Source organism: Lytechinus variegatus, chromosome 3, assembly GCF_018143015.1.
Source record: "Lytechinus variegatus isolate NC3 chromosome 3, Lvar_3.0, whole genome shotgun sequence".
Lineage (NCBI taxonomy): Eukaryota > Metazoa > Echinodermata > Echinoidea > Temnopleuroida > Toxopneustidae > Lytechinus > Lytechinus variegatus.
The window spans coordinates 3,589,516-3,651,072 of NC_054742.1; the positions used below are offsets into that span (position 1 = coordinate 3,589,516).

Consider the following 61,557-nt stretch of genomic DNA (forward strand, 5'->3'; position numbering starts at 1 on the left):
AAATATGAAATATTCTTATTTTCTCTTCATTGTCTGTTGAAACAATTAATTCCTCTCTTAACATGTGGAATTAGCAATGTTTATTGCGATATGGTTCAGTCAAGTTGGTCCTTATTGTCAAATCTATAAAAAATGAAATATTGTTTAATTAAAACAATAAAATTTACAAAAGAAATACAGTAGTGAGTGATGGACATCATAGACTGTCTCATTTACATGTCACTGAGTTATGTACATCACTGTTTTGTGAAAAATAAGCAAAACTTTAAAATGCCATGAATTTCTTATTTTACATCTGATTCTAATGAAATTTTCGGCGAAATGTTAGTCTTGTTTTTCTCTATTTATCCAAATCAACATTTTTCTAGGGTGGAATTTACCTTTTACAGTTAGGCCTAGGTCCTAGATCTGTGAGAAATGAGTGTATGAAATTATTTTCTAACTTTAATACGTATGATACATTCAGTAATATTACAAGGCCGGCAGTATTACAATCACTTGGTATGTAATACTGGGTATTAGGGGACTAAATTATTGTATTGTAGCCAGTGATTTTAACTCTTGTGATATTGGGTACATTTACAGCTAGATCTAGACCTAGTATTCCAGACACATCTCTGTGTGTATTTGGTGTACCTTTTTTTAGATCTACTAGAATCCAATGTCATATGACCCTATGGCTGTCTATGAGAGTATGACTCATGAGAACATGGTCATGGATACCAACTGTGGTTCCATGACATTTGCTCTGGCGACAATTGCTCAGCAGTAAATTCAACACACTAATGGAATGACCAACTTCAAACCTTTTAATAAGTCTATTGGGTCTACACTATACCCTATTCTAAACCTAACAGCATTCCCCCACCCCCGGGAGGGGGGGGGGCACTTCCATTAACGAGTGGATGCCATGCATGAACATGGTGTTCCGAAAAGCACCCTAAACAAGTATTTTCCATGTTCTGAAAATGCACCCCTTGACAAGTACTGGCGTGTGAAATCCTACCCTTAAAGGAGAAATATATTGATTATGACTGTGGTCTTATTATATATCAATGGAAAGGTAATGATGTGGGGATCATCAGTGGGTCATTCAAAAATACCGAAAATAATACAAAAAGGTGAAAATCGCCGATTAAAAAACGCTAAAATGCCCCTCCGAAATATGCCTCGCATCGGTCTCTGAATTGACTGGAATTTGATGACGTCACTGTCTGTACGAGAAGCGTGATTGGCTCTCCCACGTGAAGCTCCACTTGCATGCAAAACCTGTTGCGTGGGTACGTTTTCTCCACACTGTCACTGAATACTTCTATCACGAAATGAAAGAAAACCCAGAATTTTATCTAGATTTGGATTTTCAAATTGATGATTTTAAAGATGAAGAGAATGATGATGAAGTGAACAACACAGTGAGGTAGTTGGAGGTAAATAATGGGGGAACAATGCCGATGATTATGATGAAAATTCAACTTGCCTGACGATCACAAGTAAAGTCATCTACATGCCGATTCGCTACCAACTCATGCAGCTGCTGCTACAAGTGGTACCTAGCTATACGTACACCGCGCGGGCCCAATTTAATCCATGAAAATGAATAACCACATCCAGAGAGAGTCTATCATAAGAAGGAAAATAATGATATAACTGTACTTACAAACAAGTGAATAATCCGAATTAACCTGAAAGCAAATCAACTCAACGAATAGCAGCAGACGATATGCACCGACGATAAACTTCATGTGGCTGGGATGGTACGGTATAGATTGTCACTCGTTCTGTTAGATGTAATTTGTAACTCATTAATTTGACAAAATTACGAAACTCGGGGAATTATTTATATATATAAAAATATAGTAACATCTCTTATTATTTTTTCTATTACGATAAAACCTCTTTTGAAGGAAAACGTTGAGATAAACTAAAATTACTTTTAAATCCCCCCCCCAACATGCGTAGCTTGTATGTCATTGCAAACAAACCATCGCAAACATGCACGTATTCCTTCCTTGCTGATTGAGAGCTGTGCAACACGTGCATAGATCTATTCTCTCAGTCTCATGCAGCCAAGGCGAGCAAACAATACGGCATGTGTTGTTGTGATGGTTTGTTTACGATCACATAATGCTACGCATGATGGGATGATCTTTTACATCTAATTTTAATTTACCTCAACGTTTTCCTTCAAAACAGGTTTTATCGTAATTCAAAAAATGATAAGAGATGTTACTATATTTTTATATAGAATAATAATTCCCCGAGTTTCGTAATTTTGTCAAATTAATGAGATAAAAGTTACATCTAACAGAACGAGTGACAATCTATCCAGCCACATGAAGTTTATCGTCAGTGCATATGCCATATCGTCTGGTACTATTCGTTGAGTTGATTTGCCTTCAGGTTCGGATTATTCACTTGTTTGTAAGTACAGTTATATCATTTTCCTTCTTATGATAGACTGTCTGGATGTGGTTATTCATGTTCAGCATGAATTCAATTTGGCCCGCGCGGTGTACATGTAGCTAGCACTTCCAGCAGCATGAATTGGTAGCGAATCGGTATGTACATGACTTTACTTGTGATTGTGTTGCAAGTTGAATTTTCATCATCATCATCATCGGCGTAATTCCCCCAATTTACCTCCAACTACGTCACTGTGTTGTTTCACTTCATCATCATTCTCTTCATCTCAAAATCATCAATTTGAAAATCCAAATCTAGATAAAATTCTGGGTTTTCTTTCGATCATTTCGGGATCGAAGTATTCAGTGACAATGTGGAGAAAATGTACCCTTGCAACAGGTTTTGCATGCAAGTGGAGCTTCACGTGGGAGAGCCAATCACGCCTCTCGTACAGACAGTGACGTCATAAAAAAATCCCCAATTTCGCGGACGTAATTCTGCGTGTTTGAAGCATTCAGAGAGAGAACTTTAAACTATCAATTAACTGAGTTTCATCCGTCTCCATGATAAATGATGTACACCATCGTGTTCTCCTTATTTTCTCCTTTATTGTGATATATGATTCTCCAGTTTTACGATTTTCAATATATTTCTACTTTAACAAGTATGAAACAAAACGGGACCCTTAACAAGTATTGACTTTAATATTTTGACCACCTAAACAAGTAGATCTACAGCAGTTGTATGGACAAGTTCATAAAACAGGGTAATCAGGTATTACTAAACATCTTGTCTCAGTTTCAGGTCACATGACCAAGGTCAAAGGTCATTTAGGGTCAATGAACTTCGGCCGTGTTGGGGGTATTTTTTATTTTTCCATCATAACTTTGAAAATTTATGGATCGTGTTCATGAAACTGGGACATGAAAGTAATCAAGTATCACTGATCGTCTTGCACAAGTCCTTTGTGAGTTTCAAGTCCCATGACCAAGGTCAATGAACATTTGTGGTATTTTATCATCATATGAATGGTTTTCTATGTGAATGATTATTCTATAGTTGTTTTCAAAGTCAGCAATGCTGCTATATTGATTCACGTATTAGGCAGGCAAGACTGCCAGAGACAATCCACTTGTTGCTGTTTGAACTTGTTTTGAACATTTTGTTTAGAAAAAAAATATGAAAACTAATCTGATTTAAATCAAATATGTTTTTTTTTATAAAAAAAAAATTGCCTACCCTGCATGCTTGTATGTATATCATCGGTCCCCATTTTAGCCCCCATCCCTATTTGAATTGTCTGTACATAGAGTTACTTTTCCTCTCTAATTGCAGTATTTTTGTCCCTCATGTTGGTTGATCAAAATGTCTTTCAAAAAAGAAGGGGGATATTCTTCTATCTTCATTTTCTTGATAGTTTCCAACTAATTTAAAAAATTTCATGAAATGTGGAAATAGATGGCCATTTCATGGATATAAAGATGGGAAATGCGAAATTTCATCGAATTAGGTGAAGCTTTTATTTCATACTGTCAAACGATTGTCAAATACATGTAGGAAAACATTTCTGCTTTTAACAGTAGTTTGAACGGCACTTACATGTACATGTATGCTTTAACATTTTGACTTGAAGACTTGAATCTTCACATGTTATTTTCAGTGTTCCTGTGCTACCGTGAAAATGGGTACAAAGCCAAGGGAAAAGCTTTTTATGAGACCAAAATGTACCACTTGCAGTTGCAAGAATTTTGTATATTTTGAAATTTTAGCACTACATGTACTGTACATGTACATCCTGACTTGTGGATCCTGCTGAGTATCGTCGTAGAAGTAGAAGTAATGAACAAGCAAACAAGGATGAGTTTATATACATGTAGATCTATGGCTCAAGCGGAACATACCAGTATACATGTATGCCTGATAGGCTTTACAGCTAAGCCTTCCCTCACCCTAAATGTACTAAATAGATGTTTAAATTTCTTTATTTCATTTTCTCAACTGATTTGCAGACACTGTTCATCAATTTTTAAATAGAATAGATTGAGCAAAGAATACATGTGCATGTGTTGTGTGATTTCTGACTTTTTACTAATCAATTACCCAATGTGATGATTTCTTGTAACTTGTAGCTCACAGGTCATGTACATGTAGGCCTTACATGTACATGTCTGGTAAATATGTCTGACCCTACTGTAGACTTGTCATCATACTTTAGATCCATAATGTACTGTACATGTATATCCGTGTAGACTCCCTCAATGACATGTTTTCACAGTGATCTTCACAAAGGAATCCTACATGTACCAAGCACTGTACAATACAAGCCAGACCTATTATGGCTGTATGATTCATACTGTCCAAACATGTGTGCTTGATGGTGTATACACTCATCAATGACTTCAAAAGAACAAATAAATCTTTGCATCTACATGTATGTGCAATCTCAGATTCACAATGAGTGATCAACTCTCCCATGACAACCTTTGCACAATTTTTACCTTTACCAAACAAACATATCAGCTTGATATATTATGATCTCTAAATTCAGTCAGTTATTAACAGTATGCCTATTCATGTAATGTAGAAAGTATACATCTTTTGAAATCAAGTTGAAATAAGTATGGATCTCAAAAAATTGAGCATGGTTTACATGTAAAATAGCTTGCTCTGAATATAAATGGTACCTGCATGATGTCATGCAAGTGCAATGTTCACCTTGAACTTGAAGACCTTGATAGTTAATATAAAGAAACTTAATAAATCCATACCAGTATATACAGATATTGCCTACCTAGAGTTTGAATATAACATTTTCTCTCCCCGACGGAGTTATATTTTTCCCAAGGGATTATATTTTGCCCGAAGCGCGCAGCGCTGAGGGAAAATATTATCCCGAGGGAAAAATATAGCTTCGGAGGGGAGTTGAAATGTTATTTATGAAAACGATGGACCAGGCAATATCTGTTATATCATATAGTATGTGGATTCGTCATCAGACATTGCATTCATCATTTGGCTCAAACCCGAAATTCTTGCTACAGCTCTGATCCATCTACGTCATAATAGATTTTTTTTTAATACATCAAGCACGTTCTTCATGCAAGTGACGCGCTAACATTAGTGCGTACATGTTTACACTTGTTACGCAACTTTTATGCAGCGAGTGGCGTCACCTTAGTGAATATAACGCCGAAATTAAAAATACAACGCAGTATATTCCAGACCTTCATTTCTGAGGAGCGTGATCGCGCCGGCACTCCTACCGCGCTCCTTAAGAAAATAAGGAGAGCAAAAAATCATGCTCCTCAAAAAAAAAAAAAAAAAAAAAAATTTTCACATTTCACATCTTTAAATTCATGAAATAGCCTTCTTTTATCCATAATTCCTTGAAATTACTTTGATTTAGTTGAAATCTATCAGAAAAATGAAGAATATTCATCTCTTTCCCGACTCTGATTTTAATTTAATCTCGGTAAATATTGCAGTCCCATGTAGTCCCATATGTAGATTTTCATGGCAACACCATGGAAGTCTACATGTGGGACTACAATATTTACCGAGGTAAGTTCAAATCAGAGTCGGGAAAGTGGTGAATATTCTTCATTTTCTGATAGTTTTCAACTAAATCAAAGTAATTTCAAGGAATTATGGAAAAAAGAAGGCCATTTCATGGATTTAAAGATGTGAAATTTTATCAATTTTTTTTTTCTTTTTTTTTTTTTAGCAGGAGCGCGTATGACATCTTGTAAACATATTGACGGGACCCAGGCCTAGTTTCACCACAGATTAATTAATAGCTAACACAGCTATTGCATATATACAATGTTCAGAAAAATCTACAATTTATATGTATTGTAATGAATTGATTTGAGCTCCTCACAGAGAGCGATTCTGAGGAGCTCAATTGAGCTCCTCAAAAAAATAAGGAGAGCGATTCATTGAGCTCCACGAAATTATAAACGTGAAGGACTGATATTCCCTGAGGTGACGTCAAAACCTAGAATATAACAAATGCGATCCTCGCAGCTATGGTCACGTGATGGCGTATTGACCTATCACTGATTCGAATCTACATAACCCAGGTAATATTACATGATATTCATGACTCAAGACACTCAAGAAAATAACAAATTGATAGAGTTCTATCAGTAAAAATATCATTCATTCCCAAAACAATCCTATCTTGTTTGATTAAACTATTTTATGTAAAAGCAAACATAAAAAAGACATTGACCATTGAAAGGTACTTTTGAAAGTCCACTGTAAAAGGGTTATTTTGTATACTACTGTAAAGGGCTGTTCATGCAATATCATTCTCAAATACATGTAGGCCTACAGGGAATGTTTGATCTCAATTTTGTAGAAGTCGGTTAATTGTTATACTCCACTTTCCCTGCTGATCTAATGTACTGCATACATACAGTCAGGTACCTGAAAGTTAACACACTGTAGATGTCATTGTCCATATTTTCTTTTACAGCAATCTTTAATTTCATAAGGAATTATAAAATGAAAAGATTACTGCTGGGCCAATTGTCCCTATTCATTATCTTGCATCATTTGATGAGACAGACAGGGCATGTGTTTTCTCCTATGTAATTATATTATAGATACCATACTCAAGTAGTATACCAGTAATTGCTTCTCCATATTAGATCTAAACAGGGATGTCTACATGTAGGGCAGTGTTTTAGAACTTGGGTGTTGTTGGACAATTCTAGGAGTGCGGCGGCGCCCCAGAGAAATTCAATTTGTGAAACACCACCCCTGGAAAGGTTAAAGTGTGTAGTGTTGTTGTTTAAAGTACACTGTACAATTCAAGAGTCAACAGCATTCTTGAATTCGGACAACAAGATACCTAACTTGAAGGGAAATTTCTCTCCTCCCCTCCTGGAACAGAGAAGACAATGAGAGGTTATAAAGCACAATGAATATATAAGAAACAAACATTGGAAGTTCTACATGTATCACATGGATCAGTATTATGTATGTAAATAACAAGTACCTTTTACATTTGTTCTAATACTCTAAATTTGGAAAGTACATTTTAACTTGGGAAAGTATTTTCATATTAAGCAGGATATTTGGTGTCGGGTTTCATTCATGTAATACATGGGCTATTTATGAAAAACAAAAATATTCTATTTTAACCTTCAGGAGCAGACTTACTTGGCAGTTACTTTTCACTAGTTTCCCACCATGACTGGCCCATCATAAACTGAAGTGTGCCTTTTTTACTGAATAGAATTTCAACAAAACAAAATAAATGTAAAGCTGTTTTGACATAATAGAAAATAAATTCAATAAAAAATCCTCGATTTTAAGACAACATTTAGACTAGAAAATAAAATGCTCCATTTATTGTCGTCCTACTGTTCTTCCAGTATTTGATATTTTTTGTTTTAGCTAAATTATGTACATGTAGATCTGCATTGGGTTTAGAGTTAAGCAGAAAAAGTTATCTGACTAACCCTTGACGAACTTAACTTTTTTATTAAATTTGAACCCCCCCCCCAGAATGTGTCCACTTAGCCTAATTTTCATTATTTTGCTTAAATGTACTTTGTTTAAACTGGCAAATGGCGCGGTAGAACAACATTCATATTCTTCCATATGAATGTCAGATGTACATGGAAGGTGTTCTGCAGTGCCTTTTGCCAGAAAAAAGTACACAAAAAACAAAACAATCGACTGACCCATTCCCCCTTTCCCCCATTACGGCAAACAAACATACATGTACTGGGGGGGGCTTACGTTTTTAGAGTTAGATGTCCATCGACCTCTATGGCTAAATCCTCCTCGTATGCTCTATTGAGGTGTGTCATTACTTTTTAAATAAGATGCCATTATTTAGTTTAGTTTTTAAAGGTTATACATTTCATGATGAACTTTGTGCTTTAAATTATGGACAGGATTGGGGGCTTTAAAATATGATGGTAACTAACTTTGGAAAATCTGAAGAACTGTGAAGGCTCTGATAAACATGTTTTTAAAGTGGATTTTATGTACACATACTGTAGCTTATAAACCTCAAAATGACTCACCAATATTGACAGGAGAAAAACAAGGATGCAATATTCATCAGAAAATAAGCTGCTAATTGCCAGTGTTGTTAGGCTCCATGTGGAATAGTAATTGAGCTTCTTTGAGGTGTGCTGCATCTATTGTTTTAGTGTTCCTTTCTTACCGTGTTTACACATTGACTCGGCTCGGGGGTTGAACACGAGAGCCGTGCTCAACACGGCAATTTTATGCTGTGTAAACGCGATCAGAGTGGTCTGCGAGCCGTGTCGAACACGGCTTTATCGATCCTACAAAATCGAAGGTTTCAACCCGCGACCCGAGTCAGACTCGGCAATTTTTTCGTGTGTAAACAGAAAGCCGTGTCGAACTCTCTTGACCTAGGTCACTGCGCGCGCTTTCACTTTTGGCATTGTTGTTGTTCGCACGGACAAGATTCGATTCCGGCGGTGAATTTCCCGCCTTTAATTTGCGACGTCATAATTCTTCTTCCGTTCGAGATCCGCGAGCCGTGTTGAACTCGCCTTTTCATATGTACGTATGAACGCGATCTCTGATCCCTTCTTCGCAGTCTTCAACCCGGCTCGCGGATTCAACACGCGAGCCGAGTCAATGTGTAAACACGGTATCTGTTTACCTTGCTTGACTTCTTCCATATACCTAATAGGTTCACACTTCTTCCTGGGTTGTTTTCATTGTTGCTTGATGTTTGATAGAAAGAAATAAGAATTGAAAGTTGAAACAGAAGGGGAATGAGAATCACATTGAAAATATGTTGCTCAAATTGTTATTACATTCTCATTTTGTTTAATCCTTTATGTTTCAAGTTTCCTTGGAAAATCTATTTCAGTTTGTAATCTGTACTAGGTAGGTTTAAAAAAAATAACGAACTTGGGATTTTTTCACATTCCTTGATGTTCAAAAGGGAAACAATCACTGATGCACATTCTGGGTACATCACATGGTAGAAGGTATATTGACACCTGATTTCTTCATGTGTACAGCTGTACCACAGTAATCAAAAGCATGTAATTATGGTTGCTATAATGATTTTATGAGTGAGATCTTTATTGGACCAATTCCATTTGAATTCAATGGTTATTCTTCTCAGTCTATCTGCACTATGTTGCTGATCTTGAAATGAGGCGTTGATTGAATCAATTTAATCACTCAAATTGATTTTTTTCCCCTTTACATTTGAAGTGGAACAAAATTCCATTAGGAGCATTCCATGCATGAGGAAATGTGCAAAGAAGGTTGCAAATGAATTACTTATACATGTACATGTACTGGTACAATACTGTGCCTCTATTCATGTAATAATCTTCAATATTTCCTTCTTTTACTATTTCACATGCATGTACGGTTTCTCCCTGCTCTGGATAATCATAAAGTTGATCTAGCGCCTTTTCTATGAGATCCAACATGCTGAGATGCCATCCTTGGTCAGCATAAATACATGTACCAGGCAGGGACAATGTATTGTTTTGAGACCAGTGCAAATGTCATCTCTTGTCTAATTCTTAAAATATGCATTCTTGTCATTTTTTATTCTTTTGATTCTTGAAAATACTTTTGTGTCATATAGGGCCTACACGTACTTGCTTACATGTCTAGATCGATACCTGATGGAAAGTATACTGATATTCAATAACTGCTGGCCTACAGTACAATTGCTGTAAAATCTTCATGTTCTGCAATATGAAATTCTGTCCCTTCATGGAAAAGGAAACAAAATAAGTAGCCTATTTGTTATCTATTTCCATGAACCAGTGAATTTAGACACCCACATTGACAAAGGACAGTCACTTTGAATTGATGAGTTATTGACCAGCTCTTTGTCATTGTCTTTTGTCCGTTTTGTGTTGAGAGTGTCCTTGTTATCTTTGTGTGTTTGGAGGTGTACAATGAATTGTGTTTTGAAAACACATCCTTTGTTTAGAAAATGCACCAGCCCTACATACTTGTGTTTGTGGAGAGGCATACATGTACACAGGGACGTGAGAGGGAGAAGATGCCATTCTAATTAAAGAGCTAAAACTAGTTTAATTACTGGAAAGCAGTTCAGTGGAAACTGGTGAATCATGTAATATGAATGCTTGAAGTGATCTGGGAAGCAATAACCAAACCTAGTTTGGAAAACCACCTTACAATAATAATAATCCGCTTTTATATAGCGCTTTAATATACATCAGAACAACATGTCTAAGTGCTTTACAGATACAATTGTATATTATTATCCCAGTCATTGGATTCAATCAGTCACTCCTGCACACAAATGTATGCACATCCTCCACTCCCTGGGGAGTATTCCAGTCAGTCACACACAGAACTAGACAAGCTACATCGACTTTCACATCCTACTGGGTAGCCATTTAGCTCCTGGGTCGAAGGTGGCAAAGTGTGGATTAATGCCTTTCCAAAGGATGCCAGACCGCGATGGGAGTTGAACACACGACCCTCTGTTTACAAGGCAAGAGTCAGAACCACTACTCCACGGCTCCTCCACAAAGACTGCTTTGCCTTGTTAAACTAGTTTAAAGCATACGTGAAGACATAACCATTCTTTGGGAATTGCTCTTTGAACATTTTTGGCATGTTACTTTCTCACTCTGTGTGTAAAATGCCTAGAAGCTGCAGTTTCAATATTCCGTGCGAAACATTTGACCCAACCGATAGCGTTGCCATAGCAACAAGACTGCTTTACGTGAAGTGGTTTTGAAAACCACTTTCGGGCGATCAGATGGGATTGCTTAAGGCAAACCTTTTCAAGAAAGTACCAGTATACTGAGAATGGGGTCTTACATGTACAGTACATTATTAAATGGCTACATTTAAATGGAAATCTTGAAATCAAAATGTCACTCTCATGATTGTGCATTGGAATGCATGTTTCTGCCATAGAATGTTGTGTATTTTCTCTTTCCCTACATGTAGCTTAACTGAGACATAGGGGCCACTTTTCTTGCGGTGTCAAAGGCAGTGTGGTCAACATTGAAATCCTAACTAATTGGCCTAACTTTGACCATGTTATGGTACATATGTATCAACATCAAACATTTAACCAAGGTTAATATGATTTTGAATTTCAAGATAATATTGATTGCATGACACAGTCATGTAAATCTAATGTTTATAAAGTATCAGCAAATAGATGAATGGAGTCACCAGGTGAATCATGTCAAAGGTCATTTGGGGGTCAATAAACTTTTAAACTTTGAAAAAACACCAAAAAGTTAATAGTTTCAATTTTCAAGATAATGTCAGAAATTCTGTATAAATTTCAAAGTTTGATGTATAGGCCTAATGATTAACATATAGGCCTAAAATGCATCAGAAATTAAATTAACTACTGTAATTTTAGTGTACTGAGTCAAGGCCAGAGGTCATTTCAGATCACTTCACTTGATAAGAAGGAAGTTTTTTGTTTTTTGCCTTTTCTGGATTTTCCTTTAACCTTCACCGATTTTTTAAAAATTTGTTTTCCCGCTATTTTAATAATTTTTTTATCAGGTTGAACTTCTCCTTTAAAGGTCAAGTCCACCCCAGAAAATTGTTGATTTGAATCGATAGAGAAAAATCAAACAAACATAATGCTGCAAATTTCATCGAAATCGGATGTGAAATAAGAAAGTTAGGAAATGTTTAAGTTACGCTTAATTTTCACAAAACAGTTCAATGCACAACTCAGCGATATGCAAATGAGAGAGTCGATGATGTCCATCACTCACTATTTCTTTTGTTTTTGTTGTTTCAATTTTTACAGATTTGACAATACGGACCAAATTAACTTAACCATAAACTGTTAAATAATGGTAATTCCACATGTTCAGGGAGAAATGAAATAAAAATATTTCATATTTCATATAATAAAATACAAAAGAAATGGTGAGTGGGTGATGTCATCAGTCTGCCAATTTGCATACCGACCAGGATGTGCATATAACTGTTTTGTGAAATTATGCAAAACTTTATAATGTCATAACTTTCTTATTTTACATCTGATTTTGATGAAATTTTCAGTGTTTTGCTTTTTGGATTTTTCTCCCTTTTTTCAAATCAAGTTTTCATTGGGGTGGACTTGTCCTTTAATATCAGAGTGTACATGTAGTACAGTATGATGTTGTGAATTATAAAGCTCAGTCAGTTGCATCTACAGTACTGGGGGCCGTTTCATAAAGCTGTTCGTAAGTTAAGAGCGACTTTAAGAACGACTGGTGAACCTTTCTTATGCGCTTAACCATCGCCAATGTATATACCATTTACCACAAGAAAGGATCACCAGTCGTTCTTAAAGTCGCTCTTAACTTACGAACAGCTTTATGAAACACCCACCAGGTATGTAGGTTTTATTGAAAAAGCTGACACCACCAGGATAGCAGTGTTATGTGATACATGTATCCCTAGAATTAACTCAATAACATGTAGGTCTATACTACATGTATATGTAATAGTATCCAAAATATATCTAGATTACATACAGATTAGGCCTACATGTATGTTTGATTTACATTAATTATTGTACATGTAGCTCTACCTACCGTATGTAAACCTACATGTGGGTGATTCCATACGTGTCGTACGGGACATTTAGAGAACATTTGACAGTTTTTGACAAGAAAAAACAAAAAATATTCCAGTAACTATAGGTGGTCATCAACTACTACCAGAGTGTAAGAAAAACCAAGACTTAACATGACTTAAATTCACATCCTGTATAATACAGATTAAAAATAGTAATGTGTCGTACGGACGCAGAAAAAGTGGCTTTTTTAGAAACCTCAAGTTTGTACTCAAAAGTCTGTGAGTTGGGCAGATAAATTTCATAGAAACTGAACTCAAATTGACACTCTATTACCCAAGAACAAACACATTTATAAAAGAAAGCAAAATAAACATTCATGAATGGCGTACGGGACATTCAAAATGTGTCGTACGGGACATCTCTAAATTGAAGCCAAACTTTCTTACTTTATGTCACTTTGACTTCTTCAATTACATTATTTGGCTGATGATAATGATAATTCCATCAAACTAAGACATTAATTAGGTTGGAAACCACTATTAGGTGAATATTTCTGTCAATATATCATAAACAAAATAATGTGTCGTACGGGACAATTGTGTGTGTCGTACAGGACACTTCTGTGTCGTACGGGACACTTGTGTGTCGTACGGGACACTTGTGTGTTGTACAGGCACTTGCGTGTTGTACTGGGCAGCCTGAATAAATAAACATGAACTTTTTATCAATCAGAAGGAGCATTACCCCTAAATTCTTGCTTATTTATGAATAATCTTTTAATAAGCAGTCATTCAGGACAATACAATTAAGTAACCTCAATATATACAATTGGGAGCAATATGTTATAATTTTTCATGATGGGAAATGTACAAGTGTTCACAGCATTTTTACGAGCTGAAAAACTTCAGGATTTGTGTGAAGTTATATTTTAGGGAACTAATTGATGATTTCCAAACACTATTTAAACAATAAATGAATGAAACTTTGTATAAATTATGGGGCTAAAATGATGATGTTATGATTTTTTTTATATAAAATGTATATCTACATGATATATGTCACAACTGTCACCTTTTTGCTTTTTTTGGTAACAATTTTTTTCTAAAAAATGCGGTTCTACTTTTTCAAACCCATCTGCATTTCATGAAACCATATGGTTTGTCTTATTTTCCAGATTTTTTACATCTTGAAAAAAGTAAGGAGTTCCAGTACTGTATATAAAAAATAGTGATCATCAAGGGAGGTCCAAATAGATGATCATGATGATTGATATGTATTTTTTTTTACATCATATAATAATTCCACATTAGCATGCAAAAGGGAGTCATCTTCCAGGCTAGGTTGAAATAATTATAAAAGTTTTCTTTTCATGCTCAATGAAAAGAAATTAACCTGCTCTGATCAGTGAAAATCACCAGTTTAGCTGAAGGGATTCACAAAAGAATAAGCCTACATGAAATCAATTAAAATGTTTAGAATCACCTATTTCATGTTCTGTGGAGATAAACAAAGTACTTTTTCAGTTCAATTTATGTTAAATCAATTAAATGAATTTAAATATGCCTACTGTTTATGGTTTCTGAATCCAAATCCTGCAATTAAATGCATTATTATATTGTGTGTCGTACGGGACATTTTTTAATAGGACAATAATTGAAAAATGAAGGGCAGTAATTAGATCCTTATGGGATAAATCGATCACCCATGGGTCAAAGAAAGAGAAACTCATTTTATGAAATTGCATCATCAAAAATAAAATTGTAGGAAAAACTTTTGCATTGTCATGTGTCGTACGGGACATTGCCAAAAATAGGTTCGGAAAAATCAGGGCTGCCCCTATTATGGATCATGAAAATGTTGTAGATATTATTTGGAACCATCAATGATATATTATTATATTGACCTGCAATATTTTCAATCTTCTCTTGCTTTGCAAATAATTGTTTCAGGTGGAATTTGTACCTGACTATTCAATGAGCAAAATTATTGAAAATTCAAAATTCCATTGTTCTCCCCCCAAAAAACTATATCTGTCTTCACTTTTGGTTAAAACTCATAATTTTCATAAAATTTAGGTATCATAGTAAAATATTACACTACTTATGACTTATTGAAAGCATGTTGAAATTTATGATATTTTTGAAGTTCTAGTGTGGAATCGCCCATGTGAGGTTGAGTGCATAAACCCTCTCCTTCAGAAGATTTGTCATGTGTATGTGAAGTTAGTCCTTGTTTTTTGTTGATTGTCTTCAGGTGTACATGTTATTAGAAGTGTTTATTGTATTTTTATCTTATTTTTACTCGGCAATGTTTGAAATTTAACTTGACAAGGCCATAAAGGCATGGGTTACATGTTAGCTTAAAGCCTTTACAAAGGAATTTTCATTCCTGTCATATGAAGCCAGCAGGCAGAGCACTGGTTTGCATGTAATACCATGGATCCAAAATGGTAATATTAGTCCTTGTGGTTCAGTACTTCAAGGTCAGCAACTTTCTGTCAAGAGTTCCTGGTCATTTACTCACACATGTACTTTGAAAAGACAGTAGGGATAAGATACAGATCTTAAGTTTGTTGACCCTTTAGAGTACTATTTTCTGAATGACTGTCTGAGGAGACATGCTTTTCACACTGCACATATTTTTCTTAACCCTGGGAAATTGATGGGGCTAAGGGGGGGGGGTCTTATCCCCACCAATTTCTTGGGGTTAAGCTTAGCCCACTTCATTTTCACACTTTGATTTTAGCAAAGTGGGCTAGCACGGTAAATAGTAAGTAGGTACTATCTGGCCCTGCAAAAAAGCAGGGTAAGTGGACTTATTGTGGTGCCTAGCACCACATCTGTGGTGCTAAGAGATGCAGTGTGAAAGAAAACTGGGTTAAGGAAAAGTGGGGCAAAGCATAAGTCAGTCACAGAAGTCTAAATTGCACGTTGATCATGCTCTCTGTGGCAAAATAATCAATATTCATGAGCTCTGCGATAGTCCAGGGTTAAGGCGTTAACCCCGGCTATTAAGCAAATAGTATAAGAAAGACAGTGTGAAACTGAAATAAGATAGTATGGGGTTAAGGAAATCCAGTGTGAGAAGCATAAATTGTACAAAGTTCAGTTGGTCTGTAGCACTTGGGCCATGTTAGTGACTCATCTATTATGTGTTTCAACAAAGGAACTCTACATTGAATAGAATAACAAGCATTTTTAGATTTTGAAAGATGACACTGCTATTTATTATGAAATTATAGCCTGGAAATATACTTCTTTAAAATTTTGCAGAGTTAAAGCCTTGTATAGAAATTATTTGGAAATCACAGCCTGGAAATATAATTCTTTAAAATTTTGCAGAGTTATAGCCTTGTATAGAAATAAAGAAATCTGTTTCAACATGTTGTAATAATAGAAAGTCTGTTCTCCTTCCTAAAACTCATTTACTGGAAACTAGTTTTGTGGAAACTAGTTTAACGTGTAATGAGAACGGTCGAAGTGATCTTGGAAGTGATCTTCCAAACCGGTTCATAAAACCACCTTGCAATGTAGTTCTCAAGATCGCTTTGCCTCGTTAAAAAACTGGTTAGTATTAAAGTGAGGACAATTCAGGAAGCGATCTTCGCACATTTTGAGCTCGCTTCTCCACACGACAGGTGTAGAATGCCTACGCTGCGGTTTCGAATTTCATGCAAAATGGGTCACCCCGCTAAAAGCGTTTCCATAGCAACAAGATCGCTTTACGTGAAGTGAGTTTGAAAACCACTTTTGTGTGATCAAATGGGAACACTAGCAAAGCAATCTTCCAAGTAAACTAGTTTTAGAAAGCGTAATGAGAACGTTGTCATAGAGATAATAGGACCGCATTCTCATTACCACCCTAAAACTAGTTTAATGGAAACTAGTTTAACGTGTAATGAGAAAAGTCAAAGCGGTCTTCGAAGTGATCTTCCAAACCAGTTCGGAAAACCTCCTCACGATGTAGTTTTCAAAATCGCGTTGCATCTTTAAAATGTTTTTTTAATAGCACAAGTGAGGACACAACCGTTTTTGGAAAGAGATCTTCGCATATTATTAGCGCGCTACTCCACACACTGTGTATAATGTCTACATTGCTTTTTCTAATTTTGCGCAAAACATGTCACCCCACTTAGAGCGTTCCCATAGCAACAATGACACTTTACGTGAAAGTGGTATGAAAACCACTTTCGGTTGATCAAACGGGAATGCTAGCAAAGCGATCTTCCAAACTGATTTCCAGTATTAACTAGTTAATAGAAAGTATAATGAGTACGGTGTCTAGGGCTGATTCCTAGTAGATCAATATTGCATGTGCTTGCATGCATGTGTGCAAACTAGAAACCATGAAAGTCTGTATGCCCGTACATACCTGGACACAATATTTAAATGTCATTTGCTCAATGTTTAAAAAAAAGTAATGAGGTATAAATATAATCATATCGATTTGATTTGCGACGTTAAATCGGGTATTTGATTTTTGAAATATACAATTATTGCTTGGATCTTGGAGCGCATGGCCTGATAAAGAGGTATGAAATGATAATCTAAAGAACCATTGAAGGTTTATATTATAACATATTTGTCATGAGTTGTGAGGTAGAAATATAATCATATCGAAATGACATTACTTTTATGGATATGTTTAGAACCTGCAACAATTTCTAGATTATCATTTCATACCTAGTAATCAAGCCACGGCACTCCAATATCCAAGCGAAACTTGTGTCTTTCGAAAGTGCAATGATTTTACGTCATAAATCATATGATTATTTTATTTATACTTAAAACTTTTTATTATACGCCCATCTCGACAGGACATATTATGGTATCGCGCTCGGTGTCCGTCCGTCCGTTAACTTTTCCTTGTAAACGCGATAACTTCAGTTTAACTTCACCTAGGCTCAATTTGGTATGTATAATACTAGCATGGATCCCAGTGGCCTGTATCACTAAGCGCTAAGGTGCGTCTTAAGCATCCATAAGTCCGGTTATAGGACTTAGTGTAAGATGCATCTTAGCGGGAGTTTCACAAAGACCACTAAGACGCGTACCATTATTAGTACCCATTTAACTAAGTTGCATACAGAGCGTAGCCTACGTCTCGTCGAGACGAGACGTAGGAACTGTTCTTAGTGTAATGTCATGTTTCCTAGTGGCCACAAACTGCAGGAGCGCTTCGACCCCGACCCTTTGGAAGTCCTTGCTTCTTTTTCTAGGCGTTTCCTAATTTTTTTGAGGCAAATGCATATTGTTATTGATTTATTTTTTTATGAATTGCCCAACATCATGTCATTGCCTGTCTGTACACTACCAAATATGTTTATAGTAGAGAGAGAGGGGGGGTTAATGAGCACTATTTTTGTACTCAACACCCCCCTCCTCCCTTGAGAAAAAACAAAAAGGTAAAATTTTGGTTAATCTTTTGTTTTCGTCGAGGTATCAAATACAACTTCCACTGCATACATTTCACTTTTAATATTTTACTTCTTTTTATATGTTGTCTTAAGAAAAAGGTATACCTTCCCCATTATCCTCCTACAGTAGTCAAACTTATGTTAAAAGTGACAAAATTCCTCCTTTCACTTTTTAGTTGCAGACGATGCAGACGAAAACTTGCGGGAAATTACTACTTTTTATCTTCACACAAGGTCGAAGGTCACGAAATTAGGCTTCGTAGACTCAAAATCCAGACGTTTTATTGTTGAAGTCGCGTCACACACAGGACTTACAACTGTAGTAAAGAACTGTTAAGTGGAACTGACGCACCAACAGGACGTCAGTAAGACCCGTCTTAGTGTATGATGCGTCGCAGCGACACTAAGTCCCGATACACTAAGTACTGTTTAGTGAAACAGGCCCCAGGAATCCTACCGATTTTGAGGTCAAAAGGTCAAGGTCACAGTGACCTATTTTCATTGTACCCTTCTGCAGTCCTTGTAAATGTGATAACTTCAGTTAAACTTAACCTAGGCTCATATAATTTGGTGTGTATGATACTAGCATGGATCCCAGGAAGCCTATTGATTTTGAGGTCCAAAGGTCAAGGTCACAGTGATCCATTTTCATGGTACCCTTCTGCAGTCTTTGTAAATGTAATAACTTCATTTTAACTTAACCTAGGCTCATATAATTTGGTGTGTACGATACTAGCATGTTTCTAGGAAGCCTATTCATTTTAAGCTCAAGAGGTCAAAGGTCAAGGTTACAGTAACATGTTTTCATGGTACCCTTCTGCAGTCCTTGTAAACATGATAAATTCATTTTGACTTAACCTAGGCTCATATAGTTTGGTGTGTACGATACTAGCAAACATCCCTGCAAGCCTATCGATTTTGAGGTCAAAAGGTCCAAGGTCAAGATCACAGTGACATGTTTTCATCTTACTCTTCTGAAGTCCTTGTTAATGTGATAACTTTAGTTGAACTAAAGTTAGGCTCATATAGTTTGGTGTGTATGATACTAGCAAGCATTCCTGCAAGCCTATTGATTTTGAGGTCAAAAGGTCCAAGGTCAAGATCACAGTGACATGTTTTCATTTTACTCTTCTGAAGTCCTTGTCAACGTGATAACTTTAGTTGAACTAAAGTTAGGCTCATATAGTTTGGTGTATATGATACTAGCATAAGTCCTAGCAATTCTATTGATTTTGAGGTTAGAAGGTCAAAGGTTAATTCGCCACCTTCCACTTTTCTTGCTTAACCAATAGCTCCTTTTTCCGTGTTACAGACGGGCATATTATGTGCTTGCCTTAGCGAGACGCTTGTTCTGGAATAATCTTGGCCTCCACATCAACGCAGCGTTGCTTTCGCTCAGAAAGTTTGTGATCACATCTCTCTCTTTCACTGTAAATTTTAACAGCCTTATTCTGCCTGACGCTTAGGATTTCAGTTAGTTAGGATTTTTAGTTCCGAAATTTTTTTTAAAACTCATTTTGTGGCCGATGAGAAGTACATGAACCGAGTCCTGGCTATACTGTAAATAGTGTCTGCTGAATAGGATTTTGATTTGAAGCTGGACGCTACATGCAAAATTTTAAGATAATTATTTTTTTGCTTAAAGGAGAATGAAACCTTTGAAACAAGATAGCTTGTGTAAAAACAGAAAAATCAAAGAAACAGATCAACGAAAGTTTGAGAAAAATCAGACATAATGAGAAAGTTATGAGCATTTGAATACTGCGATCACTAATGCCATGGAGATCCTCAAATTGGCCATGCGACAGAGATGTGTGATGTCACTTGTGAACAACTCTCCCAATTACTTTAGTATATATTTCACTTAAATTGCCTCTTTTATTACATCTTTCAGTAGATCATGTGTTCTTTCTATAAGGAGGGTATGTAATACAGATTTTTAAGAATACATCATGGAAAAAGAGTTTGTATCACCATAAGAAAAAGCAAAAAGAGACATTTTGAGGGTATTTTATAGTCCATCAAAGGGAAAGTTGTTCACATGTGACATCACTCATCTTTGTCGCATTGCCAATAGGTGGATCTCCATAGCATTAGTGATTACAATACTCAAATACTCAAAACTTTCTCATTTTTTGTCTGATTTTTTTCAATCTTTCTTTGTTCTTATTCTTTGATTTTTCTGTTTAGACTCAAGCCTTCTTGTTCCAAAGGTTTCATTCACCTTTAAAAATGAATAGGAAAAAAACATAGGAAAATATTAAAGGTACAAAATATATGTTTGGGGTTTTTATTTATTAAGTTATTATTTTATATTCAGATTTAATGAAAAATTTATTACAAATTGCGCTGATTGGCATCAATTTCAGCATGCGTGGAAACTCTCCACAGCAACCCCACAAACATGCGACTCTACACCGTTCCAAGTGGAAGTAACGACCAGACAGAGTGAAGACTATCTTGTCTCGCAAATTTCGAGATTTTTGTACCTATTTTATAGGGTAGCAAGAATTTTCCTTTGATCATGTTGGCCCTTCCTCTAAGGCACCCAATGCTTCTACAGCAGCATTGGGACTCCTTATGATAAATGATAGTCTTGGTCTCACATCCAAATATTTACCTTCTCTATCAAATGGGGCTTGATTTCATGCTTTCCATCTCTGTGTAAGCACCCTGGTGCTGGACTCATTTAAACAATATGCCTCAAATTAAGTTTGGAAACGGGGTAGCTAAAAATAAGCCTGGCTGGTGTGTGTGGCTGCCAGTGAACCAATGTAAGCACGGAGTGTGGCATTGCATGCTATGTGAATGTTTGTCTTGATATTGATTACCTCTGTGTAAAGGAAAACAAGACATAGCTTAGTCCCAGCAAGGGATATTGCCTGGTTGGTATCGCCTAGGAAGGATACTGGCTAGCCAAATCCGAAGGTTTTATTAAAACAGTTAATGCACACACAGAGCCTCTATGGAATGCGAGCTCAAGCTGGGAATTGGGGTTGCTTTGGATAATGCCTGTGCAAAAAGCAGCATGTATCATTAGTTCTAAATGTTATTTTTGAGGTTTATTTCCAATTGGTCCAATGTCCATTCGTCCAATTACCAACTTGTCCACTATCCACATCATTGATGTGCTATTTATTGCTAGCAGCTCCCTATATACATGTACCAGCTGAGGTAGTGGATACTGCAACCCTTGACACATTTGTGACAAGGGTCAGCATGTAAACAGCATCACCAGCAATGTCTTTTTTATCTTAAAGAAAAGAAAAAATTGAAGGTTTCGACAGTACAGTAGGATATCGCAGACAAGGTCAATGTTAACTTTTTTCAACTTTGCCATAATAATCAACAATTTGATTGTGGGCATCAACGGAAAGACAAGACAAGATATCAAGTAAGATATAATTTCATAAAATGAAACATGAAGAATTAGAATATTTTTGTTGTATAAGGGAAAATGATATTTGTGTCTAAGGTTATATCAACCACACAAAATGAAATAATTGTGAATTTTGGAGAATTTATATCACACGACATTCATCACACCTTATCCAATATCTTTCTCCAATTTTTCTGCTTTTATTAGAAACAACTTATTATCAGGGTGAATTTTCTCTTTAATAGAAGCAAGTGTGTATATATCTGGAACCATCTCTTGTGCCCTAGTAATCAATCATGCATATCACACAATCACTGCCGTATCCATCACACAAAATTAATTTCCCCTGGATTTGTCCTTATCAATTCTTCCACTCTGCCTTAGAATATAATCTGCTTGATTGAAATTAAAAGATGTGAAGTGTCAAGTCAGATAAAGGGGTAAATTCAGACTGAAATACCAAATGAATAACCCCCCTTTTTTGGAGGGGGGGGGTACCTATTGAATATAGGCCTACATCATGTATTACCTTACCACTGTTCCATCTCTTAAAGGATGTTTATATGTCATAGTTTTCCATCTGTCTCTGTCCAGTTCTGTCTTCCAGCATCTTTCTGTTGGCTTTGTACATGAAGAGTTTCTGTCCATTGTATGGTTGACTTTCTGAAATTTTCTCTTTTGCCTAGCATCTAATGCACTGTAGATTAGTTTGCAGGCACAGACTCTTGTTTTTCTCATTGTGCATCATGTAAAGTCTGAGGAATGTTCTCACTATGCTCCTAAAACTAGTTTAGTGGAAACAAGATTAACGTGTAGTGAGAACGGTCGAAGCGGTCTTGGAAGTGTTCTTCCAAACCAGTTCGGAAAACCTCCTTACGATGTAGTTTTCAAGATCGCTTTGCCTCGTTAAACTGGTTTTATTGTAAGTGAGGACACAACCGTTCTACGGGAAGTGATCTTCGCACATTTTGAGCGCGCTACTCCACACGACAGGTGTAGAATGACCATGCTGCGGTTTCGAATTTCGCGCGAAACGTGTCACCCCACTGAGAGCGTTTTCATAGCAACAAGAGCGCTTCGCATGAAGTGATTTTGAAAACCACTTTCGTGTGATCAAGTAGGAACGTTAGCAAAGCGATCTTCCAAACTGGTTTCCTGAATCGGCTTCCAGTAAACTAGTTTTAGAAAGCGTAATGAGAACGGCCTCTCTGAAATTATGAGGCTAGATTCACCATGTAATATGGCTGCCTCTGGTTTGACACAGAGGCCCGAATTCACAAAGGTGGTTTTGAAAACCCATGGTTGAGTCCATGGTTTATGCAGATTTCCTGTATAAATAACGCTTAATTTTAGCGCATAACGGGAGCGTGTATAAAACATGTCCTAAGCTGATGCATGCTTTTGTCACAGTGCACCAAATTGACGCCTGTTACCATGGTTAGATACGCTATTTTATTCATGAGTCCATTGTTTGAAGAATGGACTCATGAATAAAAACAGTAAAACTTATGAATAAAATAGCGTTGATTACCACGGCAACAGGCGTCAATTTGGTACACTGTGACAAAAGCACGCATCAGGATTGGACATTTTTCATACACGCACACGATACGTGCTAAATTATTAAGCGTAATTTATATAGGAAATCTGCATAAACCGTGGGTTTTCAAAACCACCTTTGTGAATTCTGGCCAGAGAGTTTGGCATCTAGTCTTTAATCTAGACATGAAATAATTGGTTTTAATAAGTGTCAGATATGAGTCTGTGCTTGCTGACTATTAAAGCTTGTGTATATTTTTGGTAAATCCACCAAAATGCACCTATCACTATTCCAATTCATTGCTAGCTAATATGAATGGATATGCCCTATAACAGTTATGATGTGGAGGATATGAAATGAAAATGTGTTTTACAGGATAAATTTTGCGATTTTACATGGAAATTTAACTTGATCGGGTCACCCGATCAAATTAAAATATCTGTGTATTTTTGTCTTTCAATTAAATCCTATTCCAAATCATGGAATGGGCTGAAACTTTCAAGATATGTTCTTTGTAACTTTTGGATATCTAATCACTAAATTTAAAAGATAAGTGCTTGAATGCCCATTTTTTTAATTCAAAACAAGCATCGCCGAGAGAGGGCGCTATATATCCAAGATTTGAATATTTGAAATTTTCTCAGAGAAGTGCAGTTGGAAAAATATCTAACGGTCTCTACGCTTCAGTAAGACTGTCATATTAGATGATATTCGATTATCAATCACATTATTGACCCTTTACCAAAGCTATACACAGGCTTTAACTGTAGGCCCACAATCAGCATTTCACTATGTTTTGTTTACTCTTCTCTTGTTATGGCATACTTTCATGTATTTCATCTCGATAAACCCGGGGGGGGGGGGGGCACTCATATATTGGTGGTACGGGGACGTGCTGCTTCGATGACCCACTTTTTCAGACCTTATTTCCAGTTGCCTAGATACTCTGAATGACAAAATTCCATTCAGAAGCCACCCCGCCCTGCTCGCAAGACCCCTGTTCCAAACGTCTCAGTTCCCTAGCCCTACCAATTTTTTTTTCCAGTGCAAACACCGCATTCTAGAGCTGCATGCATGGCTTCACAACTCCCTCCATCCAGTAGGCCCACATGTATATATTTAGTTCCAAAAGACCCGGTATTTCAACCTTGTGGTTAGTTCCTTACACCCCATTTCAGGGTTTCGTTAAAGCACTCCCCTATCAAAATAAAATTTGAGTCCCCCCTCCCCCCCTCCCTCCAAGGAAAAACCCCAGGCCTGACTGACTATAGAGGTCTACATGTATCTGCAGTATATTCATACACATTTATGAAATCATAGTAACATAAACTAATTTCATAAGTTTCCGACAGTAATCAGATTACAACATGTACTTGTTTCATGGAGACCAGTTTCTCTAGGTTTGCACTTCAGACCCTCTTCTATTCAATTGATGAGCGGTTTTGTTTGGAAACCAGCTACCCCTTGGCAGTACCCCAGCATTTCATCTGTGTCATTCATATGTAGAGAGGGTGGATGGCAGCAATCCAAGATGGCATAAGAATTTCTGTGTGTCATCTGGATGGTGTCCTCATATCAAAGGGACAAGTCATAATGCCCTATGGATGCTATTGGTAGGGAGGTTGACATTTCCATACTCTACATCTTGTCTTAATGTAGAAGTTATCAATATGATGTATCAGACAATTTGATAGATGGATAATTAGTAAATGTCTATGATTTCTAATTTGTATATACATGTAGCATTAAGCCACTTGCAGTCAGACTTGTTGAATGTGCTTGGTCTAGTAAAAGCAATGAGCTCTGCATATGCCATCTTTTGAATAATCACATATATTTTTTTCAACTACCAGGTATGAATGTTTTTGTGAAAAGAAGAAGCAAATGAACTCTGAACATATTAAAGTCAGAGCAATTTTTTTTTACCAGATTAAGCAAGACTTGTGTTACCTTAAAGTTGAATTTCTCCTCAGTCAAAGTACAGATTTATTTAGACTAGGAGATTTTACTTCTAGTTACATGTCCCTGTTGCTTCTTATGATTTTTTTTAAAGCCAACTATACATGATTGAAAACAAATATCAAAAAGTTAGGTTGGCTATGAACATGTAACACAAAAAATCAAACAAAAGAGTATGCCTACATGTACGCATACATGTACATGATAACTCTTCTTAGATATCTTTGAAACCTAAATTAATCTATACAGGATTAAATGCAATTGCATAGAGGAATATGATAATATTTCAAGTGTAGGAAATATGCTTGCCTGATTCATTGATCGGAATGAAATATCTATGAAGTAGCAGTGTGAATATTCCTTTGCTAGCTACAGGGGATCAATGCTTGGTGACCGCTTGATGAAATATGAATGTCATTGCCTATACCTTGGAATGTTTATAGCAGGGACTGCTATTTCCCTGTTTATAACCAGCATACATACATTGCCCATTAGCTCATTTTGCTCCAGTGGTAAAGCAGGTAAGCGATTGAAGTGATGCATGCGCAGTATCTCATCTTCCAGTAAGGCTCTATGTCTAAATCAATAACAGGTCTGATGAGGGCATGAACGGGAAGAATTATGACCTTTTTCAATAGAGATGTTCTGAAAAATCATGAATACAATGTGAGGGACATTTTACATTCTAGACTGTATTGAAGTACATGTAGGACTTGATTAGATGAAATTGATATTGTGAAGCATGTAGAATCTATAACAGGATGATTCCATAGAGTATTACTACACCTGTATGTCTGACCTCTGCATGTTCATGTATGTTCTGAGGTCTGAATAAATTCTCATAAAGTTACAGGTATTTTGGTGATCAAGTGTATTACGGAAGGCATCTATTTGTTACCTCATGTTTTTTCATGTATTATACCTGTCTCAAAGGAAAGTAATATTGAGTCATTCATGGTTATTGATTAAGTTTTTATGTCCTAAAAGTTGAATTTCTTTCAACGTTTGCAAACTGGGACAGTTTTTATACTACATGTACATTTGTTTCTCATCAATTTCATTGTAGTTTTTTGCAAAAATAGTCACAACAGGAAAGAAGAACATTTAATTTCTCCTCTTAAATTTTAGTTGCTTTAGTCTCATTTATTCACATAATGACGAAATAAAGCAATCTTGATTTGTTTTTGAATTTGTAGAGCCGACAATGCAATAAAGGATTAGAAAGTTGTGTTTATCTGATTACAAATGTACATTATTTTGATCAGAGGATGACGTTGTGTTAAGTTCCTCCAACTGGAGAAAGTTACCACGACCTCGTTCAGACGGGCACTATCTGATCCTTTCTCCAACCTTGCTCTGACCAAAGCAGCTTTCGTCTGAGCATGGTACATTTCTGCTTACTATTAATAGATTAAAAAGCCCCCATGAATTGATTAATTGAACTTACCACTAGAGATCTTCTTTTCTCTGTATTAGCCTCGATATTCACAAAAAAAGCTGAACCAAACTAATATGCTTTTAATTACAGAGGTCACCAAGATTGCTTCATTTACATTATGTGAATAAATGAGATTAAAGTAACTCTGACTCTATGGTTCACTGCATTTTTGATAAAGCAGGGCAATTTGAACTATGGGACATTTGTGCATTTATTTATAGAAAAAAAAAGATTTGACTTAAATATGCAAGGTTGACTAGGCAGAGTTACCTGTCCATAGATGGGGGAAGGGAAGGGGTGATTATATGTTGATGTGTCCTATAGCGTTTTTATCACATCTATCTTGGAAATGGCAAAAAATACTTCCTTTCTTTTTTGGCTTGGTAATTTTAAAATGCTTATGCTCAAAACCACTTTTTGATTAATAATAATCAATCTATATTTATCTTTATTTTACTATCTAGGTCTGATTCTTTGACCAGCTTGATTGAGAAGAAGTCATCTATTCATCATCACCTGGTATCAAAGGTTCTCATAACTGTATGCCTTTGAATGTGGTTCTACTAAATGAAGTCATGAATTGCAAATGATAGCTGGTAAGTAACAGCCCCATCTCTCTGGCAGAAAGGATATTAGGTGGGTAATGTCAGTGTCATACAACAAAACTGATATTCCATACTGATAAAGGATTTTTACATTATTTTTAGTTACATGCAATGATTTGTTTGGAGTCATTTTCTGTAGGTTTGACTGTGATATTCTAGAGTAAATAACAAGGGTTGAGAATAGACCAGAATAATTATATGCATTTTCAAAAACGTTTTTAATTCTATTAACCAGGTGGGAAACAAAATACAAAAACAAAAACAAAGCTTCCCAAATGTTGCTGAAATTACACATTGTACATCTTTTTATCCATGAAAGGCCATCTATTTTCCATATTTCCTTAGAAAAAAACAATCCAACTAACAAAAACAATTTCAAGGAAATGTGGAAAAAAGATGACCATTTCATGGATATAAAGGTGTAAAATTTGAAATTTCAGGAAGTTTTGGGGAATTTCCCCCCTAGATATATATAGGCCTACAGTTAAATGGTTGTTGAAATAGTTAAACGTTTATATGCTTTTAACGGTTATTTGAACGGCATTTAAAAGTTTTGACTCAGCCCTAGGTTTAGTTGGGATGGAGGATGGGTGTCAAACCATGGTTAGAATAAAATTCAAAACATTACGTGAACACATGCCATCCTTCCTGCTTGCTTTAGATATGCATGGTCCGTGTGTTTATCTGCTTAGACATCATGCTGTCTGGAGAACAGGTATCAGGTTTATTGTTTGAAAGCAACACTAAATGGTCATGAAGAACATAGAATCACATGTGAATGTATCTTTTACCCTAGCTGGCTATTAACTAGTGTTGTGGATATGCAGAGATGTGATATTGAAGACAGGATGTAAGCACATATAGGTCTACTACAATATGGTAAGGATCTCATGTGTGAATACAGCCTTGCTTCCAGCTGGTTTTAGACTGTTGGTATGGTTTTCATAGATTTCCCAGTTGGGACATCAAGAAAGTAAGGAGACCAGGTGTGTATTAAAGCAGAATTTGTGTTAATTGGTATGCAATATACAAGGCTCGACATTAGCGGTGGCCCGGTGGCCCGGGGCCACCAAAAATTCATCTCGGGCAACCATTATTGAAAAAATGTTAAGTTTTGGTGGCCCGAATCGGGCAACCAATGATTTTCAAAGTAGCCCAATTTTTCTCCCGATTTTGCATACATTTATCAACTTTCTACAGTTCAAATTGCATGTCAATTCGTCATGCGCCTTTTTTGTCAATCTACACACAAATACACACACACAAAGATTGCACAGTCATGACAGTATGTAGGCCTACCGCTAGCATACAGTAACTATTATTCAGCCGGCTGTCTGGCTGAGCTTTGCATGCGTGAAACCACTGCAGCTGGCTGTGCGCTAGCAGACTATTCAGACTCAGGGAGCTGCGATGCGAAATGTTACTGCTAAGAAAACTTCTCCAGAACTTTGAAAATCTACGTCAAAGTCACATTTTACACCAATGACATGCCCTTCTACAGTCCATATTACTGAAACCTGATAATTCGCAAGCATTAAAAGGAGGAATTATGACCTCTGTTTTGACTCAAAAAGACCGATTTCCAAATGCATTAATACACATAAAACACATAGGTGAGTACATCACAGTCCCACATGTGCATTTGTATGTATGTTGATATTTGGTTTATTTTCGAAGCTGTCTTGAATAGACAGCTTCTTTCTTTCTTGTTTATAAATGACTTCTTAAACCACTCTTAAGGAAGTAAATACTTGGGAAGGCATTTTATTGATATGAAATGTGATTTTTTTCCATCATTTTGTCAAAAATAGGGAAGGAATTTTCTCACTGTTTTTTCCAGATAACTTGCCGTTTTCTTAATCTTTTTTTTTTTACAGTGATTAAACCATTTATACCCCTTCCCATTGAATATGCCTGATTAAAGAACATGTTTCTACTGAATAATAATAATTTTCCCAATTTTTTCTGATAATTTTGTCTGATTCATTTTTCTTACATTTTCTTTTTTTCTCAATTTTTTTTCTTTTATTTCTTTTATTTCAATTCTTTTATTTTCTTTCAATCATTTCATATTCACAATGACAGAACAATTTATTTATTACCACAAAATAACAGCAAGCACAATTTACATACAAGATGTACAAAGAATAGTGGTACGTGGTAGTGACTGCAGAATATTTCAGTTTGTTTTATTCATTTTTAATTAATGTTTTTCTTTATATTTTTCGGGCCACCAAACTTTACTAATGGGCCACCAAAAAAAATTATTTGAAGGTTTTGGTGGCCCGAACGGGCCACCACCAAAAAAAGTTAATGTGGAGCCTTGGAATATATTACTGTACCTGTCTACTTCATACCTTTTCATTTCAACTTTTGTTTTATGTTATCCCAGATATTCCTACTTGCCTTATGCTTTTGTTCTCATTTGAATGGAAATCTAGATGGCATGTAGTAGATTCAAAGTCTGGCTGATAAACGTCAGAAGTTTGTTTGAATTAAATGACTTTTTTTTCTCCCAAGCCCTGAAATTTCTTTAAACTTGTACTTTTATTGCAGCTTTGATATTCCTGACTTGATTTGCTTTGAATAAAATTTGTTGGCTTTCTGGCATTCTGATTCACAATATTGCGATTTCTGATTAGTCCTCACTGTATAGTTTACAATGCAGCATTCAATTCTATACCTTAAAATTGTTATCTTTATGAATGAATCACTGATGCTTTTGGTCGATAAAAAATGTATTCAGAGATGATCTGACTATTCTCATGTACTAAATTTGGTTTGGGATATATCTAAATTGAATAGTGATTGATTCAAATTGGTTTTGATACTGACACTTTTTTGCAGATACATGTAAGAAATTTTGCTCTTGAAACAGTAAATCACATTATTATCATCATCAATAGATAGTGATAAATCCTCTTCTAAAATAGTGAATAAATAGATTGCACAGACACGTAAGAGCATATTACTTTGACTTTGAGCAAACAACGTTATCAGCTCTGAAACAGTGAGTCTGACAGGTCATCATATTTCTGAACTAGGAAATATTGAATTTTTGCACAGGAAATAGATATGATCTCCATAAGGCTAAATTAATACTCTCTAATCTTAATGAGCTTGCGGTTGGCATTTGAAAATCATGTGGAGAATTCAATCGACGTGCAAGACTGCACATTTGTCAGAGTTTTCTTCTGAAAGAAAAAAGAATATTCTAGATTATTTGATACAAAATATAGGATATAAAGCTACATAGTATTAAAGGTGAATCAATGTGACAGCCTTAAAGTTAATCTACTCTCTACTGATAGAGTTATATATCATTGATGTTCATATTACTTGTACATTATGTTAAAGGGGGGAAATTCGTAATCATGTTCGTGAATTTCTTGAAATATATCAGTCACATATTCATGCTAGTTTTTCTTTCATTAGAAAAAAAGGCGCCCATGGGTAGTGATGTGCTATACAAGCAACGTCGTATTGTTATTGGATGCATCAAATTATCTTGAAGCATGATTTTTCCCCAAAAAAGGGCATTTTCATTATTTTAGATTCAAACTGATTATCTCAGTAATACTAAATAGGTTCATTATTGCGGATTGAAATAATCGCTAGAGGGTATTCATTTGTCTCGCAATCTACTATGGTCAACAAGGAAATTCGTGATCACTCTCGCAAAAAGTGTTCACTAGCTTACAAGTTCACGAGCTTTCGAGTGCCGCTGCAACTCTTTATCAAGTGACAAAGATTGTCCGATATCGTACTCTATTTATACTAATCTCCAAGACCGTACGCACAAACGCGGGAACAATAGGTGGGCACTGATCCGTTGTGTGATTGGTCAGGAGTTATGCAAATAAGCCGGGGGTATATGCAAATACGCCGTGGGTCGGCAATATGCAAATGAGACCAAAATTGGTCTCAATAGAGTACGATATCGGACAATCTTTGTCACTTGATAAAGAGTTGCAGTGGCACTCGAAAGCTCGTGAAGTTGTAAGCTAGTGAACACTTTTTGCGAGAGTGATCACGAATTTCCTAGAAAGCCAGTGAACACTTTTTGCGAGAGTGATCACGAATTTCCTTGTTGACCATAGTAGATTGCGAGACAAATGAATACCCTCTAGTGATTATCTCAGTGTTATCACAAGTTATTTTTGTAGGTTTTTGGATTCTTGTAATACCATTTCTTATGGGCAAAATTTACCTCAGCCCCTTACATGTACTATGTTAGTCCCACTTATAGTCCAGGGTTAAAGTTGACATTTATTGCTAATCGCAAAATATGACGAAGTATATATCAAATTAAAATTCAAAATATGAAGAGGGCAATGCTATACTTTATTGATCATGAAGATCAATGACAATCAATTTAAAAATGATTTTATAAACACAGATTGATACGCACCTGGAAGCTGTGAGTCGTTTTTGAGGATGATGCCATTGAGTGTCTGACCTGGGAGAGCAGAGATCTCATGTTATACAAATGCGTGCTGGCTACATATCCAGACCGAGACATTCAACAAAAATCCCACAAAGTCTCACAATGAAAAAAACAGAAAATTATTGAACAAGAGCATACATGATGAAATGTTATTAAATGCAAATGCTATCTTTACATTGGTATGCATGAAGACCATTATTCATAATCAATGAATATTTCTCCTTTAAGCTTAGTCCATTTTCTTTTCTTGTGAATGTTTTTTGCAAAGTGGGTTTACCCCACCTACATGTACATTATATCCCTGCAAAATAGCAGGGTTAGCCGGGCAATTGTAGGTTTAAGGGCGAAAGTTCATGGTTCAGAAAATTTGAGAAAATGGTATTGATGTACCAAGGCTGCGTTTATGCGACCTCAACCCAGAATCATGATTTGAATCACGATTTGAATCATGATTCAAAACAGCAACATGAATCACGATCCGACAGAATCAGCGTTTATACGACCATCTTTCTAACGCTGTTTCTCCCTGAATTCGGGCCGATCCAGTGCGCATCACAGTGCGCAGTTTGACCCAGGAAGTATAGGTCAACATTTTCGCGCCTGTTTCTAACTTCAAGTCGGCTGCAAGATTTTTGCTAAAGCGCGATCGTTTGTGCAACGTTTACTCGGCTTCCGAAAAATTAATCTTTTACTTCCAGAATTCCGTGTATTGTACCTCGTATTGTTTTTGTTTACTTGTATTAAATCTTGTCGGTTCATCGAAAATGGTGTTCGGTAGCCGTAGTACTACTACTGGGCACGAATTCTGTTAATTTTGTCTCGACAGGCGGTGCCACATCTCCGTAGAAATCCCTCCCTCGCAAGCGCCGCTGAAAGGGATTCGTATCGTCTTATTTCTGTGAATCCCGGTAAGGGATGCTTTTGCTTCAGGCCAAAGCACAAGCAGAGCCCTGAGTTCGTCGTCAGTCCAATTTGTGCCTTTGGAACTTGAAGATATGATTGATGAAAACAATGAAATATACAAATGACGCTACAGTACAACCCCGGGGGTACAATACACAGAATGATAATTCCTAAATGCACGTGACAATTGGCATATACCGGTACTAGTACACTGGCAATACTGCTACACGAAAATTAACCTGCACGAAACACAGCGCGCGCCTTTGAGTCGAACCCGGAAGAAGCACGACACAATGACGTCATAGAATCATGATTCAAATCACGATATCGTTTATACGACCTTTTTCGTTCGTGATTCTACAGAAACGTCTTTCCAAACGCCCCCTTTTCCGTGTTTCATGTTTGTGATTTGAAAGACGTTTATTTCCACTTTCGACTAAACGCAATCGTGATTCTGCAGAATCGTGATTTGAATCATGATTCTAATCATGATTCTAGGGTAAAAAAGTGTCGAATAAACGCACCCTGATTCATCCATTGGCACTTTCAGTTACTATATTCTGAACAGCAGTGCATGACAACCTTATCACAAAGGTCAAGATCCACTTGGCTACAGTTAGATACCAGACTGGCAACAAGGGATCAAACTCTATAATTATTGTTTTAATATTTTACTGTATAGATGGGACGTGCCGTCAGAGATAGATAAAAATGTATGTGAAGATAAAAGTGGATTGATACATGTAGGTGTACATGTAGCTTACTCGCAAGAAAGATGTATGGATGTACAGATAATAATACTAGTAATAATAATAATAATAACTAGAATTTTAATTCGTCATGAGGACGAATTAGGTGATCTGTCTCTGATTTTCATGATCATGAATACAATCACCATGTTTATTGAGATCAATGCGATGCTCATATTGAAAACTAAACTTTTATTACGAAAAGAACATGTTGAATACTCTTGAAAAGAGGGAAATGAGAATATGTGAAATACATGTAGGTGTAGGCGATACACATTGTTTATGTTATAGGCCTATTAAAAACGATTTTAACCTACTTTATTGTGCGATATTTGAACTAATATACCTTGTAATGGTGATTAAGGAACATTTGCGAAATGTTGAAAAGAAAAAAAAAAGAAAAAAATTTATGTCCACTTTTGGGTTCGAACCGTGGACCCTAAGGACGCAAGTCTGATGCCTTACCCATTGAGCTACACACTTCCCATAGACTTTACACATAAGCAAAACAAGAGGATCTGAAATCCAATATTGCAAGTGAAATACGGGCATGATCCCGGCATCTGATCGGAAAATGAAGACCACACTTGCGATAGCTTACAATCTCAGCTACAACATACTCCAAGCTCAGAGAAAACCAACAAATAGAAATGGAGATATGGCTCGCGAAATAGAGGAATGTAAAATCCAGTTTTGAGAAAAAGTCATTTCCCATAGAGATTGCACACAAAATGAGCGAAAATGACATGCCTCTATAACTTGCCATTTTTCAGGATGATCCGATCCTTAAAATGTAAATATACCCATCACAATAGAAAGAGTATGTCCTCAGCTACAACGTAGAAAAAAACTGAGCAAAAATTGACCAATATTAACAGAGTTAGAGTCAAATTTGCATAATTACGATGACGTCATAAGTAGCAAAATGGGAATTTTGAGTTCCGACGCCATTTTGATGACGTCATGATAAAATTTCGGGTCAAATGTGACATGAAATCACATCTCCCATCCATACTCTATTCGAATATGAAAAAAAAATGGGGGTCAACGGACTACTTTAAGAGCTATAATGAAGTTTGTATAGGCATGTTTTTGCACATATATTGTCTATGGTTAGTGCGCGCGCGCGCGCGTGCTGTAAACTTTGATGGAGGCTAATTCCTTTATTACTTGTCGTAGAAGGTTGATCAAGGTATCAAATTGTTCAGAATTATATTATCGGTGCATTGATATGAAAAAAATGGCGATCCTATGTTTTATAGTGCCGTTACGCGCGGGAACGCGCGCGTAACCGTGCGCGCGCGCAAATTTTTGAAATGCTTAAAATGACCTGATTCGTACTCTGTTTTGGTCAAAAAGTGATTTTGAGCATTTTAAAATTTTGACGCGCGCATACGCGCACGTCGTGACCTTTACATGACCTTTGATGACGTGGGCGGTTGACCCTTGACCTGAAGTTAATGTGCTGTAAATATTGTTAATTTTTGATCATTGATAATGAAGATATGATTGATAATGTGATTTTACAAAATGGCGTCTAGATGACGTCATGATGACCTTTTGACCTTGAACTTGCTTTATACACATCACATGATAAGTCCCCATATCTGATGATATTTTGAAGATAATTGATGATGTAGATTTGGAGATTTAGTACTAACAAGAAAAGGGCGGAAAAATAAAAATAAATAAAGAAATAAAGAAAAAAGAAAATTCGTACGAAATTAATAGTTGATCTGTCGATTGACAGATCACCTAATAATACAGGTATATTTACCCAGGGAAGCCGCTTCAGTTCCGAAAACTGTTCTCCCAGCGGGCCCTGCTATTATTATTACCCCGGCTTTAGCTGGGCTGCCTAGGTGCTCAAAGCATTCAAGGAATTTCTTCCTACCGGGTACCCATTCATCTCACCTGGGTTGAGTGCAGCACAGTGTGGATAAATTTCTTGCTGAAGGAAATTACGCCATGGCTGGGATTCGAACCCACGACCCTCTGTTTCAAAGTCCGAAGACTAATCTAGATGTAGATAGATAGATTATATTTTTGTATGAATGGAGAGAAAGATTAGCACTTTAAAAAGATACAAAGATAGATATATGCAGATGAATAGTTGGATGGATAGATGGATTATACTGGAAATTGACAATAATAAAAAAGAAGAATTTAGGGGGATAGGATATAGTCTTCTACATGTAGTTCAGATTCACTGTTTCAAATTGATTCTGACAAGGGTATGTGGTTTCAGTATATACTGGATTGGCATTGGCACTCAATTACGCTATCAGCTGGCTGCTTGCTTATTAAGTAAAGTTGTGAACCTCCACAGCCAGGGATATACATGGTTTATTTACAGATAGAGTGATATTGACACCTCTTGTCTCTGAGCACCAGGCAGCAACACGCTGATGATAAACCATAATAGTTAAGCCCTGATTGGACCAAGACTGCGTTCAGATACATGTAGAGGCGATAAAATCATAGCCTGCTAGGCTATTTTGTCCATTTTGACATGCTTTTTATTATTTTTTCAAGCTAGGTGTTTGTATGGCAAGACATATTGTTGCCAATTTTAGGATTGAAAGGAGATTAATTATGTACACTTTAATATGGGCTGATGTGAAGAGGATACATGTACATAGTACAAGCAAGCACTCCCCTAATATGCACAATTATGATGTTGTAAACAAATCCATTAATATATAAATAAATTATAAAGAGTAGTCTGTACTCTCCACAAAAAAATATTAGCAGCTTCCCAATTCTGATGTGAGCCAAGGAAGGATTTTTTTTTTGCAATGTTGCTAGCTTCTGCTCCATTGATGTCATACTCATTTAAGACATACATGTAACACAAGGAAAATTATGGGGAGGTAATGATTAGGTACAAGCAAAAATTCTATAAGCTAGGGGGGGTTAGCGTTTACATTCATATTATCCATCATTGTCCAATTTTAAAACAAGGTCAAGTCTAGTAACATAGTTCTGTTTGTATCAAGTATAAATTGGAAATAGTGCCATGTGGTTGTGAATTGTAATGAAGTCTCGTTTACAGGTAACTTGAACATGTCTGACCTAGTTACAGCCTAGTAGGATAATATAGAAAAGGACCCAAATAAATTCATTGTAAGGAGTCCATTATAAGATAATATTCCTGTACATCAACTAGTTTTATGCTACAATGATGGCTCATTATTAAAAAGATCCTGGCTTAAGTTCAATATTCCTGTCAATTTATACATAAGCTTACACATGAATAGATTTGAATTATCATGTATTGAGTTTTTTATTATGAAAGAAAAGAGAAGTTCTGAAGTTTGTCCACCTCTGACGTACCTGTATACATGCTGAATTACAAAGACAATGTCACTGTAGGAATAGGCTTAAATACATTGTGAATTCAGCACATGAATAATCTGAAGTTCATCTGTAAATGTGTTTTCTTTGACTTTGATTTGGTTCCTGAGTTAAAGGTCTAATTAATTTAAATGAGATACTATTAATCTTTTGAAGATTGAAAAAAAGAATGGAATGAAAGTATTCATAATGGCATGAAATCATACTTCATGTTTTTTAGGTGCATGAATTTAAATACTTCTGAAAAAGAGAAGTTGACATTTCTAATGATTTTTTAGATACCCATTATCAATCTGTGCTTCCATATTGGCAATTTCATGTATGATTGTTTTATTGACTGCATTCACATTACAAACGAAAAGTTGAATCTTGAATCTTGAAATCTTTCTTTACTGTAAATCTACATGTATTCATAACAGATTAAAGATGCCTTTCATACAATGTACATGTATTACAGTTTGCCTACATCAGGGAAATATATACAGGGGCTTGGGGAAATTTTGCCTGGAAAATCCCCATACACTGAAAGAGCAAGTTGCAGATATACATGTAGGCATGGTAGCTTGGCTTGAAAAATAGCCCCTGAAATGAAAAATTATGTTTTACCTGGTCTACATGGTGCATGACTATTATTTATCATGTACACAAGTGCTCATCCACATCGTAAAACTAGATACAGTATGTATGCTTTAAATAAACATGTTCTGTTTGATTTCATTTAACTGGTTTAAATAATAACAAATATGGTTGCGTTTCCCCATTCAAAAAACTCCTGTGACTGAAATTGGGGTTCAATTATATTTTTATGCCCTTGGAGACGAAGCGTGCAATAACTCAACAAATATTCAACAGATTAAAAATATTTGGGTGTGTAGATCATGCCAAAATACAGGCTAAGTTCGAATTCAGAGTCTGCTGGTCAAAGGTCACAGCTCATTAAACATGCGAGTTGGTTTCCACGCAATAACTCGAAAATTTTTTAATTTAATGGATTTTAGAAATTTTTTGTGTGTAGGTAGATGACACCAAAATACAGGCTAAGTTTGAATTTGGAGTCCGCAGGTCGAAGGTCACAGCTCATTATATATGCGAGTTGGTTCTAAGGTCTGTATTTGTTCATTATGTATATGCATATTGGTTTCTGCACGATATTAAGTTCAATCATATTGAATGAAAATCTGATCTCGTTAAGCGGGGGCATCTGTGTCCTTTGGACATGTCAAATTTCTAGTCTAGTGATTACTTAGTTTAAATAGCCTTAATTGTGACATTTGAATCATTGAACTTGAAATAAAAACTGTTATGTACCCAGTTTGTATGTAAGGCTGTATTGATAAGATATGATTGGTACCGGTATAGAAATCACTTCAACTACAGTCATACTAACTAAAAGCCTGGTCCAAAGGACACAAAATGTATTCATAACGGATACAGTGGACAAGGAAAATTTCGGGTTGGCTCCATCCATTTTCATTTGCTCCAGACAATGGACAAAATGGGCAAACAATGAAATCACAGACGATGGATGCTCAATGGATATAGAGCGTATGAAACATGTTTGCAAATATAAGATACATAACGTTTTCCAACGGATGACAAGATTCTTTTCCGTTTTACATCCTCTCTATATCTGTAAGTGCAGTGGGACTAAGCCTCTAATAAAAAAACATTTGTGTGATAACCACATCCTTCTCTGCATACATAGATCTGTCTACAATTGATTAAATTGAAATTATACATGTAGGATATCACTCACGTTTCCCCCACAACATCTGAGATTGAGAGGGTGATGAACGACTCGCTTGTGATCTTCAACTGATCAGACTATATTTGAGTATTGTTACCAAGGAAACAAGCGATGCAGCAGTACAGCCAAGGATCAATGAATGTTGCAACCCATCTAAATGAGGAATAAATTGAAGTGTTAAAGGTGTTGTCTGGTTGGGTCATTTACATGTGCTCTATGTTTTTAAAACAGGTTTTTTTTTTCTTGAAAGAGAAGTGGATTGTTTAGAGGGGGGGGGGTTATTTTGTTGTTAGCCACTCTGAAATATTTGGTACTGACATCATCTGGTCAAATGTTGTAGTTATTGAACAGTTAACCCAACAATATTTGTCCACAGACTTCCCTTCCTATACTAGTTTGACATTGTTGTTTAGGTAGTATATACTCTGTATAGATCTACTCGGTATTGAACAGTTATATCAGATAGGCAAACATGGGATGCTGTTTGTCATTATTTAAAACATTAGGTAATGAAAGAGAGGACTATTTAAATCACAACAAACTTGCAGTAACTTCTGCAAAGTATGATTGTCCATCAATTCCCTTTTTCTGTTTTTGTCCCTTTGTATTCTTTTTCTTTTCCTCTTTATTTCTTAGTTTTCTCCTTCCAACACTTCTGTATTTCATTTTTTTCCTTCTTTTCTATCAACTTTCATGTATTTTTTCTCTCACCTATAAAAGATCTATTTCTTTGGTTTATTTTTGTCTTGCCCACCAGAGGTGAAGGCGAGATTTAGGGATCCAAATGTCATCCATCTGGCATCTGTCCGTCCGTCACAATCTTTATGACACATAACTCTGCAACTTTAAGTCACTTTTCAACCAAACTTAGATGGTAAATGTACTTGGGGGATTTTCATGCTACAGTGTATGCTGCAGTCTGAGGTCACATAAGGTCAAAAGTAATTTCCAGGTCAATGTTATAGTTTACATGCAAGACTCTCTTATGACACCTAACTCTGCAACCTTAAGTCACTTTTCAACCAACCTTAGGCCGTGTTTATGCTTCCACTTTTCAGGCCAGTATCAGCGTTTCCAAACGTGGTTAGTCCAAAACACGGTTGCGTCCATGCTTACTTTCATTTAAACGCTGTTTCAAAACGCCGATCGTAAACTCACAAAAAGGTGCGTTTGTAAACGTCGTTTGACCAGAATCAGGCTTTCTGGGGAAGTATAAACAGAACCACGATCGTAAACGTGTTTAAATGACGTCATTTGGTACATGCTTCCGGTGAGATGAAAATCCGCGGGCAATACAGTCGTATTGCTCCATGCTAATCTCCACGTAATAACAACAATCGGAAAAAACTTTCGAAAAAAGGCGCGCCCAATTTGACCTCGCTTTACGATGCAAAGCCAGCTGGAGATCATGATTTGCTCTGAAAAGTTAAGCATAAACAGCACTCCCAGAACCACGTTTACGATCGGCGTTTTGAATCGAAGTTTGAAATCGCTGATTCTGTCCTCGCAATGGAAGCATAAACACACCCTTAGATGGTAGATGTACTTGGGGGAACTGCATGTTATGCTGCAGTCTGAGATCACATAAGGTCAAAGGTCATTTCCAGGTCAACATTAAAGTTTACATGCAAGACTCTTATGACACCTAATTCTGCAACCTTAAGTCACTTTTCAACCAAACCTACATGTAGATGGTGGATCCGTGAATGTACTTGGGGGAACTTCATGTTATGCTGCAGTCAGAGGTCACATGGTAAGGTCAAAGGGCATTTCCAGGTCAACGTTAAATTCTGCATGCGAGACTCTCTTATGACACCTGACTCTGCAACTATAAGTCACTTTTCAGTAAAACTTGGATGGTAAATATACTTGGGGACCTGCATGTTGTGCTGCAGTCGGAGGTCACATGGTGAGGTCAAAAGTAATTTTCAGGTCAAGTTCAACGTTAAACTTTACATGCAAGACTCTTATGACAAATGTTATTCCATCCCAAATAATTCACTTTTAATACAATTCTGTTACCTGCCCTTTGCAAATCGCGAGACACAACATCGATTATGCCTTGCATTTTTCATCTTTATCAGTTTGTATGACAAAGATCTAAAAAATACCCCAAAAAATAAATATAAAAAGGAACAAGAAATAAACAAGTATTGTCAGAGTGTCATCTTCCCTCTTAATTTCTTAGCTCCTTCTTTGATTCTTTATTTCCCCCTTCCCTTCTTTTCTGTCATTCATGTTAGTTTTAAGTCTTCTTTTGTTTTTCTTCTATCAATCTTTGATCATGTATTTTCATCTGTTTTGCAATGTAGACATGTAGCATTTCGTAGAGATCCTACATGTAGTGACATATGTATGTTTACTGAGGTTGATAAGTGGTACTCATCCAGTTAAAAGCTTTTTAAGTATTGATAAATATAAAGTATGGTCACAGTGTTTCTGTGATGACGGTCTGGAGGTGATTTATTTAGCCTTTTTTCGGGCACACCACCACGGAGGCCTAATAGTTGACAAGATACTGGGAAAATATGAAGATTTCCCCATCTGCAACTGAAGGGCAAAGTCAAAGCAGAAAACTAGAATGTATTTGAATGAGTCAGGAACAAAATCAGGAATTTAATTGTTATAGTTTTTGTCTTGACTGCATAGCAGTGAGAGACTACATGTTCATGTTGGCGTCGCTTTTCCAACAGCGATGATGGCATAGTTTTGGTCAAATCATAACCAAGACTATGTTTTTGAAGTGTCTTAATGACTTTAGAAGTAGGGGAGAGTGAGATAAATAAGGCCACCTTTTTTATAATTCCAATCATATCATTTTAATGCATAGCAGGATAAATATGATTAGATGTCTAATACTAGGTCTACAGTAGACCTACATAATATTAGAACTAACCAATCTCAATTGCATGTTAATGAGCGTTAAACACTGGAGTCAGGAGACCTTATTTGCCTCCTCAAAATAAGGTGATCAAATATCAATTTCATCCGACATTAGATGCAGCTAACATGATCAAAATCAAAGGTCGTAGGGTGTATGAATTTTTACCATTTAATTTTTCATCATTTATAAAAAAAAAACTGTAACCACGGTTAAGAGTTTGAATTTTCAAAATAATTTTGAAATATGAGCTTCTATTCCATAAAACTGTCATATAATAGTTATCAGGTACAATGTATCAGCACATTGACATTTTTAATTTCAGGTCAAGAGCCAAATGTCAAGGGTCATTTGAGATCAATGAACCTGTGGTTTTATTATCAAATGAATTTGGTTTTTCCCAGCTCTGTTTGAAAATTGTTTTTTTTTTTTGGGGGGGGGTGATTATTCTGTAGTCATTTTCAATGAAGTGTGTAATGCTGGCAAGACTGCCAGAGGAGTTTCTTTTGGTTATCACCTATTTAGCAAAGACAAAGAAAATTCCCCCAAACTCTTTGATAGTGTGTGTAATCAATTTCAGAATCCTATACTCTTGATAATCCAAGTGGCCTATAAAAAGGACAGAATCTGAAAATTCCCCATTGAAACAATGTACTGGTGCTTTAATATGAACATGCATACTTTTCCTGAACATTAAAATGGAATGGCATCATAGTGCTAGTTTATCACTATTGTTCCTGTGCAAAGACAAGAGCATCTACAGTATGCCATTTGAGAACCAGCTTAAAGTATGTGTTTGCATGGAAGATGATCTTTGCTCTTCTTTTTATTTGAAAAGTGATTTCGCTCATCTTTGGTTATGTGTATTTATTTTACTTCATGAATTTAGTCATTCATCGCATGAACATGTGAAGCAGAACTACATGTAGATATAGGGCTATCCAGTAACAAGAGTAAGAGTTGAGATCAAGCTAGCTAGAGAGTGAGAAAACAGCACAAATTTATCAGAGAATCAGGGTATTATAAGCATCATTACATGATTTCTTATTAAGATTACGTGTAGAGATAGATACATGTACATGGATTCAAGAAGTAATTTAGACTGGCATTTACAAGGATTGGAATAAATGTACATGCATATGTTGTGAACAGTGTAGTTTAATTTCATTTTTGTGAATTCTCACTTGCATAGATGGGCTTCTTCCTGTTATAAGTCTATGATTTATTTACTTAAATAGTTATAGGCCTTAAAGGGTTTTCTTTAATAAAAAAATATTGTGTAGACCTATCGATCTTGGTTCTTCCTGAGTGTCTCTATGTTTTTTATTCGCTATTGTGCCATGAGATACCCAAGGTCTTTTCCCTTTTAATTTTAATTGATTTATTATTTTCATTTGATTAGTTTGACAGTATGAATCTTTTATCAGCTTCTTTATTATTGATAAAGGTGGTGTTGTAAGGAGTAATATGAATTTCTTCACAGAAAGTAAGTAATCCGTTGCTTCTGCTCCAATCTTTCAGACCCACTGGAAATGAGGAAGCACTGCATTAAAGGCCCATGTTGAGTGGTACAGTCTCAAAGCACAACTACTGCATGGTGTAGCTATCTGTGATCTTTTTTGTTTACATAAAACTGATCCACATAGTGAGTTTCTTTTTTATCCTTTGTGGATCTTGAAGGAGATATTCATTAATCCCCTTGACAAGAATCAATACATTGCCTTTGTTACTCTTCACTAGGTTTTCCCCTTTTGTCAGAAGGTAGGAGTGGAGCGGAAAGGCTGTCTATTGATAATGCAACTGAGGCAATAAGTAGTCATTTTTCAGCTTAATACAAAATATGTTGAAAATAATATGAAATAAAAGCCCTTTTGACTGCTCAGGGTTTTACCATGAATATTCAACTTATCAGCATTCATCTCTTCATCAGTGATTTGTGTAGTACACACGAGTATCTTGAAGCAAGTACATTTAATACAAATGTCCTTTGGAGGAAAATACATAATTTGTTTTGAACCACCAATATGTAGGCATCTGCTGGAAAGTGATATTTTTATAGATGTTTTCAAAGGAGAACTATAACTATATAGATTTGAATATGGTCTAATTATATATCATTTGAAATGTATTGATGTGGGATTATTATGTAATTGTTCTTCATGATAACTGAAGCAAACCATCGTGTTCTTCTTATTCTCTTCTTTAATTTGATATATAATTCTCAAATTTTTTTATTGGCAATATATTTCTGTTTTAAGAATGAAAGTTAACACTTTTATTTAAAGATGGGTCTTGAGGTATACATGTAGTCCGAAATCAAGAAATTACATAGAAATGGGATATAGTACCTTTTGGAACCAGCTCTTTGTGTATATCTGTTGGTGTAGCAGCACTAGATTTTCCGTCCCGAAAAGTTCTCATAATTGATGGATATATTCTTAGGATTGAGTGGGTGTGGAAGCGCCTTCTAACTCGTATTATCTTCCATGCCCTTAATTAATTTTGTCTCTTCTCTTTCTCCATATTTCTCTTCCAGCATCCTATCACTCTACTGTCTGCACATTAATCTTACATCCATATTTATAATATGCTTTACATAGTATGTAGTTCATACACCTCTTCACTCCGTGGTAAATCCTTGCCATTTCTCATGGGTATTCTATTCTAGTCCATTCTGGAGTTCCCTTAACCACTCTCCGGATGTTGGTTGATCATTAACAATGTTTGACGGATTTCTGCATTTATACCGCTGGTGTCTATTTCTATTTATACAAGCAAAGCATTAGGTGGAATTACATTGACATGTATAAGTAAAGTTGAAGCTTTCTTATCTCATAAATAGAAAATGAGTGAGCAATATAGATGTAGACAGGTCATTATTATAAAAGTGTATTGCCAAAGTGATTATAGTGATATGAAAAATATTAAATCATACTGATTTGTGCCAGGGGGAGGGGCACTTCCATTGACAAGTGGATACCATGCATGACCATTGGGTTTCAAAAAGTACCCTAAACAAGTATTTTTCATGTTCTGAAAATCTGCTCTGCATTGACTTTGCATGTGAAAAGCGATACAACGTTTTGACTGACCGAGCGCATTGAAATAGCGGTCAGGGTTGTTGTATTCCGCATGGCGTTTTTTTTATGGGGGAAATCTGAACCGCTCAAACCTAAATTACAAGCATGTAGCTCTTTTGCGATATTTTCTCTGATCCTATGTGTAAAAGTAAGGATACCATTGTCAAGCAATTGTCTTGGTCTTTCCAACCATGTATTTTTCTAGCAATGAATATGTTTTAAGGCTGGGGAACTATTAATGTATGAAAATTATAGTAAACATTGAAGTCGATTTTCTCTGAAATGGGTTTGCCCCGTTGTATGTGTGATATGACGGTTCGGAAGACCGCCAACGAAATGTTACATGTAGACACAAATTTCACCATAAATGGTTGTAATTCACTCATTATAAAGTGAATATCACTCTCAGTCTCAATCTATTTGAATTTTATTCACTTCATCTGAATGGATTATTATTCATTTTATTTGATGTAGGCCTATGTAGTATGATCTAAATCACATTAAAAAAAAATGCCTATGAGAACATTTTGGACATCAAATTGACCAAAAATAGAACATTCACCCCATCATAGGGGTGCAAACTCAAGTGCTGGATACCATTGCGCCTGCCTAGTTTTAATATTTTCTTGTTTATACTAGTAAATTATACATTCATCATCCTTTCTCTTTGTTCATCTATGATGAAGCATTTTTTAAACTGTGATTATACACAGCAAATTGGTATTAAATTGTAGTCCAAAACTAAAGGATTTGGGCAAAGACAGAGGAAGCTATCTCTGGCGATAGGAAATGCTCTTACAGATGGTCTCCCAAAAGCAGGTGGAAGACTTCTACTTGGAGGAAGCTAATAGTACACTTATTACCCTTTTTACACACGCTAGAATTTCCTTAACCCCATACTATAGGTGGGGCTAAATTGCCATTTAGCCCCACCTATAGTACGGGTTAAGCTTAGCCCACTTTCTTTTTACACAGCATTTTTGCAAAGTCGGCTAACCCCACCTTTTATAGTACGGGATTATTTGGCCCTGCAAAAAAGCAGGGTTATCCCAGCAATTGCGGTGCTAAGAGCGATAGTACGGGGTTAAGATCGCTTGTGTAAAACAAAAGTGGGCTAACCTTAACCCCGTACAATAGGTGGGGCTAAATGGCAATTTAGCCCCACCTATAGTACGGGGTTAAGGAAATTTCAGCGTGTGTAAAAGTGTACGAGTGAAGTACTACAAATGATCGACAAATGTATTTAAAGCATGAGCTACCACTAGTCCGGGGTTAGCGAGTTTCGTGTGTGAAAAGCAAGCATTCCTTATCCGGGGTTAGCAATAACAATTTGGCATGTGTGAAAAGAAAAAAAAATAGTACGGGGTTAGCGATAGTTCGGGGCTAAGAAAATCATGTGTAAAAAGGGTATTAGGGTGTGTTCAATGTTGGTTTCAAAATTTGAACAGCAACATGAATCATGATTGAATATGTGATTACAGAACACAATATAATGAGAAACAAAGGTTGTGTTCAATGTATTCTATTTCGAATCGTAAACGTACATGTAAATGTCTTTCAAATCATGATTCTGAGAAAAATTTAAATGCCGAAAAAAGATGTGTTACATAAGATTTTACGACCTTCAGCATCGCAAATGCGACATTTAACACGATTGAGATTTGAAGCGGCTTTACATTTGCTCGTGCAGCAGTGGAAGCGTACACGAGCAGGTGCCAAATTGACCTTTCTTTGTAATGGGTCAAACAGCGCAATACACCTGCTCTAATGAAAGCGGTAATATAAACAGCTTTATATTTTCTGCACTTAACAGTGCACCGTTTATTGTGTTTTTAGTTTTCAATCATGATTCATGTGGTGGTTTGAATTTTAAACTCGACATTTAACACACCCTTAGAACATTCCATCATTTGTAATGGTGATAAATTTCAAAGAAATTGTGTACTATATGTTTTTCTTGTATGTTCAAACAAATGTTAAGCTTTCTTGACAAAGTAAAGGTTTTGAAAAAAAATCAAATGTATGACAGGACACCACTTTTGACATGTACATGTACATATCCAACCCAAGTTTGTAACATTATTTTAAATTTTAATTTTGGATCATGTACAGTACATGTACAGATTATTATTTTTTTTAACTATAAGTTGTACGTTGTAGTATTCTCTGTTTTATTAGTATGTGGGGGGGGGGGTGTACATGTATGATTCACTCTATCATTCAGGGCAAAATGATATTGTGCCTTTCAAAATCAAGCTACATGTAGTTCTATCACAGAAAGTTTTATTTTTATGTATGAACTGTAATACACATGTAGGTTGTGCAAGTGCTGAAACAAACAGGAATATCTACCCTGAGTTCTCTGTAGACTACATGTCTAATATCGACCACAACTCAAATATTCCTTTCATTCAGCACATGTTTTTATATCCTAATACCACTTTCCTCAACTTCTTCAATAACTGTTCATACACAAACACAATACAGATATATGTAGAATCTGTACTCTAGTTTCTGTGTGGACTGAAAGTAACTGAAACCTTGATTTGGTTATCTAGCTCTTTTTTTTTATGTCTATCATTCATGCAATTCATTTTATTTTTCCCTCTTGAGCACACAGTCAGTGCCCACTCAATATCAACAAATGAACTGAACGTTCAGTCAAGTCTGCTGTCTAGTGTTATGAGGTGACTCATAGTCTACTTCTATTGCCTGGCATGGAGATGCATTGACGCATGGATGTGTGTAGAACTTTGTATACATGGCTATATAACCGGACAGGTTGCAGTGTCTTTCCTCCTGTTTAGCACTAATTTCCAGGTAATGAGCGACGGCCGTTATACAGACGTGGTTCATTAACAACCAGGGAGCATTAGCAGGGACGTCATAGCTAGGCAAATCTTTTCAGATGCTCGAACTTGCTGTATTGTTGAAGTATTCCTTTTAAGGAGCAAGAATATATTTGTATGTTTATGGATGTAAGACAGACCCGTTCTTGTCATCTATTTTCAAAATGATGTGAGAAATAACATTGTGTTCAATGGTGATTTTTTGGTGTAGGAATCTTGTTATGGAGTTGTGCTGTCAAGCTGTCATGTATTCAAGGAATTATCATAACAAACATGTTGGTAATCCATCTGTATTGTAAAATCTACTGAGGAGCTGGATTTGTGTCATTATTAGAAAAGACTTGTCAATTGTTAATGAGAAGTTAAATTTAAACAACTCTTGCATGTATATTGCTGGACTATCTGAGATCTACAATTTGGAGAGGAATGTAGAATCGACTACAATGTTGGACATGCGCTAGGCTAAAGCCAGGGTCCCCTTGGAAGCTCATAGACAACGCTTTCAATACCTTCCTAAAACTAGTTTACTGGAAACTAGTTTAGTGGAAACTAATACCCCTTTCATAAACTCAATTATGCGGCTAATAGCATAATTTGGTCGTAAAATTGGAGGAGGACCAGAGTTATTCGCATTATTTTGATGCTGCTATTATCCGCATAATAGCAGCATCGGGACAAGATTTTGAGTTTATGAACGCATTTCCAAATAATGCGGATAATTGCCATGGTGCGGTCACAAGGTCACCCCTTTTCTAACAACCGCATCGGAGGGGGCGTGTCCAGTTGTCATGACGATTATCCGCCTTTTTCAGGACGGGCGCTCGTAAAAATAATGCCGCTTATTTTCGGAGTTTGTGAACGCAATTTTTATTGAATTATCCGCATTACTCTTAGGCGGCTAATTGGAGGATAGGTTTATGAAAAGGGTATAATTTAACGTGTAATGAGAATGGTCAAAACGATCTTCCAAACCGGTTCATAAAACCACCTCGCATTGTAGTTTTCAAGATCGCTTTGCCTCATTAAACTGGTTTCTGTGTAAGTGAGGACACAACCGTTCTTCGGGAAGCGATCTTCACCCATTTTGAGCGCGCTACTCTGCACACTGTGTGTAGAATGCCTATGCACCTGTTTCAAATTTCGCGCGAAACATGTCACCCCGCTGAGAGCGTTCCCATAGCAACAAGATCGCTGTACGTACTTTCGCTGTACTTTCGGGTGATCAAATGGGAACGCTAGCAAAGCTATCTTCCAAACTGGTTTCCTGAACCAGTTTTCAGTAAACTAGTTTTAGAAAGTGTAATGAGATCGGGGTCATAGAGAAGTTACATGATATGTGTTATATGCTGTGCAGGAACTGAATATTATTATTTTCACATTTGACGGGTAATAAGCTTGCGTGTTGTAGGAATGGTTTCATTTTATGTTACGCGTGTATTATATTGGATAAACCACTTGCTCTTGTATTGTGAATCAATTTTGGTTGACTAGACACAAAAATCAATATGTGGGAAGATGTTGATAATGATGTTGAAGGTGTTTGACAGATAATTTTAAAAAAATAGGCCCTACATCCAGAAAGTCAGATAAAAATTCATTTTACTTGGCTCCTTAGGTTTTGTTAAAGTTCCCCAAAAATTTAGTTTGATTTTTGGTATAAAAACATTTTTCAAGATGAAATAGGCTAAAAATTTCAGTATATATATAACCTTTACTAGCTTGTAGTTCACCGAGTTGAGTAGTTACATAAACTCCTTGCTGAATACTCATGAATGTTCACCACCTAATGTTTTTTTTATTCTTTTCAATTTTACTTTTCCATCAGCTGAGAATAATCACAATCTCCATACATGTAGAGCAGCTGGACACAAAATGATGTCTTCTGTACATCACATCCATGTGCAGCATTGGCCCTAGAGTAACCAGCCTAAACCTCATCAAGATTGCATGGATCATCAGGAAAGAGAATAATAGTGCAGGATAGCTCAAGACAGTGCAAGATATCTCCTGGATCAATTACAGCTTCAGTTGATAATCCCACAGTCAGTTGATGATTGTGTCATCGTAAGGAAGGCCAGAAGTCCACTCACCCACAAGTTCTCTGTGTGTATATGTTACTGATCAGTTGATGATCAAGTCATCACAAGGCCAGACATCCAATCACTCAGGAGTTCCCTGTATGTACTTCTAGCTGGTCACAGGTATTCTCTGGTGGCTTGAGGTGATAAACACTAAAACAATATGAAGCGATTAAAGAGACGCCTGTCACAGTCTTTCCGCAGCAACTCCGTTATTGAGGACTCACTTTCAGAGCTGACGGAAAGTATGAGCATTGAAGAGAATGGCACACACTGTACAAATGGTACAACAAATGGCAATACTAATGGCACAAAAGAAGGTATGGATATGAGTATAAATAAAGTCACAAATTTGTATGTTGACAACCTATTTATTTTGCATGAATTCGTTTGTCAGAGGAATGTCTGATAAAGTGTGTCAGATCAATCTCTTTGAACAGAGATGTATTTGGTTTTACTTTGAACAGAGATGTACATGTATTTGGTGTATCTTCTCTAAAGACCGAAGGACATGTACATTCTGATGCAAAATCCAAAGCTCAAGCACTGAATGATCAGTTCTGTTTTCACACAGGAGGATCTCTCTTTTATGTCAAATTTAGACAATAGTTCTGTACCTGATATGCCAGACATTACAGTTACTGTTAAGGGTGTTGAAAAGCTTCTGAAAAATCTTAAAGTTAATAAAGCTTCAGGTCCAGATAATATTCCATCTAGAGTTCTCAAGGAATGTGCTTCAAGCGTAGCACCTATCCTACAGATAATCTATCAAAAATCAATTGTAACCGGGGACTTACCCAAAGAGTGGCTGAATGCCAATGTCTCCCCTATATTCAAAAAGGGTGACAGGACACTTCCACAAAATTACAGACCTGTCTCTTTGACTTGTATTTTATGCAAACAACTCAAACACATAATTTATACTAATATTATGCAACATTTTGATAACCACTCCATACTCTGTGAAAATCAACATGGATTTAGAAGAGGTAGGTCTTGTGAAACTCAATTAGCTGGATTAGTAAAACGTACAATTGTAGAGTGGAATTCACTTTCTCCCACTACTAAAAATGCATCTGACCTAGCTGCATTTAAGAAACAGCTAACTAAAAGAAGTATATAGCGGCAGCGATTGCATGAATGGCCTGCACGTCTATAGCCTCCTTGAGGCGTTCAAGTGCAGTAATCACAAGACAAGACAAGACAAGATGAGAAAGTCTGTAAAGCCAAGGTTAATTGTCACCATGTCATCCTAGATCTAGATCTGGTACACATACATGTAAAGTGAACTCTGTTTAATCATGAAATCTAAGCAATTACACTGAAGATTGGCAACACAAACTGTATTTTTATTGCTTGGAAAAGGCCCTAACAAATAAATGAAATACCATCCTTATTCTGCTAATTTTTCAGCAATACACATTATCTTTCAGGAAGTGAGTTTTTGGTGAATTCAGTAAAGAATAAAGAGAGCAAAAATTCAATTTTCTTCATCAGATATCTAATGTATTCTTTACAGTCCGACCTCTCATCCGGACACGTTGGGACCAGCACCTATCCAGATAAGGGATTTATCTAGATCTGGGAGACCCAATATTAAATACACGCAGCTGCCTCCGCGGTAGTAGCTGCATGTAATCTATTTAGTGGGCATACACAGACAGTATTCACTGCAGTATCAGTGCAAATTATAGGCGGTATTTTTACAGAAATAAAATCAATTGGTGGCAAAAACTGTTGGATAATTTACCTGCTCAAATAATTGAGATATAAATTGAGCATACCTCGAAAGAAAGAGAATGAATGACTAGATGCAATTAAGTTTTACAATTAGATCATCGCGGCGGCTATCGCAGCTTCGCAATGTCAGCCATTGTTCTACTGACTGTAGGCTTAAACATGATAGATGGCGCTGTCTGTATTGAGGCCTAAAGTTAGCTAGCGAGACATGTGTTTTTCCCGGGAAACAAAAAGAGAACGTGATGAAATGTTTGCACTGCGCCACAGTTTCCTGGAAAATTATCATGCCTAAGTTCTTTTGGTGATTTGGGTGAGATATTTTCATGAAAAATAATGTTTTAGGTAGACTATATTGGAAAATATATGTAATCAAAGGGAGTTAACGTAGAGGATCGAGTTTAGATTGCAATCTCATTTACTCACGTACTAGATTGAATTGAAAAAAAAATCTTGGCAAGTGTACGTTTGGATAATAGAGAGAGCCGGATAAGGGGAGGCCGGATAAGAGAGGTCGCACTGTATTTGGTTTGTTTGAAGTCTTTTCATGCATTCATTCAGCTCTAACACCCTTAACCCTCCTATGCCTCTCATCATGACGTACATCTGAAGGGTGACAGATATGTTCCTGAGTTAGGGTCGTACAAAACTAGACTTGAGAACATTTTTATGGTCATGGATGCTGGTTACCCATTAATAGAAGCCCATGTCTATGCCTAGGTCCGAGTGAACAGCATCCTGGAATGAATCTGTCTGGCACGATCAGATTCTAGTAATGTTTTTCTTATTTTGGTGTTCTAATGACAGTAGAATAATACATAATTAAATCTGACATATTATATGACAAAATTAATCTGACAATAAAAAACTATTCCTTTTATTCTGTCAATGAAATCAACAATGGGAGCGTAATTGGCATGTTGTATTCTTTAATTTTCTTGTCTTGATTCCTTGGTGCCGTCGCCAGGGAATGGTGGTTGCAAATAATTAATGCAAGCTTGTTTGCCTCATTGCAGTAGGTGCATGGAATCTCTGTGTAGTCTAGAAATTTCAAAAGTGCCATCTGTGCTGACAAATAATGCATTTTATGGTGACCTCGTTTGTAAGAGAAATTGCACAGAAAAGGGAAAGTGAGGTGATTTGACCCTCTAATCCTAATACCCATCTCTTTAATTATGGTTTTGGAAAATAGATTTGGTACCTGTTTCTGTGTAAGGCATTTTAATTGTTGAGAACATAGAATTCATGGATTGTTATTTGATCGTGTGTTGGTCAGATTTCCAACGTCCATCAGAATTTCAGATTGTGACTGGCACAAGAGCGATGGATTCTGGAGCAAAAATAACTAATGTCACACTGATGGGGGTGGGGTGGGGTAAGAAAACAGATGATACTTTTGGTATTGGTTGATTGGGCAATGCAGATCTATATTTGTAGGGATCAGCAATTGTCAGGATTCAGACAGGTGTAAAAGAGAGCTTTGTTAAAGAAAAATTACTGATCACTGGAATTGGATTTAACTGGGAAGAAACATAACAAAGGAAGAGATGCTTCTTTGCATTAAAGTGGTCATTTAAATTACATGTAAATAACATTGATCAGTATAAAAGACATGTCTTTATATCGAGATTTGATTTTGAAATGGCTACATTACTTTCAATATGAATATGGAAGTTTCTTTTAATTCAAACTATATAGTTTTTCGTCATACTTTAGTTTATTATTAAAAAAGAAAAAAAAATCACCAAAATTGAGTACAAACCAAAATGTTCTCCCTTTCAAGGCCCCAACAAAGTCATTGAATATTCATAAGCTATCCTGTTCATGTTAGCATCTCCTTCAGCATGAATAATTGATTAGTGAACTTAGATTCAAAACATTATTTTGCCTGAAGGAGTGAAGATATACAAGCCTTTTTGTTTAATGCCATCTGTTTTGACAAGTTACAAATCTCATGTGATCAATTATCTCTTAATGAAGTTGTCAAATTGAGTCTCTTATCACCTGCATCGTAAAGCTTTATATAGATTTCTTTTTGCATCATCCTAGGCTTGAAATAGCTGTCCAATTATATCACCAGAAAAAAACTTTTAAAGGAATAGAAGTGCTCATAGTTTTCTTTTTTGTAGATGTATTTTTGTTTGGTTGGAGAAAAAAAATGAGAGAGATTGGGGGAGAGATGTCATTCGTTCCTTTTTTTTTTGGTTTACATTTGTTCTTTTTTTATATGAATTAGCTGTTTCTTTGTGGGCATATTTGTTTCTCTTTTTAATGAATATAATATATTTGTATTTTTTTTGGGGGGGGTTTTTGTCTCGCCTGCGTAGCAGACTGAGACTATAGGCACCGCTTTTCCGATGGCGGCATTGTCAACATCAAATCTTAACCGAAGGTTAAGTTTTGAAATGACAGCATAACTTAGAAAGTATATGGACCGAGTTCATTTTTCATGAACATAATGTTAAAGTATTACTGAATATCCTGCCTTCGTTTCAGGTCACGTGACTAAGGTTAAAGGTCATTTAGGGTCAATGAACTTAGACCATGTTGGGGGAGTCAATATCGAAATCTGAACTTGAGGTTAAGTTTTTGAAATGTCATCATAACTTAGAAAGTATATGGACCTACCGCAGTTCATGAAACATGGCCATAAGGGTTATCAAGTATTACTGATCATGCCTGAGTTAGTTTTAAGTCATATGATCGAGGTCAAAGGTCATTTAGGGTCAATGAACTTAGACCATGTTGGGGGAGTCAATATCGAAATCTTAACCTAAGGTTAAGTTTTTGAAATGTCATCATAACTTAGAAAGTGTATGGACCTAGTTCATGAAACTTGGCCATAAATGTGATATTACTGAACATCCTGCCTGAGTTTCAATTCACATAACCAGGGTCAAAGGTCATTTAGGGTCAATGGACTTTGGCCAAGTTGGGGGTATTTGTTGAATTACCAGGATAACTTTGAAAGTTTATGGATCTGATTCATAAAACCTGGACATTAGCGTAATTAAGTATCACTGAACATCTTGTGGAGTTTCAGGACACATGACCAAGGTCAAAGGTCATTTAAGGTCAATGAACTTTGGCCAACTGAAGTTGAGGGTATTTGTTGAATTACCATCATAACTTTGAAAGTCTATGGATCTGATTCATGAAACTTGGACATGAGAGTAATCAAGTATTACTGAACATCCTTTGGAGTTTCAGGTCACATGACCAAGGTCAGAGGTGTATGTAATTAAGGTCAATGAACTTTGGCCATTTTGGGGATATTTGTTGAATTACCATCATAACTCGGAAATTGTATTGGTCTAGTTCATAAAACAAGTATCAAGTATCACTGAATATCCTGTGCGAGTTTCAAGTCACATGACCAAGGTCAATGAACTTTTGTCAAGTTGGGAGGTATTTGTTGAATTACCATATTTATAACTTTATATGGATCTGAGTTGTAAAACTTAAAGGTATGAGTAATCAAGTATCACTGAACATCCGGTGCGAGTTTCAGGTCACATGACCAAGGTTAAAGGTCATTTAAGGTCAATGAATTTTGGCCATGTTGGAGGTAATTATTAAATTGCTGTCATAACTTTAAAAGTTTATGGATATAGTTTATGAATTATGGGCGTAGGGGTAATCAAGTATCACTTGATTAGGTCACATGATCAAGGTCAAATGTCATTTATGGTCAGTGGATGTATTATTGTATCATGAATGGTGTTTTTTGTGAATTATTTTAGTTTTTAAAGTCAGCACTGCTGCTATATTGAATCCCGTAATGCAGGTGTCAAAACATCCAGAGGCGCTCCAATGGTTATGTTTAAAAAAAATTTCTGAGCGTGGAATATGTGCCAGAGTTGCATATTAAATGCAGAAGAAATGTTCCATAGATCATTCATCAGACGCATAAATGTTCGTTTAGAACTGTATTGAGGAGTTCCTTGATGCGAAAGATATACTCACTGATTGGCTTAGCCCTGCCTCTCTGGTAGTAAATTTAAACCAGGGAAAAGAGCAATTAAACCTAGGGTTCTAAAGGCTACAAATGTACATGTATGGCTGTCATGTCAGTTCGCACAGGTTTGAGTGATTTGTCTCTTTTTACTATTCCTCTGTACTTTTATATGAATGTCATATCAGACATAGGACCTTGTCTAAAGACTACATAGCAATCAATAAATCAAAATTAAAACATTGTTGACCTTTAAGATTGTTTTTAAGAATGAAATGGAAGAGTAGATTGTTTGTGTCTGTTCATTAGTGGTCTCCATCAGATGTCTGGGTTTTACTTTCATATAGATAGAGGATGATAGAATTACCAAGCTAAATTGAATAAGAGCATTTTACTCAGATTCAATATCAGGACACCATTTACCATTAAAGTGTTTTATAAGCCTTTATATCTATTCAGAGAAAAGGACATAGATCTTAAACATTCCTGCAATGTACACTCTGTACTTCTGTGTACATGTACTTTAAACTGTGCATGGTGGATTTGAAGGCAATGGGGAAAAAATCTTTAATAAAAGACCATTCTAAAACCAGTGATCTGATATTACGATACATGGACCTGTTGCATAATTTTCTTCTATACAATGTAGTCTGTTTTTTTTATAAAGGGATTGTTTACTTTATCCAGGATCTAAGATTTTTTTCTCTTGCAGTGAATGTTGTATACAAACATTTAGGTCAAACTGGAACCACCTGATAGGGTTACCTCTTGAAACATTGCTTGCACTGAGAATTTTTTCCAAAGCTTCATAAAGTCAATCATTCCTTTAACGTACAAAGAGTTAAAGCAGCAAAAGGGATGTGGGTAATAGATTGTGGAAATTCAAAGTTTCACTTAATTTACAGAACAGTTAGGCATACCGAGTATATGCACATTCTGGTAGGTATGTAAATGAGCAGACTGATGATGTCACCTACTCACTATTTCTTTTGTATTTTATTATATAAAAAATATGAGAAATTCTATTTTTCTTATTGTCATGGGAAGCAAAACTTTATTCCTCCCTGAACATGTGGAATTACCATTATTATAACAGTTTATTGTCAAATTTGTAAAAATCTAAATAATGTATAATTCAAACAATAAAATTAAAAAGAAATGGTGAGTGAGGGATATCATCGACTCTCTCATTAGCATATCACTGATTTGTGCAAATGACTGGTTTGTGAAAAATAAGCGGAATTTAAAAATGCCATAACTTTCTTATTTTACATCCAATTTTGATGAAATTTTCAGGGTTATGCTCATTTGAATTTTCTCTATAGATTCAAATCAACAATTTTCTGGGGGTGAACTTGACCTTTAATATACTGCCCTACATATGTGTGTAAGTGATGTTTAGAATTATTGGTTTTGAGCTAAGATTTTACAATTTCACAAAGATACAATATGTAAGTTTACATTACAAGTTTACATGCACCGGATCTTGATTCCCGTACATGTATATGACGTAAACTCATGTATGGTTATCACGTTGGTGTATTACATTGCAATGTGTACCATAATTAATGGCGCGATAGGCCAGTTTACCCATAGGTCAGCAATGCAATGAGTAAACAACAGTGCGTCAACCTTCATTTATTACTGACATGTCAGTTTCTTAGTTGTCATGGACTCTTTATTGCATTGTTTATAATGTGCAGTTGTTTGTAATGATGAAGAAGAAAAACATCTTTTAGTTCTATAAAGGAGTCCTTACTGTACCATTTTTTTGTTGTTGAAAAAAAGGTGATATTTCCTTGTAGTGATTGTTCTTGTCCTGACTGGATTAGTTGCAAATCAATTTGGTTTTCTACATTGAATTTTGATATAATATATGCACTTTGATATTTGGAGGTAAAATATGTCATTTTTTGTTTTTAGATACAGAGGCTCGTATTCTGATATCTGGTTTAATTTCAAGTTTGAAAGTTCCTTATTTTTGACACGAAGTGCGAGCAGCTCCCCCTTATATCTTGAAATATAAATTCCCTGAATTCAATGTTTAAATAAAACATGATAAATGAAAAATATTTTTCATTAGAAAAGGGGAGATGAAATAATGTGTCTGATCACTTTATCAATTTAAAGATAAATTCCAGTTTTGGTAACGATCTCAAAATGACTTTTTACAGAATCTAATATAATGACCACCCAAGTGTCTGAATAAAAAATATGTGCCAAAGGATTCTGGAAGAAATTGTGTAATTGCTGAGAAATCAGCAAAATAAGCGTGGATTCTGTCACTTCCATCAGGTCTTTCTTCCAGCAATAATAATACACTGTCCCACGTGTGCCCATCTGTGTTGGTGATCTTCAGTGTGAACATTTTTCAGCGTAGATTTCAAGATTTCACAATGTTCAGTTTATGTAACTGTACCAGATCTAGATTCTCGATGATATACTGACAATTAAGCCTGGTTTTACAGACTTTCTCATGAAATCAGTGTTTACTGCAACTACTGGCATTTCTCTTTAAGTCAACTCTTTCTGGGGTGGACTTGACCTTTAATGCAGCAAGTTTTTAAAGAATGTTAAAAATGTCAACCATGCAAACTCCTGCTGACTCCTATTTTACTTGCCTTTGTAGTACAAGTTAATAGAAGAAAGTTTGCGATAGAACCAGATTATCAAGTAGAAGGTACAACCTAGGAGAGAGAATCAGATTGTACTTTGCCAGGACACGTTCGTAGAATTAGCTGTATTTCTTAAGAAAACTATTGATGTTGTATCCTGATATTTGTTAAATATACAGCTGTAGAAGGAATATCTAAAGAGAAAATGATTTATCTTGTTGGTGAGTAATATAGTGCTGCTTATCTAGTGCTGTCTATAGATTTAAATGTTCACTATTCATGTATTTGTTTATTCTGGTTTGAGCTTCAGCTGCTGTTCTCAGTGTTTGTTAATTTCAAGAAATTAATCCTGTCGAATGTGGGTTCTCATTCACCTCACCTGGTTTGAGTGCAGCAGAATTGCTTTTCAAAGAAAACTGACATATGACTGGGATTTGAAGCCATGACCCTTTGATTGAAAGATGGAAGTCAGATCACTAAACCATGACAACTCTGTAATCATATGTACCTAATGTTAGCTTGCTCATTCATTGTTTTTCCATTCATTTATTTATTTTCAGTTGTTATATAAAATGTACAAAGGATGAAAAATCATATCACCTCAAGAAGCTTCTGGTTTAGTGTTAGCAAGGTTCACTCTGCAGAAAAGTTACATAATAAACATGTCTGCATTATTGGTAGTATTTTTTATTAAAAAAAAAACTCTTTCATGGTTGTCAGCTCACTCCATATAGTTGTTATATCCTGTTTTGAAATTTGGATGAAAGCTAATTACACATCATAGACCGGAATTTTGTATGGATTCCTTGTAAAAAATAGAAATTACCATGGCTAGTGATAAAGCCATACATACTTCACAAATTACTTCAAAGGCTTCAAGAACTTTCACATTTTATGTAAATTTCTCTGGACTTGCAGTATTGAGCCAAGATGTCTTGGAAAAGGTTTAATTTCTGCTTACATCCTGGTAAACGTGATTTGTTATTTCAAACCATTGTATCTTTATTGAAATTCTAAAGAAGTGCTAATATTGTTTCCATGTTACAATGATGCTTGAGAAATTGTGCAGATAACTTTATGATCATTGGGAGTGAGATATGCATCGTAGTTGAGTCATTGAGATGCCTATCTTGTCATTCTGGTTTCATCCTCGCTCTCACGTAAAGTTCACCAGAATCAAGTATAAAGATCACTTCTACCTTGCATTATTCTATCCTGTTTGACATGAATCCATTTTGATTTCATTTCTATGAAAATGCAGAGATAGTGACACGATTACGTAGCTCTGATGGAGAGAGTGACCAGACGTCAGGAGCATCAGATGAGAGTCACACCCCAGTCAGAAGACGACATAGACCTGGAAGGCTACATAGGAGATTTAGTGAGGTAAAGTTAAAGAACTGAGGATGTGATGTTCCTATTGTTCATGGTGCTTTGACAGAATTTTTCTTGCAGATGTATGAAAGTTAACAAAAATAGTATTACTGATAGGGAAAGGAAAAAAAAGGGGAGAACCCAAGTATACATGGTCATTATGCTTGTCAAAAGTTTGTTATATTATTTACAATATAAAGTACATCCTATTTAGATCGGTCTTTTTAGTACTAATGAGAATTCCCCATATTTGATCTCCAATAATGCATGATTCTTTACTTTGGAAGTTCATGTTCATTAGAAAGTCAATTCAACTTTACTATTATATTTTTCCACAATCCCAGACCTTCCTGTGAACAACTTAGTATGTTACACATCATGACCCCATAACACAGAGCATAGATATTGACTGTTCAGTGGACTCTTACCATGATTACACTTATTCTATGTAATATAGCAGGAAACTAGTCCTACAATCAATAGCTAAGTTTTGTTGTATAGGAGGATGCTAATTGTTTCAGAAAAAATACCAGTGTAAATGAAAAACCAACACTGAGCAGAGTTCTCACCCTTGGGCAATTTTTTCATATTTTTATTATGGATAAATTGTGTCCTCCATTTAATACTTGTTTGTACATTGTGTGTAAGCTTTTAACAGTTAACTTGAAAAATGTAGCATGTAACTGAGACATTAAACAAGTGGTATAATTGATATGAGAGATGATAATTGACTACTCTGATTGTAAAAAAAGTGATATATTATTTTGTGTTAAAGGATATCTCCAAGAGGCTATCCCTGCCCGTTGATATGCGTCTTCCTGAACACTTCATCGAAAAATACAGCCTTAGCCCTCCATTTGAAAAGATGAGTCGAAGATCAAGAAGGGCATCATTGGTAAGTTGACTGCTGAATACTAACATTCTCATGTGGTTTATACAGAGATTTAGATTACAGATATTTAAAGTGTGGAAGGTATGAGGAAGATCAAACAATAAACAGATTTGCTTCTTCCATGCTTTATCAAGATATATGTAGTTTGGGAATGTGCAGCATCTGATGGATTTTTTTTTTTTTTTTGGGGGGGGAGGGAGGACAGAAGAGTTGAGAAGAAAATAAAGAAGTGTATGGCTTGTACATGTATGTTCAAGAAAGAGAAAAAGAAAATGTTCATTCCCCCTTGTACTGTTTAACTGTTCTGGTGTTTTTTTTTTATTTATTTACTTTTTTTATGGGGGGGGGGAGGGTTGTAGAGCTGTATATACTATAGGAAATTGTGAAACATCTGAAGCAACACCTGACTGGTAATGGTGTATCTTAGACTTTGTATGGAGCAGCTCACAAGTATCACATATGTGATGGAGAATTATTAGCCTTAAAGGGATGGTCCAGGCTGGAGATATTTATAATCCTAAATGAGTAAAATTCACAAAGCAAAATGCTGAAAATTTGATCCAAATCGGATTACAAATAACAAAGTTATTGAATTTTAAAAATTTGCATTATTCTGGTGAAACAGTTCTAGGCATGTCTTTCTGAATATTCATTAGGTGGGCTGATGATGTCATATCACCACTTGTTCTTTTGTATTTTATTATATGAAATTAGGTTTATTCAAATATTTTCTGCAAAGAACTAAAACAATGGATTGACAACTGATAGTTACTTATTGCCGCAACTTATTTCATCATAATGGAGACACATCATTGGCACATACATAAAAAAAATGAAACATTTATGATTTCATGTAATAACATAAGAAGGAGGAAAGTGGGTATGTGACATCATCAGCCCACCTAATGAATATTCATGATGATGTGAAACTGTTTTCACAAAATATTGATAAACTTTAAAATGCAATAACTTCGTTATTTGTTATTTGATTTTGACGAAATTTTCAGCAACTTGCTCTGTGAATTTTACTCTATTTAATCATAAATATTTTCAGCCTGGACCATCCCCTTTAAAAAATACTCACTTCCATTGTGCAGGTTGGCGGATTTAAAATCACGTTGATTTAAATCGTGATTAAATCGCGATTTAAATCACCATATTTTTTTTTAAAAAAAAAATCATTGATTTAAATCACTTCATCATTGAAAAATGTACAAATCATGGACAAAGTATTTGTTCAATGCAGTTTTAATTCTTCAAGTCAACTGAAAAACTTTGAATTAACTTTATATCAATAAAAGATCAACAAAGTCTTCATATCTATTTAAAACAAATTGAAATCAATCAATAAATCAGGTAATTCCTTAAAAACTACAGATGTATGTTTCAATAGGTACTCATATTTTTGTAAAATATGTTGAGTTTTTCTTCTGAAATTTTACATTCTTTGTCAGTAATATTATTAGTCAATTTTTCTTTCTTAACATAAAGTTTTCACATAATCCAACTTTTCAGAGAGCAGTTGTAAAAAAAATAAATATAATATAAAAAAGTCAATGAGAAAAGGTTTGTTGACAGTTTTTCCAGTTTTGATCCTTCACCTACAT

General features: G+C 35.8%; 1 protein-coding gene across 2 annotated transcripts; it reads left to right on the forward strand.

Moving 5' to 3' along the window:
- Positions 1 to 27,140: 27,140 nt before the first annotated feature.
- On the forward strand, positions 27,141 to 60,097 carry LOC121410010 (cyclin-dependent kinase 17-like). Of its 2 annotated transcripts, none has more exons than XM_041601820.1 (4): positions 27,141 to 27,277; positions 49,125 to 49,697; positions 58,946 to 59,070; positions 59,834 to 60,097. In XM_041601820.1, exons 2-4 carry the CDS (start codon positions 49,541 to 49,543, stop codon positions 59,960 to 59,962), a joined length of 411 nt encoding a protein of 136 aa, XP_041457754.1. In that variant the 5' UTR covers positions 27,141 to 27,277; positions 49,125 to 49,540; the 3' UTR covers positions 59,963 to 60,097. The 2 variants fall into 2 exon arrangements, with proteins under 2 accessions (XP_041457754.1, XP_041457755.1); XM_041601821.1 differs by lacking the exon at positions 27,141 to 27,277 and adding an exon at positions 47,127 to 47,270.
- Positions 60,098 to 61,557: the final 1,460 nt, after the last annotated feature.

What these genes read in the sequence shown, in the direction of transcription:
- LOC121410010 (XM_041601820.1), top strand. Translation starts at nt 49,541, where the DNA reads ATGAAGCGATTAAAGAGACGCCTGTCACAGTCTTTCCGCAGCAACTCC. An exon ending in TACTAATGGCACAAAAGAAG is followed by an intron (nt 49,698 to 58,945) that starts GTATGGATATGA and finishes ATGAAAATGCAG; the next exon opens with AGATAGTGACACGATTACGT. An exon ending in TACATAGGAGATTTAGTGAG is followed by an intron (nt 59,071 to 59,833) that starts GTAAAGTTAAAG and finishes TTTGTGTTAAAG; the next exon opens with GATATCTCCAAGAGGCTATC.